At 43.2% G+C, this 71,196-nt stretch overlaps 1 protein-coding gene across 4 annotated transcripts; it reads left to right on the top strand.

Moving 5' to 3' along the window:
- The first annotated feature begins 14,161 nt into the window (after window positions 1-14,161).
- Window positions 14,162-66,337, top strand: LOC137379591 (MANSC domain-containing protein 1-like). 4 transcript variants are annotated; one of them, XM_068050640.1, is made up of 5 exons: window positions 14,162-14,220; window positions 14,368-14,450; window positions 23,412-23,759; window positions 46,031-46,171; window positions 63,265-66,337. In XM_068050640.1, exons 3-5 carry the CDS (start codon window positions 23,537-23,539, stop codon window positions 64,734-64,736), a joined length of 1,836 nt encoding a protein of 611 aa, XP_067906741.1. In that variant the 5' UTR covers window positions 14,162-14,220; window positions 14,368-14,450; window positions 23,412-23,536; the 3' UTR covers window positions 64,737-66,337. The 4 variants fall into 4 exon arrangements, with proteins under 4 accessions (XP_067906741.1, XP_067906744.1, XP_067906743.1 ...); XM_068050643.1 differs by lacking the exon at window positions 63,265-66,337 and adding an exon at window positions 51,780-51,847; XM_068050642.1 differs by lacking the exon at window positions 63,265-66,337 and adding an exon at window positions 46,896-47,213.
- Window positions 66,338-71,196: the final 4,859 nt, after the last annotated feature.

The following is a 71,196-nucleotide window of genomic DNA, read 5'->3' as shown; positions in this document are numbered from 1 at the left end:
CCCCCCCCCCCCCCTCTCTCCACTCCCCCCCCCCCCCCTCTCTCCACTCCCCCCCCCCCCCCTCTCTCCACTCCCCCCCCCCCCCCTCTCTCCACTCCCCCCCCCCCCCCCTCTCTCCACTCCCCCCCCCCCCCCCTCTCTCTCTCTCTCTCTCTCTCCCCCCCCCCCCCCTCTCTCTCTTCCCCCCCCCCTCTCCAAAATGAAAGCCCATGGGATACAGGGGAATGTGGTAGGTTGCATCCAAAATTGGCTCAGTGACGGGAAGCAAAGGCTAGTGGTCAACAGATGTTATTCTGAATGGAAAGCTGTTTCCAGTGGCGTTCCGCAGAGCCCAGTGTTGGATCCCTTGCTGTTTGTGGTATATATGATTTGGACTGAAATATGGGAGGCATGGTTGGTAAATTTGCTGATGACACAAGAATTGGTCATGTAGTTGATAGTGGAGAAGATGGCTGTAGACTCCAGAGTTATATCAATGGTTTGGTTGAGTGGGCAGAAAAGTGGCAAATGGAATTCAATATGGAGAAGTGTGCGGTCATGCACTTGGGGAGGGCAAATAAAGCGAAGGAATACACAATAAACTGGACGATATTGAGAGGGGTAGAAGAAGTGAGAGACCTTGGAGTGTATCTCCACAGGTCCCTAAAGGTGGCAGGACAGGTAGATAAAGTGGTGAAGAAGGCATATGAATGCTTTCCTTTATTGGCCGATGTATAGAATACAAAAACAGGGATGTAGTGCTGGAATTGTATAAAACACTGGTTTGGCCACAATTGGAGTATTGCCTACAGTTCTGGTCGTCACATTACAGGAAGGATATAGTTGCTCTGGAAAGAGTGCAGAGGAGATTTACAAGAATGTTGCCAGGGCTTGAAAGTTGCAGCTATGAGGAAAGATTGGATAGGCTAGGGTGGTTTTCCTTAGAACAGGGGAGGCTGAAGGGTGACTTAATTGAGGTGTACAAAAATATGAGGGGCCTAGATAGAGTAGACAGGAAAGACCTGTTTCCCCTAGCAGAGAGGTTAATTACCAGGGGGCACAGATTTAAGGTGATTGGAAGAAGGATTAGAGGGGACATAAGAAAATAATTTTCACCCAGAGGGTGGTGGGTGTCTGGAATTCACTGCCACGAATGGTGGTGGAAGCAGAAACCCTCCATTCTTTAAAAATGTACCTGGATATGCACCTGAGGGTGCTGTAACCGGCAAGGCTATGGACCAGGTGCTGAAAAGTGAAATTAGATTGGGTGGCTAGTTTCGGCTGGCACAGACACGACGGCTGAATGGCCTCCTTCTGTGCTGTAATTTTTCTATGGTTCTAAGAGCCCCAGCCTGTTCAGTTTTTCCTGATAAGTATAATCTCTGTGTTCTGCTATCATCCTTGTAAATCATTTTTGCACCTTCTCCAGTACCTCTATATCCTCTTTTTAATATAGGGACCAGAACTGTTCACAGCACTCCAAGTGTGGTCTAACCAACGTTCTATATACATTTAACGTAACTTCTCTGCTTCTCAATTCTATCACTCTAGAAACAGACTTTGCTTTTTTATGACGTTGTTAATTTTGTGTCCTCCCAGCAGCAGTGTGATGAGTTCACAGTTTTACTTTTGCATGGTGTTGATTTACCAGGGGAAATGACCTGCTCTTCTTGGAAGTGTGCTGTGGCATCTGCCTGAACTGGCATAAAAGGCCAACAGAACCTTGGTTTAATGTGTCTCCAAAAGAAGAGCATCAGTGCCCTTGCAACACTCCAGGTTCAACCTGGATTCATTGCTCAAGTTCTGGAATGGGGCTTGATTTACTGACTTGGAGTAGAGCAAGGAGCTACCAAAATGAGCCAGAGAGACAGGAGATATATCACCCTAGTGCTGCATAAGTTTAATTACGACACACTCAGAGCATTATGGATGAGGATACTTCTGCGATAGAAAGGCTAAGCTTTTGATTTGCTCTGGCTGTAGTTAGCACTTGATCATCTGAGGTTGACCATATTATCCTTCCCTGGAGCGGTCCATGACCGTTCAGAGATACATGGTTCCGCAGTCTTCCAGGAAGTGCAGACAATTCGCCCCCCTTCTCACACCTATGTTTACATCCACATCTCCCTCCTCACCCACCCCTCAACCACAAATGCAATTCCCAGGGACAAACACAATCCACTGGAATGTTGGGGCGTTGAATACCACACCTCTTCCAACCCACCCAACAAAGACATGAGAACAAATAACCAAAGGAAACCAGCTCTTCCAAATACAGCGTTGTTTAAAGAAGAAGGGGGTTGATTTTCGACTCTCTGATCTGCGGTGGTAACAGATTCAAAATGGGGTCATTGGCCTTACCACCCTGTTAACACCGGCAATGCAGGTGGCTCCATTTTGAAAGGGGCCATCAGAGTTAAAGCCTATTTGTGCCGGGTCGGGTGCGAAAAAAAATTAAAGGGCTCGGGTCGGGTTTTAATTTTATACCTGAGCTAAGCTTTAACTCTGATGGCCCCAGTATAAAATTAAAACCCGACCCGAGTCTGAGCCCTTTAATTTTTTTCGCACCCGACCCGGCACGAATATCCTTCATCTGTTCCGGCAGCAGGCTATTCCTGCAGATGTAGTTGTGGGGAATCATGGATAAGCTGATCCCGTGACATCCCAGAAGCAGTGTCCAGCCCGACCCGACCCGAGTCCGAATGCTGGACTCAGATTTTCGACCCGACCCGACACCTGTAGTCGGGTCTAGTCGGGTTCCGCCCGGATAGTCAGGCTTTAATCAGAGTGTCTAAGGCACTGCATGTTTCAGACAATAAGCCTCTTTTAACATGGAAATCATGGTCCCTTGACACCAACAGGCCAGAACCAGTGATAGGATCCATGACATTTCAGGGTTCCTCTCTTTAATCGAAATCGTCTTGATTCATGGCTTGGTGAAAAGCTCACACTTACTATTCCCCACACACGCTGGATCACTTCTTTTCCCATTTTCAGGACATTGATATGACTCTGATTGCTGTTTTATGTAGAAACTGTCTGGGCCTTGGGCCTCCAAATCACCCCATCCCTTTAAAATGGGGCCTATGTCTGCACTGCCCTGCTTGGCCAATTATTCCAGCTGGTTTTCACTTGAAGTTCCTTTTTGGTATTTAATGTAAATTTGTTTTTCACTGGTATAGATTCATGACCTCTGTCCAATGATCCTGCCTCATTTTAAAAAATTATATTCATATTTGACCTCATGTAAACAATTTAATACTTTATACAAAAGCAAAATACCATGGATGCTGGAAATCTGAAATAAGAACAGACCGCCCCACCTATATATAAAGTATACAAAAGCAAAATACTGCAGGTGCTCATGATCTGAAATAAAAACAGAAAATGCTGGAAATATTCTGCAGGTCTAGCAGCATCTGTAGAGAGAAACAGAGTTAACCGGGGTGGGTGGGGGGGGGGGGGTGGAATTTCCCCAGGCTGGTAGAAATGGGTTCAGTGGGGAGCGGGTGAGAAAGTGCAAGAAAGTGATGTTGGGTCAGGATCCCAATGTGATACTGCTGTTTGCCAGCCTTTCCCAGAGCAGGAATGAAGGAGTGCAGGGACCCCCATGGGTCAGGCAGGTAAGTAATTTAGGAGTGGCTGAGGTTGTTGAGAAGTCATTTAAGATGCCATTTAGCCCTGAATCCTGGATATCCCAGCCATGTAACCTGTTTCCCAAACTGTCAGCAACTTGCCAGGGTCACTAAGGCAAATGCACAGTGAGAAGGGCCTTGTCAGTGAAAATGACAAGCTCGGAAGGTTTTGACCAGTTACACTGAAGAGCTCCAGCCATGGCCATTGAGACGCTGCTGTTCAAAGCACTTCTTCTCCCAGAGAGTGCTTACACTGCTAGACAGGCCATTGCAACTTCTTGGAAGGCACTTCACCTGTCTAGCACTTTACTCACCTTCAGCTGCACTTCCTTGCTGCCAGACTTCAGTGTGGGAGCAGCTCCACCTTTCACCTCCGCTGAGGGGCTAGGGAAGAGGCCACACCACTGCCAACAGCTCCAGCAACAGCAGGAGCAACACTAGCAGCAGCCACAATTGCCTTCTTATCTGTTTGCCCCTCCACAGGGCAGATGGGATGGACACCGACATCTAGCTGGAAGGAGGCAAGACCCCCCAACCCAGGGTCTGCAGGCAGAGGTTCAGCTCTCTTGGCATGTCTGAGCACTACTGCCTCAGGAGGCTCAGGCTCTCATGACAGGTCATTGCTGACATCTGCTGTGCAGGAGAATGATGGGAAAGTCAGAGTGTGGGATGTGTTATGCTATTCACCATTCCTACCCTCCTAAACTCCTGGATCCTTTTGGTGTATGGTCTCCAGGTTGAAGGGACCAGACTCCAGCTGCTTACTTCCTTGGCCACTTTCATCCACTCCTGCTTGATTGGAGAGGTTGGCTTCCTCCCATCATTGGGAGAACTCACCTCACTGCAGACCCTCAGATCCTGCAGGACCTTCAGGTAAGAGACAAGGAGGGCAGCCTTCCCAGGTCGCCTCTTCATTCCTATGGGTGCTGTAGCCTGAAAAATCCAAGTGCTGATGAACTTTTCTGACACTTGCTGTTGTTCTTTTAAAAGAAATCCTTCCTTTGGTCGGAGAGCCCAGAGGCAGGATCATAATTGGTTTGCTCTAGTTAAGAGCAACCAGAAGGCCTGTTAATCAGGAGGTTGGGCTGGCAACCCAAAAATGGTCCCGTATTGCACCAGAGACTAAGGTGGTAAGGTTTCACCCAATGTTTCGGTTTGATGAACTTTTGTCAGAACTGGAAATAGTTAAAGATGTAACACATTTCAAGCAAGTACAGAGGCAGGGAAAGGAAGAGTGAGGATACAAAAGAAACAGTCTATAATAGAGTGGAAGGCAGGAGAGATTAAATGAAAAAGAGTTGATGGTGCATGTCAAAAGAGTAACGACACAAAAGATGTGACTGGAGGAGGTGTAAATGGGAATAATAGAATCATTACCTACAGTTGCTGTTTGAAAAAAATGGCAGTAGTGGTTATGTTCTGAAATTGCTGAACTCACCTGGAAGGAGTGTTTGGGATGGTGGGAAGGGAGAAGGTAAAAGGACATGTGTTGCATCTCCTGCGCCTGCATGGGAATGTACCGTGGGATAGCGAGAGGGTGATAGAGGAATAAATCAGAATATCGCAGAGGGAACACTCCTTTTGGAATGCTGAAAGGTGGAGGGGGAACACGTGTTTGGTGTTGGCATCACGCTGGAGGAGACCGAAACAGTGAAGGATTCTCCATTGAATGTGGAGGCTGGTGGGGTGGAAGGTGAGGACTAGCGGAATCGTACATGGTTCTGAGAGGGATGGGAATGGGTGACAGCAGACATGGGGGAAATGGAATTGACACAGTCGAGGGCTATTAAACCACAGTGGAGGGGAATCCTCGCTTGAGGTAAAAGGAAGATGTATTGAAAGCACTGCTATGGAATGTGGCATCATCAGCACAGATGCGATGGCAATGGAAAAACTGGGAGAATGGAATAGAGTCCTTACAGGAAGTAGGGTGGCAGGGAGTTTAGCCATGGCAGTTGTGGGAGTCAGTGGACATTTTTAAAAATTCATTCATGGGATGTGGGTGTCACTGGTTAAGCCAGCATTTGTTGCCCATCCCTAATTGTCCTTGAGAAGGTGGTGGTGAGCTGCCTTCTTCAACCGCTGCAGTCCTTGTGAGGTAGGGACATCCACAGTGCTGTTAGGAAGGGAGTTCCAGGATTTTGACCCAGCGACAGTGAAGGAACGGCGATATAGTTCCAAGTCAAGATGGTATGTGGCTTGGAAGGGAACTTGCAGGTGATGGTGTTCCCAACCATTTGCTGCCCTTGTCCTTCGAGTTGGTAGAGGTCGCGGGTTTGGAAGGTGCTGCCTAAGGAGCCTTGGTGCATTGCTGGAGTGCATCTTGTAGATGGTACACACTGCTGCCACCGTGCGTCGGTGGTGGAGGGAGTGCATGTTTGTGGATGGGGTGCCAATCAAGTGGGCTGCTTTGTCCTGGACGATGTCAAGCTTCTTGAGTGTTGTTGGAGCTGCACCCATCCAGGCAAGTGGAGAGTATTCCATCACACTCCTGACTTGTGCCTTGTAGATGGTGGACACGCTTTGGGAAGTCAGGAGGTGAGGTACTCACCTCAGGATTCCTAGCCTCTGACCTGCTCTTGTAGCCACGGTATTTATATGGCTGCTCCAGTTCTGTTTCTGGTCAATGGTAACCCTCTGGATGTTGATAGTGGGGGATTCAGTGGTGGCAGTGCCATTGAATGTCAAGGGGAGATGGTTAGATTCTCTCTTGTTGGAGATGGTCATTGCCTGGCACTTGTGTGATATGAATCTTACTTGCCACTTATCAGCACAAGCCTGGATGTTGTCCAGGTCTTGCTGCATTTCTACACAGACTGCTTCAGTATCTGAGGAGTCGCGAATGGTGCTGACCATTGTGCAATCATCAGCGAACATCCCCACTTCAGACCTTATGATTGAAGGAAGGTCATTGATGAAGCAGCTGAAGATGGTTGGGCCTAGGACACTACCCTGAGGAACTCCTGCAGTGATGTCCTGGAGCTGAGATGATTGATCTCCAACAACCACAACCATCTTCCTTTGTGCTGGGTATGACTCCAACCAGTGGAGGGTTCTCCCCCTAATTCCCATTGACTTCAGTTTTGCTAGGGCTCCTTGATGCCATACTCGGTCAAATGCTGCCTTAATGTCAAGGGCAGTCACTCTCACCTCACCTCTTGATTTCGGCTCATTTGTCCATGTTTGAACCAAGGCTGTAATGAGGTCAGAAGCTGAGTGGCCCTGGTGGAACCCTAACTGAGTGTCACTGAGCAGGTTATTGCTAAGCAAGTGCCGCTTAATAGCACTGTCAACAACACCTCCATCACTTAAACATAGAAACATAGAAAGTAGGAGCAGGAGTAGGCCATCCGGCCCTTCGAGCCTGCTCCGCCATTCATTACGATCATGGCTGATCATCCAACTCAGTAGCCTGTTCTGGCTTTTGCCCCATACCCTTTGATCCCTTTAGACCCAAGAGCTATATCTAACTCCTTTTTGAAAACATTCAATGTTTTGGCCTCAACTGTTTTCTGTGTAGTGAATTCCACAGGCTCACCACTCTCTGGGTGAAGTAACTTCTCCTCATCTCAGTCCTGAAAGGTTTACCCCATATCCTTAGACTATGATCCCTGGTTCTGGACTCCCCCACCATTGGGAACATCCTTCCTGCATCTACCCTGTCAAGTCTTGTTAGAATTTTATAGGTTTCTAGGGGATTCCCCCTCACTCTTCTGAGCTCCAGCGAATATAATCCTAACTGACTCAATCTCTCCTCATATGTCAGTCCCGCCATCCCAGGAATCAGTCTGGTAAACCTTCACTGCACTCCCTCTATAGCAAGAAAATCCTTCCTCAGATAAGGAGACCAAAACTGCACACAATATTCCAGGTGTGGCCTCACCAAGGCCCTGTATAATTGCAGCAAGACATCCCGGCTTCTGTACTCGAATCCTCTCACTGTGAAGGCCAACATACTATTTGCCTTTCTTACCGCCTGTTGCACCTACATGCTTATCTTCAGCGACCAGTGTACAAGAACACCCAGGTCTCGCTGCATATTCCCCTCTCTCAGTTTATAGCCATTCAGATAATAATCTGCCTTCCTGTTTTTGTTACCAAAGTGGATAACCTTTACTGATGATTGAGAGTAGACTGATGGGGCGGTAATTGTCTGGGTTGGACTTGTCCTGCCTTTTGTACACAGGACATACCTGGGCAATTTTCCACATAGCTGGGTCTAACTCCCTTTCCCCCTATCAGTCTGGAAATAAAGAGAAAACAATCAAAAGTGAGTGGACAACCTGTATACAACAGCATTAACTGAAGGTGTAGTTCCAAGTAAAAATAGCACACAAGAATATTTCTGTTGGGTGGAACTAAATATTTGCTTTACACAAACAGAAAATTCTTACCAATTAAGTGTGGCATGTTAAAATAAACAGGTATTCATGTATAAAAAGTCCCTTTCTGTTGGTTGATACATGAGTAAACTGTATAGAAAATAAAAATTTTATGTTGCTGTGAACAGATATCAGCAAGCAACTACGAATTGCATTTCTGTGGAACTCCTTACCTGCTGATAAATGTCCCAAATTGTTTTACAGAACAATGTACAAAATATATCTCCCAACTGGGAGGAGGAAAGGGAAAAAGAGGAGAGCAAAGGGGAAGTGTTGGGAGTTGAAGGTATGGTTGAAGAGAATGTCTGAGGGAGGAGTCTGAAGGCAGGGAAAGAGTTGACAAGGTAGGTGTACTTGGCGAGAGCTTCAGAGAATGAAGGCAGAATGGCTGAAGAAGTGGCTAGTGATGGTGGAGCAGAGGAAACAGTGAACAAGGAGTAGGCTGGTGTTGAAGGTGCATAATGAGCATTCAAGTCATATGGCTGGAGGAAATCACATCAGTTTGATTGGGGTGAGACTTCAAAGAGATTTGAAGGTGCCAACAAGAATCTTAAAGTCAATTTATCAGGCATAGTGAACCAATGAAGCTTGGTGAGGCTGGAGTAACTGGGTTGCACGCCTTGAAATGAGGTCAGGATGGTTATGGATGAACTGACTTTGTTGGTAGGTGAAGTTTCAACTCATCCAGATTATCCAGGTTATACTGTGGGATAAGCAGTTGGAGAGAGTGGTAACAACCTTGGAGTCAATTAAGGATGAAGAGAGGTAGGATTGAATGTTGTCAGCATACATGTACAAGTGGAAGTTGATCACATATTTCCAAATGATATAGCCAAAAGGTAGCATATAAATGATGAAGAGGAGGAGAACAAAGATGGATCTCAGAGATATACCAGAAGTGATCATATAGTCAAAGGAGGAGAAGCTGTTGGGGACAATATAATGTCTACAATATGACTAGGATTGGAACCAAGAGAGAACAGTGCCACTGTGGTGGACGGTGAAAGAAACACATTTGAACAGAATGGTATGGTTGATGGTGTTGATGGCACTGGAGAGGTTGAGGAGGATGAGTAGAGGTAGTGAGATATGGTCACAATAATGAGAAAGTGATTTCTAACTTTGACCAGCACAGTCTCAGTGATGTGGGAAAGATTGGAAGCCTGATTGGAAGTTGTTGAACATGAACTGGAAGAAGAGGTTAAAATGTGACTTACTAAAATTTGCAGTAATGGAATTTATTCTTTTCAACAGTGCCACAGCACACAATTTGCACAGGGTTATTTGAATTATGGAGTTGCTTAATACCAATGGAGAAGAGTATAACATCAGTAACACTGACTGACAATAACTATGATTCTTTATGGGTGTAACTTTCAGAATTCCATTTGAAACAATCTCAAGAGAAAGCCCTGACCTTCAACAACACACCCCAAACTCTTGCCATATCAGTCCTACCTCTATGCTGTCAGCTAAGGTAGGTGATCCATCACGTCAAAGAGAACAAAGAATTTGGTGATTAAGGATCGTTCATTTTTTGGTTTTAACATACAGTTTTGTTATATTACATGCTAAAAAAAAAGCTCCATAATTTAATAGAATCACAGAATCATAGAATAGTTAAAGCATAGAAGGAGGTCATTTGTGTCCGTGCTGGCTCTCTGCAAGAGCAACTCACCTGGTCCCACTTACCTGCCTTTCCCCCATAGACCTGCAAAGTTTTTCTGCAGATAATTATCCAATTCTCCTTTGAAAGCCTTGATTGAATTTGTCTCCACCACGCTCTTAGGAAGCACATTCCAGATCCTAACCACTCGCTGCTTAAAAAAGTTTTTCCTCATGTTACCATTGCTTCTTTTGCCAATCACCTTAAATTGGTGTTCTTTTGTTCTGGATCCAACAGGAATAGTTTTTCCCTCTCTTCTCTGTCCAGACCCCTCATGATTTTGAATACCTGTCATGCCCAGTAAAGGCATGTCCTATTCATAACGTTAAACATGGACTATATTCAACATAGCATCTTCTGGGACTGAATTTTCCTTTTTTTCAAAAAGATGGCCACCAAAGGTCAGCTGACCTTCTGCCTGTGTATTCAAAAATTGACTCACAGTCTTGAAAGGACAAAAGGATACCTTCCAGACTAAGAGGTGTCAACGCCCATCTGGAAACCATCAGGAGACATTCCTGAATTGAATGTGTTTCTCTTTAAACAAGGAAGGTCTTTACCCTTCTAAGGATGAATGTAAACCAGGATGGGGCTAATCAATCCGAACCCCCACTGTATTTGGAAAAGGAACTGTGAGAAGTCACATGGCGGGGCAGCCATGTTGGTATCCTTTTAAAAATCTTTAAAATGGAGTCTGCAGGGAAAAGCAGCAAGCAGACAAGGCAGATTCATCCATGCCTTAAATGAACTGTTGGCTGTAACATCTTAAGGTCTCCGAGCCTGTTTTTTTTCAAGTCCACCAGTACGGAAGACTGACCTCCTGGTAATGCGACTACAAGCAACTGAAATTCCACGTCTTCGAGAGAATCCTGCAACTACATCAATATATAACTCCAGCTATTGAATCCAACCAACTATATTTCAGGAGTGAAAATGCCTTCTTCACTGGACCCGCAACACATGCCTTTTCCCCAAGATGAGCCAAATCATGTGAGTTACGAACTATTCCTTTGCAAGTAATTTGTAAAAGTGCACTATCCTTTTAACGACTTTCTTTCCCGAGTGTGTGTGTGTATGAGTAGTGAGTGAGTGACAAAACGTTAGTCTTTCGAGTTGAACGCGCAAATAAAAACAATCCTCTTTATTTAAACCCATGGAAAGCTTGCTGCTGTTTATTCAAATTGGCCATACACTCAGGGGTTTGGGAACACACACACCTTCCTTGTCAAAAACACACTGATTACGGACAGTAAAGGGAAAAGAAGGGAAAAGGGTTTCAGTTGTCTGTCAATTCTGTCTGTAACACACCACTATCGAGTCTCCTCTTAATCTTCTTTTCTCCAACGAGAACAGCCGCAGCTTCTCCAATCTATCCACGTAACTGAAGTTCCTCATCCCTGGAACCATTCTTGTGAATCTTTTCTGTACTCTCTCTAATGCCTTCACATTCTTCCTAAAGTGTAGTGCCTAGAACTGGGCACAATACTCCAGTTGAGGCCAAACCAGTGTTTTTTTACAGGTTTATCATAACTTCTGTGCTTTTGTATTGTATGCTCCTCTTTATAAATCCCAGGATCCCATATGCTGTATTAACCACTTTCTCAACCTGCCCTGCACCTTCAACGATTTGTGCACATATACCCCTAGATCCCTCTGCTCCTTCACCCCCTCTAGAATTGTGCCATTTATTTTAGATTGCCTCTTCTCGCTCTTCCTACCAAAATGAATCACTTTGCACTTCTCTACATTAAATTTCATCTGGAACTTGTCCACCCATTCCACCTCTTCTTGAGGTCTTTCACTATCCTCCTCACAGTTCACAATACTTCCAAGTTTTATGTCTTCTGCAAATTTTGAAATTGTGCTCTGTACACCCAAGTCTACGTCATTAATATATATGAAGAAAAGCAGTGGTTCTAATAGTGACCCCTGGGGAACTTCACTACATACTTTCCTCCAGTCTGAAAACAACCGTTCGCAACTCCTATCTGTTTCCTGTCACTCAGCCAATTTCTTATCCATGCTGCAGCTATCCTGTTTATTCCATAAGCTCTAACTTTGCTGACAAGCCTGTTATATGACACTTTATCAAATGCCTTTTGGAAGTCCATGTACACCACATTAACTGCATGACCTTAATTAAGCCTCTCTGTTTTTTTCATTCAGGGATGTGGGCATTGCTGGCTAGGCCAGCATTTATTGCCTGTCCCTAATTGCCCTTGAGAAGGTGGTGGTGAGCTGCCTTCTTGAACCGCTGCAGTCCATTTGGAGTAGGTATACCCACAGTGCTGTTAGGAAGGGAGTTCCAGGATTTTGACCCAGCGACAGTGAAGGAACGGCGATATAGTTCCAAGTCAGGATGGTGTGTGACTTGGAGGGGAACTTGCAGGTGGTGGTGTTCCGATGCATTTGCTGCCATTGTCCTTTTAGTTAGTTGAGGTCGCGGGTTTGGAAGGTGCTGTCTAAGGAGCCTTGGTGCATTACTGCAGTGCATCTTGTAGATGGTACACACTGCTGCCACAGTGCGTCGGTGGTGGAGGGAGTGAATGTTTGTAGATGGGGTGCCAATCAAGCGGGTTGCTTTGTCCTGGATGATGTCGAGCTTCTTGAGTGTTGTTGGAGCTACACCCATCCAGGCAAGTGGAGAGTATTCCATCACACTCTTGACTTGTGCCTTGTAGATGGTGGACAGGTTTTGGGGAGTCACGAGGTGAGTTACTCACCTCAGGATTCCTAGCCTCTGACCTGCTCTTGTAGCCACGGTATTTATATGGCTACTCCAGTTCAGTTTCTGGTCAATGGTAGCCCCTAGGATGTTGATAGTGGGGGATTCAGCGATGGTAATGCCGTTGAATGTCAAGGGGAGATGGTTAGATTCTCTCTTGTTGGAGATGGTCATTGCCTGGCACTTGTGTGGTGCGAATGTTACTTGCCACTTATCAGCCCAAGCCTGGATATTGTCCAGGTCTTGCTGCATTTCTACACGGACTGCTTCAGTATCTGAGGAGTCACGAATGGTGCTGAACATTGTGCAATCATCAGCGAACATCCCCACTTCTGACCTTATGATTGAAGGAAGGTCATTGATGAAGCAGCTAAAGATGGTTGGGCCTAGGACACTACCCTGAGGAACTCCTGCAGTGATGTCCTGGAGCTCAAATGATTGACCTCCAACAACCACAACCATCTTCCTTTGCGCTAGGTATGACTCCAACCAGCGGAGGGTTTTCCCCCGATTCCCATTGACCTCAGTTTTCCTAGGGCTCCTTGAATCCATACTCGGTCAAATGCTGCCTTGATGTCTAGGGCAGTCACTCTTACCTCACCAAAAAACTCAATTAGGTTAGTTAAGCATGATTTGCTCTTCATAAATCTATGGTGGCTTTCCTTAATTAATCTACATTTGTCCAAGTGTCTATAATTTTGTACCAAATCATCGTTTCTAAAAGCTTTCCTATCACCGAGGTTAAACTGGCAGGTCTGTGGTTGCTGGGTTTATCCTTACACAATTTTTTGAACAAAAGTGTGACATTTGCAACTATGCAGTCCTCTGGTACCACCCCTGTATCTAAGGAGGCTTGGGAGATTATGGCCAGGACCTCCATAATTTTCATACTTCCTTCCCTCGGTATCCTTGGATACATCTCATCCAGTCCTGGTGATTTTCAACTTTAAGTACAGCCAGCCTATCTAATACCTCCTCTTAATTTTTTTTTAGCCAATCCAGTGTCTCAACTACCTCCTCTTTCACCATGACTTGGGCAGCATCTTCTTCCTTGGTAAAGGCAGATTCAAAATACTCATTTAGTACCTCAGCCATGCCCTCTGCCTCCATGCATAAATCCCCTTTTATGTCCCTAGTCAGTCCCACTCCTCCTTTTACCACCCTTTTACTGTTAGAAGACTTTTAGATTCCCTTTTATGTTCGCTGTAAGTCTTTTAAACTCAGAAATAATATATGGCAAATATTTCCTTTCGGGCATAAACTTCATTCCTAACATTTTTCAGTGTTGATAGCTTTGTATGCTAATCCATTATTCCGTATCCTAGCGTGGATCCGTTATTAAAATAGGAACTGCTTTCTCTATACCAATGGTGTCCATTGTGCAGCCCATGAGCCACATGCAGTCTCAATTCCTGGCAATTCTGCTCTTATGGGCACGGAGAATTGGAAAGGATGTAGGTATGTTCGTATCAGCAACATGACAGTACATTAATGGAACATTCGTTTAAACTTTATGTGTGGCCTCCCGAGGGTTCATGACATGCATTCATACAGTGCGCAAAGACAAAAAATCTTGATTGTGTTTGTAAATGCTTTCAGTCCATTGCAGTGATATTAATCTATTAGAGTGGGTTCGTGGTAATACTAACCAGGAGGGGGGGGGGGGGGAATCACAACAGCATTCTACTCAGAAGCAGATTGAATGCCAGACATAAAGTTCACAGCAACACACCCACATCCTTGAGCAGCTATTAAGTTCCACCCACATTCCCAGACACACAGGATTGTGAAGCAAGTCACTCAGTTTGTTCCTGCCCGGCCAGACCCTTTCTGGTATGTGTTGTGCACTTCAGCAGGGTTTGTTTTCTCAAGAAGGGGGACTTCTTTTCACAAAATGCTATAAAGAAATGCAAGAAGTTTTAAAGGTTCATTGCTTATATCCCAGGAAGTCACTTTAATAACCTAACATTTTATTGGTAGATTTCCAGGACGCCGACGTCACTAGTACGTTGGGTAACTTTGTTCCGAATTGGAAACTTTCATATCATGTGGTGGATTGAGAGGTATGTTGTTTTAAAGTTATTGACCTTACAATGTACTACTGTAAATGGAGTAGTTTGTGCTGTTTTGTTTGTATATTGAGGCGATGACCCCCCTCCAAAAAAAAAACGAAAGCAAAGGCGAAGAGGGATGGGTTGAATCAGAGTGTGGAACCGATCTCACTCTCTGCCCACACTCTACTGTCCAGCACTGCCTCTGGATTTTGGATTAGTCTTTACAGAATAAGAGCATTATATATTTTTTGAAAAGTCGTTGTATTTTGGCCCCTGACTTCTTGATCTTCTGATCGTTATTAATTCACTTTTTTGATTCGGACTCAGGCTGGCCAAGCAGGTTGTGGGGAAACTATTGTTCGAGCATAGATCTTCCCATTCCAAAATTGGCCAAATCCCATGTTGCTGTAAAATCATAGAATGACTACAGCACTGTATTTTTGAACACTAGAGTTAAAAAAAAATAGTTCCTTTGTAACCGTAGAGGTGTAAGAATTCCAATGGTGCTATGTGTAATAATGCACTGAAATGTGCTTTGGGACGTTTTTCTCTTGTATTTAAGCGAAATCGTAGTCATGTCTTTTTAGAATTACAAGAGCATGTTGGTACACATAGCGATCTGAGGAATTCTTATCCCAGACTTTCTATGTACTGTGCGGCAATTACAAAATAATACATAGAATTCATCAAACTGTTTTTCACTGAAGTGCCATAGTGACTTTTCTGTATTAGTTGCTTCAACTGAGTGGCTTGCGAGGCCATTTCAGAGGGCATTTAAGAGTCAAATCACATTGCTGTGGGTCTGGAGTCACATATAGGCCAGACTGGATAAGAACAGCAGACCAGACGGGTTTTTATGATAATCAGTAGTTTCATGATTATAAATCATTACTGAGACTAGCTTTTTAATGTATTAATTAATTAAATAAATACACGCCAGCTGTCATGGCAAGAGTTGAACTCAAGGCTGCAGATCATTAGACCAGGCCTACAGATTACTAGTGCAGAAACATTACCATTATGCTATTGTTACCTCATTGGTAAGGCTTGACCAAATTCACAGCTGTGAAAAATGCGTTAAAGACTGTGAAATCTCTGGTCCTCTGTGAAATCGGCCACTTTGCGAACTTCATGCGTTTTATTCATTGACGCAAGCTCACCTTGCTGATTGCTGGACATGTTGCGAACTTTGCACATTTTAGTGATTGACACAAGGCTCAACTCGCTAACTGGTAGATGAGGGAGGGCTTCCTCTGCAGTTTTGAGAGAAGCAGTCAGATAAGTGAGAATGGCAGAATGAGCAAATCAAAAATGGCCACTTCCATTACTTTTTTATTTTTATTTTTTTTTTATTTAGAGATACAGCACTGAAACAGGCCCTTCGGCCCACCAAGTCTGTGCCGACCAACAACCACCCATTTATACTAACCCTACAGTAATCCCATATTCCCTATCACCTCCCTACACTAGGGGCAATTTACAACGGCCAATTTACCTATCACCTGCAAGTCTTTTGGATGTGGGAGGAAACCGGAGCACCCGGCGAAAACCCACGCAGACACAGGGAGAACTTGCAAACTCCACACAGGCAGTACCCAGAATCGAACCCGGGTCCATGGAGCTGTGAGGCTGCGGTGCTAACCACTGCGCCACTGTGCCGCCCTGTAGCATATCGAGTGAAAGAATTTGGAAGCCAAATTCTGCATGGTGATGGTTTTGTACAAGCTGCAGTGTTTCATCGGATCACACACGGCAGGCAATGATTCAGTGCCACTTGGAGTCCAAAAGCCATTGCAACAGGAAGAGAACATCTGACACTGCACTGCTGGAAAACGAGTACGCAAAAAAAATGACTTCAGCTCTTTCTAAGACGTCGACAGAAAACTCAGAAAATTGGCAGTTGGTTACAATCGAGCTTTTGCAAGCGCCAACATACCATTGGAAAAAACCTGATCACTCAAAGCTGCAGGTATTCATTCAACGTAATGTGAAAATGTTGGTTGCTTGCCAAGTGCAAATAAACTACGACAGGACTACCTACTGAAGGTTTTTGCTACACATTGTAAGAAGATGAAATCTCAGGTTAATGCATGTGAGTCTTTTGCAATTATTTGTGATGAGTTCACCGATGAGCAAAACAACTATATGCTGCATGTTTTGTTTGTACAGTCAGGAAAGCTCACAACAGTGCCGCAGACTGTGTCGACGTAGAAGCTGTTAATTACACCAGTTTCCCAAGTGATAATCAAAACCATTCCAAAATACGGTGCAGATTTCAATAAAATGTCTGCTTTCATAAGTGACAATGCAACTTACATGACAAATTATTTCCAATTGGTGCTCCAAGATGTAATGCCGAATGCTGTCTATATTATATGTAATGCACATATAATTTCTCTTGGCAGTGAGCAGTGAAAAAGCGACTTTGGTAAAGTCGGCAAAGTGAGCTCTGGAAAAGTGAGTTTGGAAAGTTGACAAACTGGTCAGCTACATTAAAAAAGTCTTCAAACACTGCTTTAGCCACAAGCTTCGATAGAGGCAACACATCGCAAATGTGGCCTAAATGGCCGAAACTGGGGAACAAAACATCGCCCTTCCTCCAGAACCAATAATTACGTGTTTGAATTCTTGGCTTCAAGCAGTACAGTATCATGCAGCTCACCTGAAACAATACTCAGACTTTGTCTCAGAAGAGCTCACACTGACACCAAAAATATAGGTTTTAAGAGACATTGTAGCCCTTCTAAAAGATGCTCAATTTAATAAGGAGGTTCAGTTTGTTGCCAAGAATGCTACACGACTGATGGATTTAATCACTTGGTTTGAATATCGACACGTCACAATCCACAAAGCTTACAATATAGTGATGTACTGTTCTGGGCTGAAGCACAATCAAACAAACCAACACTCGGATGACACTGAATTAAATGCGTGTGCTCAACAGGTGTTTTCTTGTATGGCAAAGAAACTCAAACAATATTACTGCTAAGGGGCAGAGACAAGCAGTGAGGACAAAATGGCTGCGGTTTCAACAAGCTTCTCTGGCGTTCCTGAAAGCTGTGCATATCTTTGCCCCTGTACAAGTGCACCTGTTAATGTTGTATTTAAACTCAAGGCTTTGACCAAAAACTGTAGGCTGGAGATTCCTGCTTATAAAAGCATTGCAAAAGAAGCAATTTGTACTTTGCCTGACCTGCAGTTTTTAAACTGTGTGGAATACAGAATCCCACACCTTGCAAGGCTAACATGAAGCTGTCTTACAATTCCAACAAACTCTGTGGACACAGAGAGAGCTGTGTCTAAACACAGACAGATGTTCACAGCACAGATAGAGGAATGAAGAAAGAGACAGTTGCAGGTTGCTCCACATTCACCTTCAACCACTGGTTATATTCAGCTTTTTACAATAGTTTTTGAGTATACAATAAATGCCATGTTACGGACATGGGGTAGAGGTTTGGGTGGTTCCCACTGTTCACCTCCCAAGACCGCAGTCATGTTTTGTTTAAAATGATGAGTTAGCCCCTGAGAACTTTACTTGCCAAATAAACAGTGACAAGTTTTCCTGTAGGTTTAAAACAGAAGATTAACTATTTATTGAACAATATTCATTCACCAAAATATTTGCAACACCACTCACACATGCATTCATTCTCACATGCACTCTCAAGAGAAGGCAGATAGAAGGTAAAGGGTAAGAATTCAAGGTGTGGTAGGTGTTCGTAGTTTATGGTAAACCTGTTGAACCTTCTAAGTAGAACTGTTTTTTTTAAAGATGCAACTTGAGTTGTTTGTAGTCTTGATTTGTTGAAGTGTTGTAGATTTCTGGTGGTTAAGATTTCATATTGGAGGTGGCAGTCACTTTCCATTCTCTGCTGCATCAAGTTGAAGCGTAGAATTTGCAGCAGGACTTCTTTTTGTTCAGGCTTGGTCTTTCCACAACCCCTGGCTTGACTGCCTTCTGTGATGTCACTGTGATCTCTCTCTCTCTGTCTTCAGAGGGTTATCTTTTAAGGTCAAAATCCATCAAATTAGATATGTCTTTTTTAGTTGAAACATGGCCTTCTCCCCTGGTGTGACCACACAATGGACCAGGATGTGGAATCCATGGACATCCATTGATGTCTGGATGGGTATAATCCTGTTATAATGTGGCTACTTCACACCTTCTTTGTTTCAGAAGAACCTATTCATTTCAGGAATGTCTCTCGATGGTTTCAGGATGAGTGTAATTGACATCTGTTAGGGTGGAATGTATCCTTTTGTCCTTTCAAGACAGTAAGTTTGAATATACAGGCCGTCAGCTGACCTTCGGCAGCCATTTTGCAGCCCATGTCCAGTTTTTAAAGGAAAAGTCAATTTCAAAGATTCCACATTGAATAAAGTTTGTATCTTAAAAGTAGGAATATGACATGTCTTTACTGGGCATGACAGACATTTGAAACCAGAAACCTCTCTTGTCTTTTTCTTTGTTTTAAATAGATCATTTTCATGGTGTGTTGTGACACTGTGCAATTTACAATTTCAATACATGAAATCATCAAACTCACGATTCTTAAAATGCTGTGACTGTGAAATTTATAAAATTTGGCCATGAATGAAGATGGTTGGGCCTAGGACACTACTCTGAGGATTTCCTGCAGCAATATCCTGGGTATGGGATGATTGGCCTCCAACTTCCACAGCCATTTTCCTTTGTCCTAGGTATGACTCCAGCCAGTGAAGCATTTCCCCCTGATTCCCATTGTCTCCAGTTTTGTTAGTGCTCCTTGATGTCACACTTGCTCAAATGCTGTGTTGATGTCAAGGGCAGCCAATCTCACCTCACCTCTGGAATTCAGTTATTTTGCCCATGTTTGCACCAAGGCTGTAATGAGATCTGGAGCCAAGTGAATCTACAATAAAAACAGAAAATGCTGGAAATACTCAGCAGGTCTGGCAGCAGCTATGGAGAGAGAAACAGAGTGAATGTTTCAAGTCTTTGACCTTCCATCAGAACTGGGAAAAGTTTGAAATGTAATAGGTTTTGAGCAAGTGCAAGGGGGAGGGTGGGAAAAAGAACAAAAGGGAAGGTCTGTGATAAAGTGGAGGGCAGGAGAAATTAAATGACAAAAGGTGAATGGTGCAAGACCAAAGGGAGTGTAGGAACCAAGGACGTGTCTAGAGGAGGTGCGAATGGCAGCATCCTGAATAGCTGCCATCCAAAAACAAAAAGAAAAAAGAGAGAAACAAGAGAGGAAACAAAAACAAAACCAGCAGAAAAAAGGAATCAAAATGGAGGCAGAGGTCATGATCTGAAATTGTTGAAATGAGTGTTGAGTCCAGAAGGTTGTAAAGTGCCCAGTCGAAAGATGAGGTACTGTTCCTTGAGTTTGCGTTGAACTTCATTGGAACACTCTAGGAGGCCAAGGAGAGAAAGGTCAGATTGGGAGCAAGGTGTAGAATTAAAATGACAGGCAATTGGAAGCTTGGGGACATGGATGGAGATGTTCTGTAAAGTGGTCATCCAGTCTGCGTTTGGTCTCCCCAATTTTTTTTTATTATTCTTTCATGGCACGTGGGCATCGCTGGCATTTGTTGCCCATCCTTAATTGCCCTTGAAGCTGAGTGGCTTGCTAGGCCATTTCAGAGAGTAGTTAAGGGTGAACCATATTGCTGTGGGTGTGGAGTCAAATGTAGGCCAGATCAGGTAAGCGTGGCAGATTTCCTTCCCTAAAGGACGTTAGTGAACCAGATGGGTTTTTAGAACAATCAATGGTAGTATCATGGCACCATTGCTGAGAAGAGCTTTCAATTCAAGATTTTTTTAATTTATTGAATTTTTGAGAGGACACCACATCGTGCTTGTTGAATAGAGTATGCTAAATGGAAAGAAGTACAAGTAAATCCCTTTTTCACCTGGAAGGAGTGTTTGGAGCCCTGGATGGTGGGAAGAGAGGAGGTAAAAGGATAGGTGTTGCATTTCTTGCATTTGCATGGGAAGATGCTGTGGAATGGGAAGGGTTGTTGGGGGTAATTAAGGAGTGAATCAGAATATTGCCCTGGTGACAGTCTTTACAGAAGCTGAAAGGGGAGAGAGGTTAAGATGTGTTTGGTGTTGGCAGAAATGATGAAGGATGATCCAGTGAATATCGAGGCTGCTGGAAGGTGAGGACAAGCAGAACACTAATGTGGTTCTGGGAGGGAGGCGAAGGGGTGAGATCAGACATGCAGGAGATTGAGTGAATGCGATTGAGGGCTATTAAACCACAGTGGTTGAGGAAAAAGTAAGACATATTGTAAACACTGCTATGGAAGGTGGCATTGTCAGAACAGATGTGATGGAGACAGAAAAACTGGGAGAATGGAATAGAGTCCTTACAGGAAACGGGGCGGGAGTGAGTTTAGTCAAGGTAACTGTGGGCGTCAGTGCGATTTTAGAGGATATTGGTCAACAGCCTACCCTCAGAAATGGAGACAATGAAATCAAGGAAGGGAAGAGAAGAGTGAGAAATGGACCATGTGAAAGCAAGAGAAGGATGGAAATTAGAAGCAATGTTAAGACAACCCCTTCATCCCAGGAATCAGCTTAGTGAACCTTCTCTGAACTGCTTCTGACGCAAGTATATCCCTCCTTAAGTAAGGAGACCAAAACTGTATGCAATTCTGTAGGTCCGGTCTCACCAATGCCCCGTACAGTTGTAGCAAGACATCTCTACTTCTCTACTCCATCCCCCTTGCAATAACTGCCAACATTCCATTTGTCTTCCTAATTACTTGCTGTACACTAACGTTTTGTGATTCATGTACAAGCACACCCAGATCCCTCTGTACTGCAGCATTCTGCAGGGTCTCTCCATTTAAATAATATTCTGCTTTTCTATTCTTCCTGCCAAAGTGGACAACCTCACATTTTCCAACATTATACTCCATCTGCCAAATTTTTGCCCACTTCCTTAACCTAGCTATAGCCTTTGCTGACTCTTTTCTGTCCTCCTCACAACTTGCTTTCCTACTTTTCTTTGTATCATAAGGAAATTTGGCTATAATACATTTGGTACCTTCATCCAAGTCATTAATATAGATCGTAAATAGTTGAGGCCCCAGCACTGATCCCTCTGGCACTCCACTAGTTACAGTTTGCCAACCAGAAAGTTACCCATTTATCCCGACTCCCAGTTTCCTGTTAGTTAGCCAATCCTCTATCCATGCTAATATATTACCCCCAATACCATGAGCTTTTATCTTGCATAGTTACCTTTTATGTGGCACCTTATCGAATGCCATTTGGCAATCCAAATACACTACATCTACTGGTTCCCCTTTAACCACCCTGCTTGTTACATCTTCAAAGAACTCAAACAAATTTGTCAAACACGATTTCCCTTTCGTAAAACCATGTTGACTCTACTTGGTTGCATTATGATTTTCTAAATGTCCTGCTACTACTTCCTTAATAATGGATTCTAGTGTTTTCCCAATGACAGATGTTAGGCTAACTGGCCTATAGTTTCCTGCTTTTTGCTTCCCTCCTTTCTTGAATAGAGGTGTTAGATTTGCAGTTTCTAATCTGCTGGGATCTTTCCAGAAACAGGGGAATTTTGAAAGATTACAACCAATGCATCCACTAGCTCTCCGGCCATTTCCTTTAGGACCCTAGTATGCAGGCCATCAGGTCCAGCAGACTTGTCAGCCTTTAGTCCCATTAGTTTTCCTAGTACTTTTTCTCTAGTGATAGTGATCATTTTAAGTTCCTCCCTCCCTTTTGCATCTTGATTTTCTACTATTCTTGGGATGCTTTTTCTGTCTTCTAGTGTGAAGACAGATACAAAATACTTGCTCAAAGTCTCTGCCATTTCCTTGCTTCCCATTATTAAGTCCCCAGTCTCATCCTCAAAGGGATGAATGCTTACTTTAGTTATTCTCTTTTTATATATTTGTAGAAACTTTGACAGTCTGTTTTTACATTTCTTGCTAGTTTACTCTCATGCTCTAATTTTTCCCTCTTTATTATATTTTAGTCATCCTCTGCTGGTTTCTAAAATTTTCCCAATCTTCTGGCTTACCAGCATCGTTCATCTTTTCTTTTAATTTGATACCATCCTTAACTTCCTTAGTTAGCCATAGATGGTGTATCCTTTTCATAGAGTCTTTCTTTCTCAATGGAATATATCTTTGTTGAGAGTTATGAAATAGCTTCTTAAATGTGTTCCACTGCTTCTCTACAGGTCAGCGAAGTAATTTGCTCATTATCTGACCTTTTTGAGCAATCATGATGTTTAAACAATAAGCCTGTGCATGAGCAGTTGTTCATGTGCTACTGCTGGTGCTGTGTAGTCTGACCTGTAATATAAATGAAGTGGATTCTACCTTCCCTAGAACTCCAGTATAACACAAAAGCATTTCTACTTGAAGTGGTTTACTAACATTAAGGACATTAGAAGTGGTTCCGTTAATTCTATGCTTACTTTTTGTGTCTTGGTGTTTTAGCAGTGATATGTATACAAGAAATATGTGGCGAATAAAAAAGTACTGGGAACAGGAGGGAATAGTAAGACCTGTAGGAGAAATCTGATAGGGTGCAATTGCATGTGGTCATCTCGCAGCCTTCATTTCAAGTCCTCACTGATGTGTTTAACCATCCACATTTCTCCTTGCTGCTGCTTGGTCAATGCATCACAAGGAATTATTGTGGGAAGGACACCCATTTTCTACTTGGTGAGGGTCATCCTTAAATGCAGACATTAGTCAGCATAAGGATTTAATCATTCTTTTAGGGTTCTCCAGGAGGTGGCTCAGTGAAGGAGGCTACTTGGTTGCTTCCTTGTTTTTTATTTACATGTCAGCTATTTAGCTTTTGTTTAAAATATTTTCAGTATTTCAGTCATCAAAGTGTATTGAAGAATTTGATATAAAGTTATCTAAATTATTGGTAAAGGAGTGCTGTCAGTTAACCCATATATTCAATCTCTTTTATTTTCAAATTGACAGGACTTGGTTCCCACTTATATATTGAAGACACCACATTCTCAGAACTATCCAAGACTTTGCATTACTCTCCATCTAATGTGTCCAGAGTCATTGCCAATTAAATGCCTAAGCATTTGTAAATCAATATGGTTTGGCATCACAGTGAATCATTTCTGTTGTTGCTCTTAGCAATACTTCCAAACCACAAGAGTCTATTGCAAGAGTCCAAGTGCACTTTCTCAAACACCGTGGATACCATAATTGACATAAAGGTTGCCTTAGCAAAAGGGCTGAAGAGCTTGGCGCCTTTCCACACAGACAATGCAGAGGAGTGCCTTAATAGGTGCTGTACTGACCCACCTATACCAGGTAAGCAATGATTTGAAAAGGTAATTGATATCATTCTGCAGTATATCAATTACCACATTGAAGCAAACTTTCAAAATATGCAAGCATCTTGTGTTTGAAGAGCAGTAAGGTGACAAATAATTTATTGACCAAAATAACTTTTGGATTGGGTAAAAGTACTGCTAAAAATAATTTAAAACTACCAAAATATCCAGGGTAATAAAACAGAAAATGGTGGAAATACTCAGCAGGTCTGGCAACATCTGTGGAGAGAGAAACAGAGTTAATTGCTGGAATTTTTCTGAGGTGGCTGAAGTTCCGCCGCCAGGACTGAAAGCGGGAGGCAATACTGCTTTGGCGGGCGGCAGGACCCAGAGCTGCATTTTGCCGGTGGCAACAAATTAAGGACGGCAGCCTTCCCCCAAGAGCTGCTGACCCAGCTCAGCAGGCAGGCCCCAGTGATCGGAGAGTGTGGGGTTGCTAAGGGCTGGCGGCACCGTTGCTGCGGGGGTGGCCATTGCTGCCATGGGCCCCTTCCGTGGAACATGATTATCCCTAAACGAAAGCCCTGCCCCCTGGAGTCCACTGGGAAGCCATGGTTTCACTGGGCAGTCTGCCTTGCAGCAACGAGCCCTCCTAACGCGGGCAAAATGCCCATGGGGGCAGTAAGTGGCCCTGCAGGACAGCATGCCAGGAGCAGCACCAGGCATTCCTAAAAATGAGGTGTCAACCTGGTGAAGCTACAACACAGGACTACTTGCGTACCAAACAGTGGAAGCAGCATGCAATTGACAGTGCTAAGCAATCTCACAACCAAAGCTTTGCAGACCTGCACATCTGATCGTGAATGGTGGTGGACAGTTAAACAACTAACTGGAGGAGGAGGCTCCTCAAATATCGTCATCCTCAATGATGGAGGTAATGGAGTGAATGATGGTGGACAATTAAACAAATAACTGGAGGATGAGGCACCACAAATCTCCCCATCCTGAATGTAGGAGGAGCCCAGCACATCAACGCAAAAGACAAGGCTGAAGCATTTGCGACAGTCTTCAGCCAGAAGTGCCAAATGGATGATCCATCTTGGCTTCCTCCTGAGGTCCCCTGCATCACAGGTGCCAGTGTTCAGCCAATCCGATTTACTCCACGTGATATCAAGAAATGGCTGAAGGCACTGGATACAACAAGGGATAAGGGTCCTCACAGCATCTTGGCTGTAGTACTGAAGACTTGTGCTGCAGAACTAGCCGCCCCCCTAGCCAAGCTGTTCCAGTACAGCTACGACACTGGCAGCTACCCAACAATGTGGAAAATTGCCCGGTTATGTCCTGTCCGTAAGAAGCAGGACAAATTCAATCCAGCCAATTGTCGCCCCATCAGTTTACTCACGATCATCAGTAAAGTGATGGAAAATGTTGTCGACAGTGCTATCAAGTGTCACTTAAACAGCAACAACCTGCTCACTGATGCTCAGTTTGGGTTGTGCCAGGGCCACTTGGCTCCTGACCTCATTACAGCTTTAATTCAAACATGGACAAAAGAGCTGAACTGGGAGTGACTGCCCTTGATATCAATGCAGCATTTGACCGAGTGTGGCATCAAGGAGCTCTAGGAAAATTGAAGTCAATGGGAATCGGTGAAAACTCTCCGCTGGTTGGAGTCATACCTAGCGCAAAGGAAGATGGTTGTGGTTGTTGGAGGCCATTCATCTCAGCCCCAGGACATCGTTGCAGGAATTCCTCAGAATAGTGTCCTAGGCCCAACCATCTTCAGCTGCTTCATCAATGACCTTCCCTCCATCGTAAGGTCAGAAGTGGGGATGTTCTTTGATGATTGTATGATGTTCTGTACCACTCGTAACTCCTCAGATATTGAAGCAGTTTGTGTCAGTATGCAGCAAGACCTGGACAACATTCAGTGTTGGGCTGATAAGTGGCAAGTAACGTTGGCGCCACACAAGTGCCAGGCAATAACCATCTCCAACAAGAGAGAATCTAACTGTCTCCCCTTGACATTCAAAAGCATTACCATCACTGAATCCCCCAACATCAACATCTGGGTATTACCATTGACCAGAAACTGAAATGGACTAACCACATAAATACTGTGGCTACAAGAGCAGGTCAGAGGCTAGGAATTCTGCAATGAGTAACCCACCTCCTGACTCCCCAAAGCCTGTCCACCATCTACAAGGCACAAGTCAGGGGTATGATGGAATACTCTTCACTTGCCTGGATGGGTGCAGTTCCAACAACACTCAAGAATCTCGACACCATCCAGGACAAAGCAGCCCACTTGATTGGCACCCCATCCACCACCACTTTTGTTCCCTCCACCACTGACACGCAGTGGCAGCAGTGTTTACCTTACACAAGATGCACTGCAGCAACTCACCACGCTTCTTTTGACGGCACCTTCAATCCCGCATCCTCTTCCACCTAGAAAGATAAGGGCAGCAGACTTGTGGGAACACTGCCATCTGCAAGTTTCCCTCCAAGCCACACAACATCCTGACTTGGAAATATATCGAAGTTCCTTCGCTGTGGCTGGATCAAAATTCTGGAACACCCTCCCTAACAACAGTGTTGGTGCATCTGCACCAGATGGACTGCAGCAGTTCAAGAAGGCAGCTCACCATCACCTTCTTGAGCAATTAGGGATGGACAACAAATGCTGGCATCGTCAGCGATGCCCACATCCCATGAAAACGAATAAAAAAAACTGGCCACTTAAGTGGCTCAATTAACCGCCTGGCAGCTTTCCCGCAGCTGGCAAAATAGTATGGCGGTGGGAAGACATTAGTCATGCTCCCCGATTTCCTGTGCCATTTTGCCAGCCTTTCTGCCTCCACGCCTGTCTCCAAAGCGCTGGTAAAATTCAGAGTTGGTCCATGATTATTGTTTCATTGCACTTCTGGTGAACGTAACAACTACCACCACTGGTGCACTGTGACTGTAGTGTGTACTATATACAAGATGCACTGTAGCAACTTGCCAAGGGTCCTTTAAGAGCACCTCCCAAATGCACAACCTCTACCACCTAGGAGAACAAGGGCAGCAGGTGGAAGAGAACACCAGCACCTCCATGTTCCTCTCCAAGTCACACACCATCCTGACTTGAAAGTATATCACTATTCCTTCACTGTCGCTGGGTCAAAATCCTGGAACTTCCTCCCCAATAGCACTGTGGGAGTACCTTCACCGTGCAGATTGCAGCAGTCCAAGAACGCAGTTCACCACCATCTTCTCAAGGGCAGTCGGGGATGGGCAATAAATACTGGCCTTACACCCACATTCCCATCAATTAATAAATAAAGATAAAAACTCTGTGACGATACAACTTATAGATTGGATTTGACAACAATAGTTGCTAAATAGGTAATGATCATCTTTTTTGCATTGTATCCTTGCCATTGGTCTTTTCAGGTTAAATTGTTGGTCCTAACATTGGCAAGTCTTCATGTTCTTGTGTCTTTTTAAGATTATGTTCAAATGTCACGTCGTGCTTCCCTTTTCCTTATAACTGAAAAGGCATTAGCCAAATAGTTCAAATTAAGGACATAAGGGACATCAAATTCCAATGGTTTGGTAGGGTGAATCTAACTCAAGTGATTGGAATATGGGACAAAAGAATATGCTAGTTTGACGTCACTTTCAGGAAATGCCCTAAATTCTCTTGGAAGCGAGAGAGGGTGTATGATAACTCTGCCTTGTTGTGCTGCAGCCATGCAACAGGATGAGATAAGACCAAAATTACATTTATGCTCTCGGATTCAGCAATGTAATTTATGCTGCTAGAAACCAGAGTAACTTAAACCATGATGAGAGCTAAATACTGCGGATGCTGGAACTCTGAAATGAGAACGAAAAGTGTTGTAAATACTCAGCAGGTCTGGCAGCGTCTGTGGAGAGAGAAACAGAGTTAATGTTTCAGGTCTGTCACCTTGCACCAGAACTGACAAAGGTTAGAAATCTAACAGTCTTTGAGCAAGTGAAAGGGGGAAGAGGGAAGAAGAACAAAAGGGAAGGTTTGTGATAGGACACATTCCCGAGAGATTAAATGACAGAGATTTCATGGCACAAAATGCAAATGGAGTGCTGAATAGCTGTAATAAAATACAAAGCATTTGTTCAGAGAGAGTGCCAATGGCAGAATAATGAACAGCTCTGCCTGAAAGTAAAAGCATGATAAACAAGTTCAAGACCAGAATATGGTTAATAAATAAATAAATAGAAATAATGGGGCTCATGGTCTGAAATTATTGAACTCAATTTGGTGTCCAGAAGGCTATAGAGTACCTAATTGCAAGATGAGGTGTTGTTCCTCGAGCTTGCGTGAGCTTCACTGAAACACTGCAGCAGACTGAGGACAGAAATGTAGGCATCAGAGCAGGGTGGTAAATAAAAATGGCAAACAACCAGAAGCTCAGGGTCATGCTTGCGGACTGAACAGAGGTGTTCCACAAAGCGGTCGCTCAATTGGGGTTTGGTCTCCCCAGTGTAGAGGCGACCGCATTGCGAACAGTGAACACAGTATATTAAATTGAAAGAAGTACAGTAAATCATTGCTTCACCTGGAGGGAGCGTTTGGGGCCTTGGATGGTGAGGAGAGAGGAGTTGATAAACAAATTGCACTTATACAGTGCTTTTGATGTAGTAAACTACCCCAAGTCACCTTGTAGGAGTGTAATCAGACAAACAAATTGACACCTAGCCAAACAGAAGACATTATGACAGGGTGACTAAAAGCTTGGTCAAAGAGACAGGCTTTAAGAAGTGTCTTTAAGGAAGAGAGAGCGACGGAGAGCTTTAGGAAAGGAATTCCTAAGCTTTGGACTTGGATAACTGAAGGAAATCGGGGATGGACAAATACGTGAATTGCCGAGTTTCAAAGAAATCAGAACTTTGGGTTGGTCTTTTGACAGTTTGTTTTTGCTCTTTACTTTTGAGCTCCTAGTTTAATTTGGAAATGTCTCTGGAGACAATTTTTCATTTGGATATTCCTTTAGAATGAAATGAAGGCTGAAAATGTTTTCTCCCCATCAATGCAGGAGATCTAGATCCTCCTTAAGATGTAGTCTCTAGCCTGAATAGCCTCAGAAGATCATTTCTCAATATATCTGTGGTGTAATGTGTCAGAAAAAGACTTGCATTTATCCAGCGCCTTTCACGACAACCAGAGATCCCAAAGCACTTTACAGCCAACAAAGTACTTTTGAAGTGTGGTCGCTGTTGTAATGTAAGAAATGTGGTAGCCAATTTGTGCACAGCAAGCTCCCACAAATAGCAATGCGATAAAGACCAGATAATCTGTTTTTGTGATGTTGATTGAGGGATAAGTATTGGCCAGGACACCGGGGATAACTCTCCTGCTATTCTTTGAAATAGCGGCATGGGATTTTTATGTCCACCTGAGAGGACAGATGGGGCCTTGGTTTCACGTCTCATCTGAAAGATAGCACCTCTGGCAGTGCAGCACCTCCCCAATACTGCACTGGAGTGACAGCGTTGGGATTTTGGTGCTCAAGTCCAGGAGGAATCTTGTTTTGTAAGATATCTGCAGAATGACCTGGAGCTTCCACTTATTGCAGGATGCTCTGCATTGTAGAGAACCTTATCTGATCGTGCTACAAAAGTTAGCATTGGATACAGCTGCTACCCCTGCTATTTGCTGCACAGCTCTGGAGAGTCTTTGCAGGTCTACATATCATTGAAATGCTCTTGAAACATTTAGCTTTTCAGGGCAGAACCTGAAATAATTGTCTAAGCACTCAACAGCCAGTATCTGACATATCCTCAGCCTCAGCTCACATTCCACTTCCAAAACCTCATCCTTTGGCTTTGTTATGATTTGTATCAGTTTTTCATCCAGACTATCTTTATAATTCCAAGTTGACCTATCTGAACTGCTAAATGCAAGTGAAATGGTTCCTGATGGAGTGGGCTAATTTCTGCTGGCAGTTTCAGCTGTTGAAGGTTCCAGCTTTAGTTCTTCTTTTTCCTCGCTGAAGCATGCCTGTGGTCTGAACCCATCACTGTAATGTATACTTTGCCTGGTTCAATTTTATTACTTTCCTACATAATCTTAAAAACATCAATTAGAGCATTTTGAAGCACCTCTTTTACAAAGAAAATGATCCTAACCTATCCTCATGACCTTATGATACCCAGAATCTTCTTTGTTGCTTGCCTTTGTACCTTAAGGCCGATAATATTCTTCCTATGATTAGATGCCCAGAGCTAGTCCAGATGGGATCTGACCAGTTTCTTATAAAGCAACTGTAATGGTGAGGGCTTGCCCTGGTACCCAAAAATGCCTTGAGAGTCAGATGTCTTGTCCAAACGAGCGCTCTTTATTACGAGCATTCAAAGAGAAGTCCTACTCTCACGAATGATCGTAGGGTTTCTATTAGTGCAATGTTTGAGCAGTCATTTTATATAGTTTACAGGAGGTTTACTTGACAAGCTGTTCCTTAAATTACATCATCTCCCATGTACTGTCTTCCGTAATCTCATCCTGCCTTGATTATATTATTCATCTCGTCAACTTCCTGATTAGGTTATTCATATGATTCGGGTGTCTCCCTCCTGACCTCATTACCTTGTGATTAGGTTATTCATGTGTTTCAGGTGTCTAGCAGGCACACTTTTCTCAAGTTTCAGGGACCTAAGTTATGCCAGGTATCCCATGATCCCCATACGCTAGTGTTCACTTGCAGACCCCCCACATTTTGGCCCTTGGCTAGCGCCTGGCCCTAGGTAGCCATTACCCTAGAATCCTCTGCCTGTCGAAAAATCTGGGGATCCTACTGGTTTCGATGAGCTTCGGATCCTTCCCTAGCATCCTCTTATGACCTCACTTGTGTCCTTGTGACCAGCCTTAGTCTGGGATTGATACTTTCTATTATTCTACATAAATTAAGCAATTTTAGTTAAGCCTGCAGTACTCCTGGGGTATACCACTTCAGTTCCCTCTTTGGCCCTTGGCTACTAGCAAGATGGCCAACTAACGCTAAGTGCTCCTTGCATGCTCCATCACTGTTGGCCAGACAGGCGGTTACATTTTCTAAATTATGTCTAACACCTCAATTTAGGTGCCAGGGTACAACATTCAACCATAAGTCCAATAGCAATTAGCAACTGTACCACCACCAGTACATGGGAATCAATTCTAATCCAGGGGTGAATGTCCACCCTAATACCCCAGTCCCAAACTGTCTCCCACCACGATGCGTCCTCCAGTTTGGCTTCCACATCCTGTCCCAGTTGTTTGACCACCTGTTGGATTTGGTGATACTGCTTCATTGCTGTCCGGGCCACTTCCCTCACCTTCACGAGATGATGCAGCAGTTTAGGGATTCGCTTCCCCTCTGGAAGCAGGTATCTCAACAAGTCCTCCGTTAGATCGTCGTTTATATTCATCCACTCCCTGTGGGGAGGCCGGATGTGAGTTATCGCCGAATGTCCGATTGTCGTTGGAGCCCAGGGTTGGAAGCAGAAACTCGAGTTGATCACTGGGCAGTGGATGTTACCATACTGGTGTTGGGGCTCGTTGGTGGTCACGCAGTATCGCCCTTCTCCACGGTGTGCCACCTGCGTCGGTTCATGGCAGGCACTGGAAATTTCAAGGGTATAATTTAGGGTGCTATTAAAACCATGCACAGCCCTCATCCCTATCCCCATGGGATGTGGACAGACAACATTATTCCCTACACCCAGCCAATGAAATCCCATAAGGAGGGAATCTCTCTGGGTCACATATTTGGGTACGAGGTAGTACTTTGGCCAATTGCTATCTCCTATGATCTCTGTATTCTCTGCCCGAGAAGGGTTTGGATGCCCCTGGTTCTTTAGTATTTTGCTAGCATGTTGGTTAAATTCAAATCTAACTTAAAATTCCATTTAAACATTGCTTTGCTCAATATGATTTAGAAGTCAACAAGCTCATTATAGCTAACAGCCGTAATTCATTAATAAATACTGACTGGCTCTACACAATTATTCTAGCAATTCAATTTTTTTAAATTAAGAGTTCCAATTGAATTAGTGAATCTGGCTGTGCAGTTCAGCCACAAACCTAGCCAATGTGCTTATGTACACTTAATGGAGTCCAACAACCTCTCTTGTTCAGGATACAAATAATGAACAGATTACCCAAAATGGGAGCCTGCAGTCAACATTCACGTTGGTTAGATAATTTAATAAAAAGTAACTTGAATAGAACTTAATCCAACAAGTAACTGCATACAGATATAACGGGTTATAAAGTTAGAACTATAGTGGATACTGACGCTAGATTTATGTATGACTGCTTTAAATATAAAGGGAACCTTCATTGCCACGCTTTGCAACTTCAGGCACTTCTGTTCCCTATTCCCAACTGCCCTGAGATACTCCTTAAGCATACTAGTTTGTTAACCGTGACATTTAACGTTCCACGCGCCCGATCGCAATTGGCATTAATCGGGTTCTTATAGAACAGGCCTTGTTGGGTCCCCCAGTCAACTGACTAGGTTACTTCCGCGATCGTGGTTGCCAGACATATCAGCAGTACTGTGGTTTTCATGGTCCTGTAAAGAGAGAACATAGCGGACGCCAGTCATCACCAGTTAGTCCTTATTATTCTTTGCGTTTCCATACTCCTTGATCTGTGTCCAGTGTTTCCACCGACATTTCCCTTCCACATCCACACGTACAAGTGTGGTCATCGGGACCTGATACGATCCTCGCCAGTGAGGTGCTAAGCCTGGTTTTGCAAGTAGGACCCTAACCATCACTTGATCCCCTACTCCTAGCAACCTTTCCCTGTCCTTTAGAATAACTTCCAGGTTCTGATGTTCCTGACTTAACCACAGTTGAATTGAGTCTTCTTTAACTTGCTGCAAAAGTTTGAAAGGTTAAAACTGGGTTTCTGCCAGACTTTTACAAGGCTCTGGACTGATCTGCATATTTTGAAAACAAACTGGAACTTCATCCCCAGTTACCAGTAATTAGTTTTAAAATTGCACTGAAAATCACAAATTCAAGCACACAAACATCATGTGCCAAATAAAATAAATAAATTAACACACATCCATAGATAGAAAAGAGTAGCACATGCGTTTAAAGGAAGGAAAACAGAAATAAATCAATTATGTCAACGATCCCAATTCTCCTTACTTCAAATGTCTTGCACCCAACTATAATTACAACCTAAAGGAAAAAGATAAACTCTCACAAAGGCAGACAAACTCCAAGAGGTTATGCAGCAGCTTTTCACAGTCATTTGTGACTACTTTGGTACTTCTAATGTAATTTCTACCAATTGTTTTCTGAAACGTGTTTCTATCTCTGGACTTGCTGTTAATTTGTTTCTGATTTTGGGAATGTTTGTGGACTCGCCGGCAGAGTCCCATATAAGAACTGATTATGATCATAATTGCCTTATCCTTCTGACCTTTCTTTTGGCCCTTCCACTATGCTCTTTGTGCTTCTGGGGTGGGAGGGGGGTTATTAGATTTCCGCCCACCTTTTTTCATTTTACTGGTCAAATTTTCATCTGCTGTAAACCTGGTAAGGGACCCCCCACCCGGTCCCCAATCTAGGCCTTCTGCACTATTAGTCATTCTGTCAGCGTGTGGTCTGCCCGAGCGGTATTGACCTGCGGGATACCCTTTAAATCCCCATGGGCGGTATTGACCTGCGGGATACCCTTTAAATCCCCTATGCAGCTCGACCTCTTGTGAAGATCTGCGGTCTCTCTCAGCACGGTCTCCTGCATGGCAACAACCTTCGGGATACCTCTAAATCCTCTGCGCAGCTTCACCTACTTACTGGCTCTGCGTTGCGGCTTTCTCAGTGTGGCTCTCTACCCAGTTCTCTCAACTCGTGACCTACACCAGTCTCCCCTTACAGCAACAGTATACCCTGTTAGTTTTATCTTCTATCTCTTTGCTAGTTCATCTCAGTATCTTATTTGCCTTTTTATTGCAGTGAATCAAATTGCTGACAGCTTGTTTTACTTTGTACAACAAGATTATATAAGTCTCTTCGACTCGCCACATTTTAGCCCTGTCTTTATGGCTGCTCGCCAGCTCTGGCGAACACTGGCAACTGACTCCCACGACTTGTGATCAATGTCACAGGATTTCATGTCGCGTTTGCAGACGTCTTTAAAGCGGAGACCTGGACGGCCGGTGGGTCTGATACCAGTGACGAGCTCGCTGTACAATGTGTCTTTGGGGATCCTGCCATCTTCCATGCGGCTCACATGGCCAAGCCATCTCAAGCACCGCTGACTCAGTAGTGTGTACAAACTGGGGATGTTGGCCGCCTCGAGGACTTCTGTGTTGGAGATACGGTCCTGCCACCGGATGCCAAGTATTCTCCGGAGGCAGCGAAGATGGAATGAATTGAGACGTCGCTCTTGGCTGACATACGTTGTCCAGGCCGCGCTGCCATAGAGCAAGGTACTGAGGACACAGGCCTGATACACTCGGACTTTTGTGTTCCGTGTCAGTGCGCCATTTTCCCACTCTCTTGGCCAGTCTGGACATAGCAGTGGAAGCCTTTCCCATGCGCTTGTTGATTTCTGCATCTAGAGACAGGTTACTGGTGATAGTTGAGCCTAGGTAGGTGAACTCTTGAACCACTTCCAGAGCGTGGTCGCCAATATTGATGGATGGAGCATTTCTGACGTCCTGCCCCATGGTGTTCGTTTTCTTGAGGCTGATGGTTAGGCCAAATTCATTGCAGGCAGCCGCAAACCTGTCGATGAGACTCTGCAGGCTGGGGTATAATTCGAATGTATATATATATATATATATATATATATCCAGGCGCTGCTCCACATGCCACTGACCACCTCCAGGCGCTTACCCATTGTCTCTCGAGATAAGGAGGCCAAAGAACAATATATATATATATATATATATATATATATATATAAAGGAGTGTTCCCTTGTGCTCACAGTTCCACCAGAGTTCAGAGTTCAGTCCGGCTATTTTACAGCGGCGGCTATCGGGTCGTGCGACAGTCCCTTCTTGGAGAAGCAAGACGCTTCATTAGCATGTTTAAATCAGACTGATTTAAATTTAACAGCTGCCGTCTGGGTTTCCCCAAGGCTGCCAGCTTCAGAAAGTAAATGCTTTTTATAGCATTCCTGTGGGCAAGGAGGTGCCATGGCTCCTCAAGGTAACCTTGCTGTGGCTGCTGAAGGGAGCCTTCCTCCTCCCCGCTGTGGAGCCTGGCCTGCACTGCAATTACCGACCTGTCCCCCCCACAGCAACCCTGATCTACAGCCCGTGAACCCTCCCGGTTGCTAGTGACCGCCCCCTGGCGCGGCCTCCTGCCGCTGGTCATTCTCCCTCCACAGCTGGCCAAGTGTTGATTTGTTCACCTGCCGTGGGAAACGGAAGAAAAAAGTATTCATGTCCCCGCTAGGTTCCCTCACAACAACTGCATTCCCCTCTCTCTTCCCCATGTGAGAAACGTAGCCCACTTAATAATAATTTACACCAAGTCAAACTCTGAAGAAGTAAGTTTATTTAACGTTCTTGCAAGATCGGGTGTCCTACAAGCAGGCACACCCATTAACATATTCAGTTCATGTTTATACAATACAAATCCATTTGTCCACGCCTTTATTTTACATTATTGGTTATAACGTATTATGACACTAACCTATCCTATGGTTGCTACAGTCTCCTCCTCTGTTTACTTCTCCCCCTACTCTAACTTTCTAGCCCCTAACTCTTGTTTTTGTTTTACCTTATTTGGCTCCCCATTGTGTGTGTTTTAACTTGCAGCTGTCAGTTACTCATTCACTACATCCTTTGTTCTAACTCTTGCTGTTTTTCTTTTCTCTGCCTAAGCACAATTTTTAACTGCCGTAGTGTCTCAGGGTCTTTACTTACATACCCTTATCAGTTCCCTTGTTCAGTGATATCATTATGTTGTGTAGAAATGACTTCTTGGTAATTTTCCACAAGCTGTAGAAACAACATTTCAGTATTTCTTATTCTCACAATTCCCCCTTTTCTTTTACTTAATCCTTGTTGTTTTCTACATACTGAGGAGGAGTCTCATATGTCCTCTCAAATTCTCTGAGCATTATTTCAGCCGCCTTTTCAATGTCTGTATTTCCATTGATACTATCCACTCTGTCATAATTTATAAATCTTTGTTGGTTGTAATAAATATAATTTATCCAATCTACATTTTTGTTAATCGTGACCCACCAAAACAAAGACTCGAAACCGGCGGTTATTTGGTTTCGGGCCTTGAATTCTTCAGGTACCCCTCTTGGGACCCCTATGGAATCCATGTACACCTGGTCGTCAAAAGAGTTTGCTATCGCTTCCCTTTTACCCCTTTCCCTCGTTATTATCTTTTGTTTCTCAAATGCCAAGGTGAATGGTATTGCCAATTGAACAATTGCGCACGTCCCCTTCCACTGGGAGGGTAGGGTCTGTCTCAGGATTTTTCCTCCGCAATACCACCATAAATCAGCTCTGGGGACATTCAATGATGAGTAGTTCCCTCCCCTGACTCTTCCAGTTATGTCCTCAGTCTCTATGCATGACTTCAACTCTCCCATATTTCTGGTTAGCTCCGCACCGTGTCGACTTACGCATGATGTGTGATTCACACTGGTGGCTAAAAATGAAGGAGTCCTTGAATCTTTTTTCTCTAGGGGAGGGAACATTAATGACAAGGATATGCAAGTTTGAATACCCCAAGCCGTCTTATCCTGATATAGGGCTAACATGCATTCCATGCCCTTTCGGTCACGCTCCCACCCCAGCGGGAAAGGTACTACTTGAGCTATCGGTCTACCAGATGCACAAGCATAGCAATTGTTTTTGTTCAAACTTTTTACAGTATATTTTATCCATTCTACCCAGGCATTTGTGTCCCCGTAACCAGTTTCTATCTCAATTGTCTTTCTCAAGTCTTTTACCTCTATTATTTTTACTATGTTAGGATCGTTATGAAAGGTCCCTTTTAGTTTGTTAGATGGTTTACCAGTCTTATCTATTGTTACCTGAAAACAACATTTTAATTCACCTTTCTTTTTCCTTTCTCTAACTGTTACTCCAAACACCTTGTTGTCTAATTGGAAGTGGGTAGTTTTGATTTGTCGTTCTTCTGTTATTGAGCCATTCCGATGGCGTTGGATGGATATTCCACCAGTCGTTTCTGTCCATTCGCTTCTTTTTATTGTCAAATATATATAGGGTTGCATTCCTTATCTGGACAATCTGGGCCTGGTTTTATGGGGCTCTGGTGAATGGATATAATCGGTGGGAGTGGGTCTCCTGTTAGTAGTCCATCCCCATAATAATGGAGGGACTCCACATGATAATTTCTTTGGTTATGTATGCCCCCACATGGGATTAGGAAACATAAGTCTACTTCTACCACCTGAGGGTCCTGGCTCTTGGGGATTTCTGTGTACCGTTGTCCCCGTCAGTTCCGTCCCACATTGTTATTTTTCCCATTACTGGGATGACTAATACTGCATACAAAAACATCCAACCCATTTTAATCTGGTTCTGATTTCCTGGCTACTTTTGAAAAGAAAGAGAGAGAGAGAGAGAAGGCACACAATATTACAGACAGTATTTCCGTGCTCGCGCCGCTATATCCGCTATATAAAAAAGTTTGTTACTCAAAAGTCTTTTTAGCTTTAGTTTCAATGGTTCTTCTGTTAATTCGGTTGTCCAAGTTCCTTCCTCGGCCGGGGGGTTGTATCGGCCCCTTGATTCTTGTGTAGTGGGTCCAACCTCTTTCTGCCATTCTTATGGCTGTTTCAGTGGTTAGGAGAGTCTGGTATGGTCCTTCCCAGTTCGGTTGTAGTTTAGTCTCCACGATTTCACCAGAACCCAATCTCCTGGTTGGATCTTGTGTACTGCAAATTCGAAAGGTGAGGTCTGTGCTAACAGGCCTTGCTTCCTGAGGAATGACAATGAGGAAGACAACGCCAGTATATAGTTCTTTAGAAACGAATCTTTAGTTTCTAAGGTTGGCATCTCGCCCCTGGTTCCCATATAGGGTAATCCGAATAGCATTTCATAGGGGGACAGTACCACATCTTTTCTAGGGGCTGTCCGAATTCTGAGTATCGCTATAGGTAAACATTTTGTCCAGGGTAACCTTGTTTCAAGTACCAGTTTGGACAGGTGTTTCTTTAAGGTCTGATTCATTCTTTCCACCCGCCCCGAAGAGGGAGGGTGCCAAGGGGTATGGAAGTCCCATTGGATTCCCAATCCCCTAACTATTTCTTGTAATAGCTTCGAGGCAAAATGACTTCCTTGGTCTGAAGTGCTGTGGCTGCCACAGCTTGCACACACTCTGGCCATCCCTTTTAACTATTTCATTGTGGTTTCTGCCACTTAAAATCAAAGCTCGCTCAGCAAAGCTACTATTCCTAACTTGGCTATATTTCCCATTAAGCATAGTGCCATGCCTTTCTGCTCACTTCCACATTCCCCCCCTTTATCATTCTATGATAACCTTCTCTCTACTGATCAACTTATATATGATTATATATATTCACTAGGATTATGTGGATCTATTTACTCAAATAACATTTAAACAGTATAATATAAAAGCAAATATAAAAAAACTCAACAACTGCTGAATCAGAAGGGTAGGCTGAGCCACCCTCGAACAAGGGGGCGTGTATTAGCCTGGTCAGTATGTTTTTCATTCTAACTTTCCCCTAGGATTGTCATGTCTGGGTGATAAGAAGAGTGCTGTTGAAGTACAATGTCTCTCTCTCTCTCTCTCGCTGTACCAGCTGCAAGGCCAAGTTGCCTCTGCAGCCCTGAAGTTATGAAGTCATTTCTGATAAGCTGTCCCTCCCTGCAGCACTGAAGCTAGCTTGTTAGCAATACATGACTGATTAATTGTTTCATCTTAAATGTTCCCATGTAATTCTGTTCTTAAAAATTCTAAAATCTAAATTCTGTTCTCACAGTCCCCCCTTTGATTCTTCAAAACATTTTAAAAAATCAATCCCTTGATCCCACCTAGGTGCCTTTAATGGTCTCTATTTGTCTAGAAACAGCCTTCAACACCCAGAGGGGTCGCACTCAATACGTCGCCTGCTTGTGCCATAAGAGGGGCCTGCGGTAACTCTGTAAAGGCATAAGTTTTGCAGGGGCTTCAACTACTTGTTTACAACATAAAAGGGTGGAACACTTGTACAATTACCATCTCATTTAAGCTTCACTGTTTTTCTCTGGCTTCATCTCTATTAACAAAAACTTTCTGCGCTTCTCTGAGCAGTTCGTCCAATTGTTTTTCACTCCATCCATCTATCTTTTGAATTTTCTTTTGGATGTCTGGCCATGATTTTGTTACAAAATGGACTCGAAGGAGTCCTTGGGCAACCGGGTCTTCTGGATCTAAACCTGAATATTTCCTCATTGTGTCCCGTAAACTCTGTAAGAAATTTGAGGGAGTCTCATCCTTTTCCTGTCTTACTTCGAAGGCCTTATTCAAATTTTGTGATTTCGGGACAGATTCCCTAATGCCTTTTACTATCAGATTTCTAAGGTCTTTCATCTGGCCCCTATGGCCGACGTTATTGTTCTGCCACTGCGGGTCTTGATTAGGGTATTTTTGTTCGGCTGGTTCGTTTCCCCCTACCCCGGGAGGGTTTTCTCTTTCCCAAATTTTCATTGCAGACCGTCTAATCATTCCCCTTTCTTCACTCGTAAATAATATGTTCATAATGGACATTAATTCCGTCCAAGTATATATACTTGGACCGAGAAATTGATCTACTTGGTCTGCCAATCCTAAGGGGTCTTCTACGAGGACTTTCATTTCCTTTTTAAACACTCTTACCTCTCCTGACGTTAATGGTGCACTAACAAATCCAATTTCATTATTTCCTATTGGTACCTCTCTCAAGGGCATCATTGTCTTAGGAGACTCTCTGTCTCTATCGTCGTCATTATCGTCGGGTTTAGGGGTGGTCCTTCTTGCTGTCCTTAGATCATATTTGGGTCTTTTTCTCCTTGGTTTTTGACTCTAAATCCCAATACTCCAACATCCGTCCCAATGGACTTTCTGGAGGGATGTTGCCGGCAGACTTTCCTTGTCTCCCATCGTCTTCCTTTTTAGACGATTTATTTCCCATGGTCTACAGTATTCACCTCCTAACTGAAGGGTCTTGTACCCTACGGTATTCACCTCCTAGCTGAAGGGTCTTATACCTTACGGTATTCACCTCCTAACTGAAGGGTCTTATACCATACAGTACTCACCTCCTAGCTGAAGGGTCTTATACCCCACAGTATTCACCTCCTAACTGAAGGGTCTTGTACCCTACGGTATTCACCTCCTAACTGAAGGGTCTTATACCATACAGTACTCACCTCCTAGCTGAAGGGTCTTATACCCCACAGTATTCACCTCCTAACTGAAGGGTCTTGTACGATACGGTATTCACCTCCTAGCTGAAGGGTCTTATACCTTACGGTATTCACCTCCTAACTGAAGGGTCTTATACCATACAGTACTCACCTCCTAGCTGAAGGGTCTTATACTGCCCCACAGTATTCACCTCCTAGCTGAAGGGTCTTGTACCCTACGGTATTCACCTCCTAGCTGAAGGGTCTTATACCTTATGGTACTCACCTCCTAACTGAAGGGTCTTATACTGCAGGACTGTAAAATTCACTCCTCAAGGACTTTTAGTACTTAGAAGGTCTTATCCTACAGTTAACCATAAGTCACCAAGATAATACTTAAAAGTCGTTTTTCTTACCTTGGTCTGTGCACGGAGTTGCCTTACTTCACGTGTGTACCTGCCGCACTAAATACTCGTTCAGAGTGACTTCCCTAGGATCGTTTTCAGTCGATTACTCGGGTCCGCTACCGACGAGAGAAACGAGACCATTTTTAAATTAACGGGACGCGTCTTCTCGTCTGTCGTCGGCCGCGGTCCCGGCAATGATGAAGAGATCCCGGACGAGCCCCCAATTGTGAGAAACGTAGCCCACTTAATAATAATTTACACCAAGTCAAACTCTGAAGAAGTAAGTTTATTTAACGTTCTTGCAAGATCGGGTGTCCTACAAGCAGGCACACCCATCAACATATTCAGTTCATGTTTATACAATACAAATCCATTTGTCCACGCCTTTATTTTACATTATTGGTTATAACGTATTATGACACTAACCTATCCTATGGTTGCTACAATCTCCTCCTCTGTTTACTTCTCCCCCTACTCTAACTTTCTAGCCCCTAACTCTTGTTTTTGTTTTATCTTATTTGGCTCTCCATTGTGTGTGTTTTAACTTGCAGCTGTCAGTTACTCATTCACTACATCCTTTGTTCTAACTCTTGCTGTTTTTCTTTTCTCTGCCTAAGCACAATTTTTAACTGCCGTACTGTCTCAGGGTCTTTACTTACATACCCTTATCAATTCCCTTGTTCAGTGATTTCATTATGTTGTGTAGAAATGACTTCTTGGTAATTTTCCACAAGCTGTAGAAACAACATTTCAGTATTTCTTATTCTCACACCCGCACTCTCGCTGCCTTGCCGTAAATATCGGGGCCAGACAGTATTGCATAGAGGGCTCAGGCATTACTGTGGGATCGCTCTGTGGTGCGAACACAAATTGAACCTTAAGGATTCAATTTCCATAGGTGTTTACTGAGCACATTGGAGCCCTGGAAAGAGTCATTCCACCTGATTATGAAATTCATCAACCAGCTGCTGAAAGAGCATGATTTGCTCCTGCTGGAGCAAATTGCCCAATTTGTTGACAGCTTCTCATACTATACCCTGTTGGTTCCTTGTGCTTGCTGTATCTTTAACTTGGAACCACTAGGAGCAGAGAGGAACAACATTGGAACGGCTCAAGTGGACAGAGAGGAATAGCCTTGGCTGGGATGAGTTGAAAGAGAGGAAGTCCAGTTATAATTCTTCCAAAGATAATTGGAGAAGGTGGAAGCGCATTTAGTAATAGGACACCAAGTTCCCCGAAGGTGGCTGTGTTTGTAAGTGATTTCTGCTGCAGTGTGGCATTGGGTTTGTACTTTATTGCATTTTGGGTTGTTTTACTGAAAGATTAGTTGAAGTTCTGGTCACTGATCCTGCTAGCTAATTTCTCTTGGATTTTTAAATATTTTCTGCTTGGAGATTTGGAGCATGTGCTGGAGCAATGATCTTCTGTGTCTGGGCCTAAGTCCAGGCTTCAGTTTCCATCCTGAGTTGTAGAGCTGAGTTGAAGGAGGAGGATACTGCCTTTTGAATTTTGCAGGTGATGTTGATGGTCTGTTTGCAGTAGGCTTCCAAAATATGCAGCACAGAAAGCACCAGACAGGCTTTATATAGTCCTAGACCTTCGAATGTGCCAGCCTGCAACATTCGGTCATGGACATCTCTTTATACTGGAAGACCAGAAAGTTTTGGGTCGGCCAAGGTGTGTCTTTCACCAAATGATAGTCCTCCAGCAGCAGTTGATGTTTATCTCGGTGTGCGTCCCTGGGAGCAGCCTGTAGAGCACAGACTCCTGCACTGAGGAGCTACTCAGGATGAACGCTGTCAAAAACCATGGCACCTCTTTTCAGACCTGCTTTGTGAAGGTACATTCCAGGAGGAGGTGGGCGACAGTCTCTTCCCCACCGCAGTGGCCTCAAGGGCAACGTGTGGAGGAGATGAGACTCCGGGCATGCAGGGAGGATCTAACGGGGAGGGCACCTCACTACCAGCCAAGCTACGTCTTGGTGCTTGTTTTAAAGTTCTAGCGATGAGGCTTTCTGCCAAATGACTTTGACGGTCTGCTTGGGGAATCATCTGACAGGATCCACCATCTCCTTTTCCCCGCAGGGCCTCGAGGACTCATGTGGAACTCTGCCTGATGGACTTGTGGTCAAACATGTTTTTCTGTACAAACTTTTCCACGAGGTACAGGTGGAGTAGCCTGTTCCAACTAAATGGAGCATTCCGCGGCTACGTGGCCAAACCCATCCATTGCAACACTGAGCGCAACATGTAGTGTATGTATTTGTGTACCAAGGGTCTATGCACAGTTTGATGCAGCCGCACACAAAGGTGGCCATCAGGATGAGGGCGACATTGGGTATGTTTTTTTTCCCCCTTTATCTAGAGATTTGTGCATCATGACCCTGCAGACACAGTCCATTTTCAATCTCCAGATAAAGCAGAACATGGCTTGGGTGATTGCCATGGTGCAGAAGCTGGATATGGGCCAGACATGTGCCACCTACAACACTGAGAGTGTCTTGCAGCTGATGACCAAGTTTTTATCCGCAATGGAGAGTGTCTCTCCCACATGCCCAGTTTCTGTTTCACAATGACTATTCACGTCTCCCAATTTTTGACGCATGCCCCGGCCCCTCCGAACCATATCCCCGACACCTTTAGGTAGTCTAACCTGATGGTAAGGGGACAAAGGATTGATCGGCCCAGTTCCCAAAGACCATGACTGCACTCTTGCCATGATTTACTTGGCTCCCGAGGCTAGTTTGAACTCAGATATGCATTAACTTAGCACAGACCAGGGATTGAAACTGGGGCATGACCTCCATCTATTTGGTTCTGTTTCTGTCTATCTGCCTTTTAGCAGTACTGAGGGTGTGCTGCATTGTTTGATGAGATGTTAAAGAGAGGCAACCGATTGGGAAGAACAGTTTCTTGATCAAAATTACTCCTTTACCAAATACCATAAAGAATAGATTAAATCTCATATGAGTTGCTGTTTGCATAACCTTACTGGGTGCAAGTTTGCCTACTTAACAATACACTTCAAAGTAGTTAATTAGTTGTGAAGGATTTGGACTGTCCTGGAGATTGCTTCTTTCATACACTGAGCAGTGCCTTTACCCTTTGAGTTTGAAGGGGTCTGATACTTGAATTTTATTAGTCTTTAGCTGCATCATTATCACATTCAAGATTTCAGAAACAGGAGGCCAGTGAGTTGGTCCACTCAGCCATCTACTCAAACAACATACAAATATGTGACATTGCTATAAAGCACAGAACCCAATGGTGCTTGTTACTACGTGTACTGTGAATCATCACCTACCCTTGGCTGCCTAGCAACCTGGCCAGTTATAATATTCTGGATAGGCATTGGCCTGGAATTTCCTTGATGATGTTCCACCTTTTAAAAAGCGTGTTTTATCCACTGGTGGTCTTTATAAATATACACACACAAGAGGTTCCAGGCTCTGGTTATTTGCATATCGATTTGTGCAGGCATTGATGTAAAGCACCAAGCTACCAATAAACTTCCATACAGCTCTTAAAAAGACAGTTCAGCCTGTGCTTTTCAGCATCAGACTGGGGGACAGACAAGATAAACAGGAAGAGCGCTTGGCTCTCTCACTTCACTCTCCAGTGGCTGCATAGCTGAACAATATTCCTATTATTCCAGTACAAATTCGTACACACTCGAGCACCATCTGGACTCGGAGAGCAGCAAGGCATGGCACCAAGCCAGGGGAGAAGAACACACAATTTCACTCATTCAGACGTTCAAGCAATCCTGAGGGACATTGGAGACAGGACAACTAGATTCCTGGGTGTGGGTGCCACTAAGTTACTCAGAATTGTCCCTTTTTGTAAGCTGATATGTTTAGCTGTGTGCCTTGTGAAGAATAGTGTCGTTCTGAAAATGTAAATATACTGTCTTGGAATTTCTACTTGGTTGCGCTTGTTTTTCAGCGTACTTTAGCCGAAATCAGCATAACTGCCTGCTAAGGATCGTGGAATTTTAAACACAAATGACATTCAGCGCAACTCGAGTTTCCACAATCTTTTGTGTTAGTTTAGAAAACATTGTGGGCCATGTCACCAGAATGAATGAATCACCATTGGGAGTTCCTACTAATAGTGCTCATTTGTGGGCCTTGGAGAAAGTTCTAAAAATTAAGCTGATTCTTTTGGCTAGGGCACTAATAGGAACGTTTTAAAAACTTTTTAATATAATTTTTTTAATTTATTAAGAAACTGACGACTGTACCCCTATGATGCTGGATTTTTTCGAAAAGTAATTTTCAGTAATTTAAAGTCGAGTTACTCACAGATGGTGGATTGACACTTGTGTTTAAAATGTTTATTTTTGTGATTAAACCCGTTTTCAGCTGTACAAATCAAAGTGCACCTGGTTACCACTCTTTAGTATATCAAGGAATATTTTCTAAAGTAAAATTTTAAAAGAATAGTTTTAAAAACGCTGCCTGATTGTGCAGGTTCTTGGCAGATTTTATGTTCAGTGATATGCAAATAAGTTTGAGCAGAAACTCAGGAAAAATGCTTATCAAACAGGCGCAATTTTCACCCAAAGCAACAGCTCAACCCCACTGTATACGTTCTGTAAATATTAAAACTATCTCTAAGAAAGCCACCATCTGACGTAATTCATAAACTGATACAGTAAGTTGCTTTAAAGTTTCTGTTAATTTTCTAACATTAAGTTCATACAGAAAATAAGTTTCTATCGCTAAATTCATGAAAATGTGTAAAACATGGAAAGATTTTCACCAATTATATCCATGCTGATCTGTCAGTGGAAACTGCTTTATGTAAGTGAATAAAACAGTAAATCCAACAATAATTTCCATTCAAAATACACTCCGGGCATACCATTGTATGTCATTATGATGGAGGAGGAGAAGCACCACAGAATGGAGTAAAGAATACGATAATTGAACTCCAGTTGGGATCTTAGAGTGGAATGTGCATCCTGCCTGCTCTGCTCAGTATCAGCTGGTGATCCAACCAAAGAAAATCCCACAAGTCTGTGTTTCTTTTTAGAAGGCTGTGAGTAGCAGTAGTGCTCCTCCTGCCCCCACAAAATTTCTATAGGTTGCTGCTGGCCTGGACATGCCATCTCTCACCCCATCTCACCCCAGGACCTACCTGCAGCCACTACCAGTGTTCCAGCTGGTTGCCATCCTGCAGCCCAACAGCGGCAAACTCGCCAGTCCCAAGCTCACCAGTCAGATTCAAATGGTGCCCGGGACTCAAAATCTAGCCAGACTCTTGGTCAAACAACCAGCAGTGTGAAGTGACAAACAGTCAAAATCTGCCCCAATAATTCCTCCTTGCCAATTTTCATCTCGACTGCTTAAGATGACAGATAAATTTAACCTCAGAAAATGTAGGTTCTTTACATCCTCGGTTGGATTAATGTTTATCTACCACGGGCTTTACTCATTAGCTTGCCTTAATAAAACAGAGTACAATACTGTAGATTTGCTTAAATAATGTAGATGTCTGATAAATTCAACATAACTTTTTCTGTTTTTGTTTGTAAGGAGGAAACCTGTGCAATTTCATGACATTTAATCCTAGAAAGAAGCCTGCATATCCGAATTGCTACCTTTTCTACTGTCCAAACAAAGATGCTTGTCCGCTGATGTTTTCAGATGGATACGTAAGCCGCTTTATACAAAGAGGTAACTTTGTCATTTATTTTTATAGGCTACTATCTGATTTGAAGTGTTAAACTAAAGCTCGAGATATATCTATTTAAACATTATTGTATGTGAATATCATTTCTGCAGCAGAAAATACCAGTGGTGCAAATAGGCTTTCCTTGTAATACCAAAATTGGTATTAATTTACAGGTACAAAAATGTCATCACAATGAATATGAAAGTTTGTTACACATGTTCCTCTCAGCCCCATCCGATAATCAATTCTCCCTCATTAGTTTGTTTGATGTGGATGCCATTGGATCTTGCTTTACTTCTGCATTGCAGTCTAGTGGAGGTAGCTCACACCATTTTGAAAGTTAATGTTATAAAATAACAAATACCCTATCCGCTATTCATGGATGTGAATAATGTCACTTCAGTTAAATTTTTCAAATAGCGAGTGAGAATTTCTTTGGCCTTCTGTTTAGCAACATTGTCAACATATTTGTTCATTTTTGTTTATATTTCTAACAAAATAGTCAGGCTGTCTCCCAGTACTCTTTACTCCTGCAGCAGACAGCTTCCATATGAAGGTCCATGACTTATATGAACTGAAATGTATGCAGTGAATGGGATATTGTATGTTTCAACAACAATAACTTACATTTATATAGCACCTTTAACATAGCAAAATGTCCCAAGGCACTTACCAAGAGCATTATCAATTCAAAAAAGCACTAACGATCTTCCCTTTTATCGCTAGGATATACTATAAGTAACATTGGACGCCCACTGTATGCTCCGGAAAATAAATTTCATGCTGGCTCTGCAGATGTAGAATAGGTGTTGAAGATCAGAAGATTGAGTGAGCAGGCCCTACACATGTTTTGAATCAAATTTCTTCTGACAACAGTTTTCTGGCTGGCTGCATTTCATGGCCTAGAGTGCTTGCACACGTTTTGTGCTGTGGCCTCATTAAGATCCAGTATTTAAATTAAAAGCTGACACAGTTTCCTAAGATTTGTGCCAGGTTTGATTTTTGCCTTCAAAACCCATTTTGAATGGGTGAAAAAGAAGATGCAGGTGCAATGAAATCCTTAAAATAAAAAGAGGTTTTGGCTGTTTGCATGTTTTTAGTACTTTTTTTCAATATTCATGAAATCTTTATTGCAGAGGTACTGGCCATAATCTTTCAATGCTCCTTAGATGTAGGGGTGGTGCCAGAGACTGGAGAATTGCAAATGTTACAAACTTGTTCAAAAGGGGTGTAAGGATTAGCCCAGCAAGTTCAGGCCGGTCAGTTTAATCTCAGTGTTGGGAAAGATTTTAGAAATGATAACCCGGGACAAAATTAACAGTCACTTGGATAAATTTGGATTAATTAAGGACAGCCAGCACACCTGTTAAGGGCAAATAGTGTTTAACAAACTTGATTGAGTTTTTTGATGAGGTAACAGAGAGGGTTAATTTGGGTAATGCAGTTGATGTGATGTATTTGGATTTCCAAAAGACGTTTGATAAAGGGTCATACAATGGGCTTGTCTGCAAAGTCAAAGTCCATGGAATGAAAGAAACAGTAGCAGCATGGAAACAAAATTACCTGAATGATAGGAAACAGAGTAGTGGTGAACGGTTGTTATACAGACTGGAAGAAGGTATATGGTGGGGTTCCCCAGGGGTTGGCATTAGAACCACTGCTTTTCTTGATCTATATTAATGACCTAGACATAGGTGTGCAGAGCACAATTTCAAAGCTTGCAGATGACACAAAATTTAGAAGTATTGTGAACAATGAGGAGGATTGTGATAGTCTGCAAGAGGACATAGACAGGCTGATGGAATGGGCGGACGTGGTAGATGAATTTTAATGCAGTGATGTGTGAAGTGATGCATTTTGTTGGGAAGAACAAGGAGAGACAATGTAAAATAAAGGGTAGAATTCTAAAAGGGCTGCAGAGGGACCTGAGGGTACATGTGCATAAATTGTTGAAGATGGCAAGTTGTGAAAGTGGTTAATAAGGCATATGGGATCCTGGGCTTTAAAATAGAGGCATAGAGTACAAAAGCAAGGAAGTTATGGTGACTGTTGATTTGGCTTCAACTCGAATATTGTGTCCAATTCCGGGCACCGCACTTTAGGAAGGATGTGAAAGCATTGGAGAGGGTGCAGAAAAGATTCACAAGAATAGTTTCAGGGATGAGGGACTGAGACTGTTCTCCTTAGAGAAGAGAAGATTGAGAGGAGATTTGTTAGAGGTGTTCAAAATCATGAGGGGTCTGGACAGCGTACATCGGAAGAAACTGTTCCCATTGGCGGAAGGGTCAAGAACCAGAGGACACCGATTTAAGGTGATTGATGAAAGAACCAAAGGCGACACGAGGAAAACCTTTTTTCACAGCGAGTGGTTGGGATCTGGAATGCACTGCCCGAGACTGTGATGGAGACAGATTTTCTCTAAGCCTCAACTGAATTGGATAATTATCTGAAAAGCAAAAGTTTGCAGGGGTTTGGGGGAAAGGATGGTGAGTGGGACTAGCTGAATTACTCTTGCAGAAAGTTGGCACAGACATGACGAGCCGAATGGCCTCCTTCTGTGCTGTAACCATTCTATGATTCTATAATATACTTTTGACATTTTTGTGGTGGAACAATTTTTATTTTCATTTTACTGTGAGTTTTGTTTTAAATGCTCTGAAAAATGGCCACTATTGCCTATGAGATCATCAGAAAGTTGACTAAATGAAGTATTTATAGGACTTCAGTGAAGTTCAAAAGTTTATTAAAAGAAATTCTTCTAGTACCAATATTTACAAAACCATTTACAGTCCCATCGGATGGCATGCGAACAGTAAAGTTAATATCTGGGTTGGTTTGGATGCACCCAAAGTGCAGTGTTTCAGGTTGTTAAAGGTACAATATGGAATAAGATAATCCAAGGAGCTTAGTAGTTAACAGAGACAGATTGCCTGCAACCACCATTATCCCATTGACCGTGTCCGCATGCTGGAAGTTTTCAGGGTAAGTGGTACGGCACCTCATTTCCATGGGGCAAGCAATTGTAAGTGACATTTTGGGTACGTCTCTGGCACTTGCCTAACCATGCATGTCAGAACCTTTGGAGCCAATCTGCCTACCAAGGCCAGCTCAAGCAGATGCCTTTGTGGAGACCAGTACATCTCCACTCACTAACTTAGCAGCTTCTACTCCAGCATTTGATTTCGAGTGAGCCTACTGGAGGCATTTCTACCCAGAGTGGCAACTACTAGCTTAGAATGAGGCCACTAACTACTTGCCAGCATCAAAATAAGAGCACACATGAGTTTTTGCAAGAGTTTGGCATTCTGGTGCATCTGTACACAAAGACTTTAATAATACTAGCCCTAATATGGACTGTTTGTAAAATATTACCATGTACCAGTCAAAACCTGTGATTTACCCCATTGCATGCAACCTATCACCCTTTACGTCTTCATTAGCTTTCTGCTCCAAGTAATTGGAAAGAATTGGTCTAGCTTTGAAATCTTCAAAGAAATTTTCCACTTCTGGTACCTAGACCAGGCCTATTAATTATGCATAATGAGCTCGTGCCAAGATTGGGCCTGGCATTGGGAGTTTGCTGACAGAGGTGAGCAGGAAATACCGTATATGAATCTGCCAGGAAGTGAACAGAATTACGTGGCTACTGAAACAGTGGAAGCAGTTTCCAAATCACCTCAATCCCGGAAGTCCCCCACTGAGAAGCCAACGTCCTCACTTATTCCTGCCATTGAGGGAGCACTAAAAGGCATCAGGTTCTAGAGCACACAAATTAGACCATCACCAAGGATGAAGCACCAAGGTTTAAAAAAAACTACTCTATCTAAGGGAATTAAATTTGGTTATAATTTATTTAACCAGATCCAGGGAGTTTTCTTGGGATGTTGTAGTGTAAGGTTTTAGCAGACAACATGAATGGAATCTCATGGTAGTTCAGATAGTGGAGAGGCCAGTGTTGAGTAGGTGTATTTGGCCACTGCTTGGTGCAGATGTGGAGAAAAATAATGCTTTGGGTGAGTGGAGCACTTTAATGATGGTTTCAGCTCTGAGTGCCTTCTATAAGACTGTCGCTACCAGCAAACGTTATTCAACAGAAATATCTAGAAGCTTCACGTCTTCATCTTACTCAACAGTTTGCTGTTTACTGATGCACCTGCTGCATAGTTATACTTCTTTGGAAGCATTGTGCAATTTGCAGCAAACAGTGGTGATTTTGAATACCTTGGTGAGGCTGGATGACCCCCATAATTGTCTATGCATTTGAACCATTGCTTCAAGATACCAATTCTATGTTCAATAATAATCCTGGTACCTGCGGTCTTGTTGTATCTGCACGCATATGTCTATTTGTGGCTGTCAGAGGTTAAACTAAGACTCAACAAGAATCAGCCTTGTAACCTTTTTTTGTGGCTCAAATAACCCTGGCACTTTGGACAACCTTAAAGTGAAAGCACGATAGTCTGCTGCCTGGGAAGCAAGTATTCTAACATATATGACCGTAATACTGCAGATGCTGGAAATCTGAAATAAAAACAAAAAGTGCTGGAAATACACAGCAGGTCTGGCAGCATCTGTGAAGAGAGAAGCACAGTTAACATTTCAGGTCAGTGACCTTTCATCAGAACATTCATTAACATGATTCTGCTTTGGTCACAGATAACATGTGTGCTAAAATAGTAAACCCATTGTGTTCAGGAAGGTGAGAGAGCCACATGGAAGAAGTTAATGGTACCTTTTGCATTAATCAAAAATAGAGCGCCATTTCATTCTTCTGTCCTTGTGGAAAATATTGAAAGTGTTTGCTCTGGTGAATGACATATCAATAAATGGACACCGATTCAGCATTGTCACAGCAAAATGAAATGGGAAGGATTGTTGGGTCCCTTTTGTCTCATTTGAATTGTATGGCCCTACTTGAACCTGTTTGAGTCACAAAGACTCAATAAAGCCTGGCTTGGGTATAAAATTAAAACCCGACCCAGGCCCGACCCGACAACAGCCAACCCGAACCCGAGTCCTTTAATTTTTTTAAATGCCCGACCCAACCCGAACCCGACACGTGAATTCGGGTTTGGTCAGGTAGCCAAGCTTTAGACCAGTGATAGAGTACAGGTGCCAATTGTTGATGTATCCGTGTTCAATTAACATCATAAAGTTTAAAAAAAACAACAAACACTGATTTCAAACAGGTGAAGGTGCCATGACTCTGAGCACTCACAGGAGAAAAAGTAGCCACTTCAGGAAATCATGCAATGTAACAAACAAGCTTCTGAACTGTATCAAGTTCCGATGTCATTAACAAAAAAAATGTCCGCTGAGAACTCAGGTTGGGAAATTTGATCTCCCTATTTCCAGATAATTAAAAATCTTTGGGCCAAGTATAGATTAAAGCAAGAGCTCAGCTGATCTTTCTGTACTTACTGCAGTTACTGGTATCTTCCCCGGGCTTGTCAGTTTCTCCCGGACTTGATAGATTTCAGAGTGTAAGGGGTTGGGTTAATTTCACTCGGGTGCTTTATGTCGGAACTTGTAGCTGTTTCTTTCCCCTCCTTTTCCCCCCACTCATCTCACCTCTGATTTCTGTTTGTCCTGATCTCTGTCCATGTCCAGCCTGAACCGACCCAAGCCTGAATTTTGGACCCGGAAGAGAGACCCGACCTGACCCGACCCGAACCCGACACATGTCGTCGTGTCCCGTCAGGTTCGGTTTGGGTAGCCATGCTGTAGGACTCAGTACCCCCTCAGGGGAAACCCTGGTGATCGCCGGGCAATGCAAAAGGGACAAAACCCTGATGTCCTTTTATCTCTGCTTCGCCCAGGAAATAAGCAATCCCTGGCAGCTCTTGTGTACTTTTGGTGCAGTGAGTGATGTGATGTGTCTGCTTAGTTTCAGCTTTGTAGATTCAGTCATTGCCAGAAGCCTGGATAGAATATCTCTGGTCTATCTTCCCAAAACACCCAGTTATTAAATTGAGATTATTCCTCTTGGATTAGTTTTCCAAATCAGTTTATTTATGGCACATGAATCTCCTACAAGAACAGACTGTAATTGTTCTGCCTCCTTATCCAATCCTGGTTCTATGTGTGGTCAGTTTGTGAGAAAGCAAGGCCACATGAGCCTTATCTGCCCTTAAATTTATACTTTTTAAATATCTGTTGGTTCCCTAGTCTGAAGGAGAGACAGATTCCACTGCTGCTAGGCCTGGATTTTTCATCATTGCTTTGCTCAGGGTTCCCTTGAAGGGTCAGGAGATGTAGGAGGCTTTAGTTGGGAGTATTTCCGTTGTTCACCCTATATAATTGATCGGCTTTAGGAGAACTTTGAGACTGTTCTGGTTGCAGTAACAGATGGTCCAGACAAACATGTGTCACTGAACTTGAATGTGAATCATGTTAAAACTGCTGGTACAGGAAATAATATCCTAATGAGTGATATTGCAATGTACATGTGATAAATGGACAATAGAGGTTTGCAAAAATCTTATTTGTTCCTAAATTGTGGAACTATCACAAAAGGTCGCTTATTTACCAAGTTGCTGCCTCATTTGTTCCCAGTTAGCTTTCTGAACAACACATTATATTGGGAACTCTAGGGTTTGAACCTAGAAACATGGAGATGTGAATTGAATGGCCCCTTTTGTCTCATTTGAATAGGATGGCCCTAATTGCGAGAGTGCCCTGATTTTTATTTCCATTGAAGTTGAGAGATGTAAAATGGGCTGCTGACTGGTTATCACTTGTTTTATCAAGTAACATGTAAACATAAATTTTCCAATTGAAGGCTTCTGACATGAAGCACATATGTGCTCCCAGGAGCACATATTGGGAAACTATGCAAAAAGAGCAATTATCCTGTACACTGTGAATGCAATTTAAGTAAATATGTAACCAAAGAACAGTTACAATTAAAATAATTTTCTTATAATAAATGGAAAATAACTTGTCAAAATCAAATCATATATTTTCTGTGAATTGGTGGGTGGTGGGTGCGGGGGCAGGGGAGATTCTCCACTTCTAGGCCATGCTCTGAAAAGGACCACATCAAGCCCTCAAGATTTTATATGATGTAATTGTTTTTGTGTGAATTTGCCATGTCAAATTGAGGGTAGGATATGTCATGTTTATTGCTTAAATTTGCAAAAACCTCATTTTTCTCAATTTTTATAGTTTCTTTTTTCCCTCCATTGCAATGTGATAGCAGACTTAAATGGAAATAGTTTTGCAGGGCAAAAAATTAAGTATTCTGTTTGGTGTTTTCTTCAACATCTTGGTGACACTGGGATATATAAAAGATAATTTGTAAACTGTGCTTTTTGTGTATGCTTTGTGGTTTTATATTGTCAGGGCTCAAAATGCTCGCAGATTTTCTTGTGTTTTTTGCTAACTTTTGACACAGACCTCATGCGTAACTAATTAATTAATCAACTTACTGCTCAGTATTCAGTTTGTTGGTTACGGTGCAGTAGAATGGACATTTGAAGTGCAAATTTGCAAGGCTTTGTTTTTGCTGCCGAGCCTTATTGGCTCTGAGCGCAGGTTGGGAAATTATGATTTGCAGAATACCACATTTTACAGTGCAGAAAATGATCTGGAAAATAGAGGTTGTGCTGGTGGGAAGCACAAAACTCATTTCAAAAGTAAATTTATGTAACTTGGGCACCACTGGCTGAAATTTATTGTGCCGACGGGCCGCACTTTGCAGAGCCGCCGCGATATTAAACACAGCGACTCACTTAAATGGTCGGGCCGGACCACCCACCCCGATGACGTGGAGGGGGCGGGTGGTCCGTCCCCGGCAATGGCATCAGCTGCCTTTGCGCAGGCGTTGACGCCACTTTTCAAGGGCTTGGAGCCCTAACTTGCAATTTAAATATTTAAAGGAGAAATGATTGTAAAAAATTCATTACATTGATCCTGACCCTGTCCCACCACCCCCGCCAATAACCATAGAATTAAGTACCTGCCCTTCTCCATCCCCCCCCCAAAGTTCATAAACTTTACCCCTTCCCACCATCCCCTAGACCAATGAAATTACTCTGCCGCTGCTCCCCCCACTCACAAACTGAAAAACGTACCTGCTCCCCCCCTCCCCACCAGCGTTCCACCTCGGATCCCCAGATGGGGGTCTGAAGGCACGGGAGTGCTGGCCACTGGCACCAATATAGCCCTGGAACGGACAGCTGGAGCAGGTCAGTCATTTATTCATGCATTTAAATTATTTAACATTTGTAAATTTGGCTTCCATCGCCAAGTGGCGGGGCGCCACAAGGCCTCGCCGATGCCAGCAATATCGAGCTGGGCCTTGCTGGCATTGAGGCCTGTGGTGGGCCTCTGCCGGAGGCATTTTCCGTCCCCCTACCCCGCCACGACCCCTGATGTCGGGGGTTCTGTAAAATTCAGCCCCACATCAAATTTCACATTCTTCAGGCTGGATCCCAACACTTGCTCATATAAAATGCTGCTTGCCCAATGTGCTGGCCAGGCCTGCAGAATTTCATGAATCATGAATAGTCCAACACAGAAGCAGGCCATTCAGCCCATCAAGTCTGCACCAGCTCTTTTGGAGAGCAACATGGTTAGTTCCACTCCACAGCTCTTTCCCACATCTCTGCATTCTTTTCTCCTTCAAGTATTTATCCAATTCCCTTTTTTTTGAAAGCAACTATTCAATCTATCTGCAACATATTACCAAAAGACAGGAGCGGCGGCGGCTGGCGGACCTGGGCGGAAGCTGATCCGGAGCGGGAGCTGTAAAAGAGAGCGCGGGGCTCGAGGCTGTCACTTAACTGAAGACAGGAACGGTGGCAGCTGGCGGACCTCCTCTCTCTCGGCGCGCGCTGAGACTCGAAAAAGAAACTTACAATGACATCACAGGAAATCTTCAAGGTGATTGGTTGGGTGAGTAGCAACTGTTAGTGCATTTAAATAGCTTAAAAAAAGGGGAAAGTTTTTTTTGTTGAAAAAAACCTCTAGTGATAAGGTGAGTATGACTAAAGTGTTTTTTTTATATTCAGTGTAACTTACTAAGGACTTTAAATTGTAGTGGGTAGAACAAGGCCCCTACTGTAATTAGTAATTTTTAATTCTGGGAGTAACTAATTAATCTAAAGGTAAGTCATGGCAGGAGATCTCACACTCGTGATATGCTTCTCCTGTGCTATGTGGGAAATCATGGACGCTTCCAGTGTCCTTGACGACCATGTGTGCAGGAAGTGTATCCATCTGCAGCTACTGGCTACCCACATTACTGAGCTGGAGCTGCGGTTGGATTCACTGTGGAGTATCCGTGATGCTGAGAACATTGTGGATAGCACGATTAGCGAGGTGGTCACACCGCAGGTAATGGATGCACAGGCAGAAAAGGATGGGTGACCACCAGGCGGAGTAGTAGGCGCAGGCAGGTAGTGCAGGAGTCCCCTATGGCCATCCCCCTCTCAAACAGATATACAGCTTTGGATACTGTTGGGGGGGTTGACCTCCCAGGGGAAAGGAGCAACAGCCAAGTTTGTGGCACCACGGAGGGCTCTGCTGCACAGCAGGGGAGGAAAAGGGGTGGAAGAGCTATAGTGATAGGGGATTCTATCGTAAGGGGTGCAGCTAGGCGTTCCTGTGGCCGCAATCGAGACTCCAGGATGCTATGTTGCCTCCCTAGTGCTAGGGTCAAGGATGTCACGGAGAGGCTGCAGGACATTCTGAAGGGGGAGGGTGAGCAGTCAGAGGTCGTGATATACATTGGTACCAACGACATAGGTAGAAAGAGGGATGAGGTCCTGCAACAAGAATTTAGGGAGCTAGGTAGCAGATTAAAAAGCAGGACCTCAAAGGTTGTAATCTCTGGATTACTCACTGTGCCATGTGCTAGTGAGTATAGGAGGATAGAGCAGATGAATGCGTGGCTGAGGAGATGGTGCAGGAGGGAGGGCTTTAGGTTCCTGGATTACAGGGTCTGTTTCTGGCAAAGGTGGGACCTGTATAAGTTGGACAGGTTGCATCTGAACCGGAACGGGACCAACATCCTTGCTGGGAGGTTTGCTAGTGCTGTTGAGGGGGGTTTAAATTAATTTGGCAGGGGGATGGGATACAGAGTGGAGGTACAGTAGGGGGTGAGGCACAGCCAAATATAGAAGAGAAACTGAGTCAGTCTGGAAGGCAGAACAAATATAAACCTGTTAAGGCACAAGTGAAAAATGCAAGGCTGGATTGCATTTACTTTAATGCAAGGAGTCTTACTAATAAGGCAGATGAATTGAGGGCATTGATTAGCACATGGCGTTATGATATTATTGCTATTACAGAGACATGGCTGAGGGAGGGGCAGGACTGGCAACTCAATATTCCAGGGTATAGAATCTTCAGGCGTGGTAGGGGAGGGGGTAAAAGAGGAGATGGTATTGCACTGTTGATCAGGGAGTCAATTACTGCAGTAAGGAGGGATGATATCTTAGAAGGTTCCTCAAATGAGGCCATAGGGGTAGAACTTAAGAACAAAAGGGGGGCAATCACTTGGCTGGGAGTGTACTACAGGCCTCCAAACAGTCAGGGAGAGATAGAGAAACAGATAGGTAGGCAAATCTCAGAGATGTGTAAAAATAATAGGGTAATAATAATAGGGGATTTCAACTTCCCCAATATCAACTGGGATAGTCTCTAGTGCAAAAGGCTTAAAGGGGGAGGAATTCTTAAAATGCATACAGGAGAGCTTTTTGAGCCAGTACGTAGAAAGTCCGACAAGAGAAGGGGCAGTACAGGACCTAGTTCTAGGGAATGAAGCTGGACAAGTGGTAGAAGTATCAGTGAGGGAACATTTCGGGGATAGTGACCATAACTCTGTAGGATTTAAGGTAGTTATGGAAAAAGACAAAGATGGGCCAGAAATAAAGGTACAGTACTGGGGAAAGGCTGATTTCAATTTGATAAAACAGGATCTGGCCAAAGTGGTCTGGGAGCAGCTACTTGTAGGAAAGTCTACATTAGGCCAGTGGGAGTCATTCAAAAAGGAAATAGTGAGGGTTCAGAGCCAACATGTACCCGTTAAGGTGAAGGGTAGGACCATCAAGTCCAGGGAACCCTGGATGTCAAGGGATATAGAGTATTGGATCAGGGGAAAAAAGGAGGCTTATGGCAGATTCGGAGCACTGAAAACAGTGGAGGCATTAGAGGAGTATAGAAAGTGTAGCGGGTACTTAAAAAGTAATTAGGAGAGCGAAAAGGGGACATGAAAAAAACATTGGCGGTCAATATAAATGAAAATCCTAAGGCAATTTATAAGTATATTAAGGCCAAGAGGATAACTAGGGAAAGAGTAGGGCCCATTAGGGACCAAAGTGGCAATCTGTGTGTGGATCCGGAGGACATAGGTGAGGTTTTAAAGATTACTTTTCATCTGTTTTCACTGTGGAGAACGACGATGTAGGTGTAGAGATCAGGGAGGGGTATTGCAATATACTTGAACATATTAACATTGAAAGGGAGGAAGTATTAGATGTTTTAATGGGCTTAAGAGTGGATAAATTCCCAGGCCCAGATGAGATATATCCCAGGCTGTTGTGTGACTCAAGGTAGGTGATAGCAGGGGCTTTGACACAAATTTTCAGATCCTGTCTGGCCGTGGGAGAGGTGCCAGAGGACTTGAGGACAGTGAATGTGGTACCATTATTCAAGAAGAGTAGCAGGGATAGACCAGGTAATTACAGGCTGGTGAGTCTAACATCAGTGGTTGGGAAACCATTGGAAAAAATTCTGAGGGACAGGATTAATCTCCACTTGGAGCGGCAGGGAATAATCAGGGAAAGTCAGCATAGCTTTGTCAGGGGGAGATCGTGTCTAAATAACTTGACTGAATTTTTCGAGGAGGTGACTAGAAGTGTAGATGAGGGTAAAGCAGTTGATGTAGTCTACATGGCTTTTGATAAGGTCCCGCATGGGAGATTGGTTAAGAAGGTAAGAGCCCATGGGATGCAGGGCAATTTGGCAAATTGGATCCAAAATTGGCTTGGTGGCAGGAAACAGAGGGTAATGGTCGAGGGTGGTTTTGCGAGTGGAAGCCTGTGACCAGTGGTGTACCACAGGGATTGACCCTTGCTGTTTGTAGTGTACATTAATGATTTAGACGTGAATATAGGAGGTATGATAAGTAAGTTCGCAGATGACACGAAAATTGGTGGTGTCGTAAATAGTGAGGAGAAAAGCCTTAGATTACAGGACGATATAGATGGGCTAGTAAGATGGGCGGAGCTGTGACAAATGGAATTTAATCCTGAGAAGTATGAGGTGATGCATTTTTGGAGGACTGACAAGGCAAGGGAATATACAATGGATGGTCGGACCCTAGGACGTACAGAAGGTTAGAGGGACCTTGGTGTACTTGTCCATAGATCACCGAAGGTAGCAGCACAGGTAGATAAGGTGGTTAGGAAAGCATATGGGATACTTGCCTTTATTAGCCGAGGCATAGAATATAACAGCAGGGAGGTTATGATGGAGCTGTGTAAAACGCTAGTTCGGCCACAGCTGGAGTACTGTGTACAGTTCTGGTCACCACACTATAGGAAGGATGTGATTGCACTGGAGAGGGTGCAGAGGAGATCCACCAGGGATGTCGCCTGGGCTGGAGCATTTCAGCCATGAAGAGAGACTGAAAAGGCTAGGGTTGTTTTCCTTAGAACAGAGAAGGATGAGGGGGGACATGATTGAGGTATACAAAATTATGAGGGGCATTGATAGGTTAGATAGGAAGAGACTTTTTCCCTTAGCGGAGGGGTCAATAACCAGGGGGCATAGACTTAAGGTAAGAGGCAGGAGGTTTAGAGGGGATTTGAGGAAAATGTTTTTCACCCAGAGGGTGGTTGGAATCTGGAATACACTGCCTGAAGTGGTGGTAGAGGCAGGAACCCTCACAACATTTAAGAAGTATTTAGATGAGCACTTGAAACGCCATAGCATACAAGTGCTGGAAAATGGGACCAGAATAGTTAGGTGCTTGATGGCCAGCACAGACACGATGGGCCGAAGGGCCTGTTTCTGTGCTCTGTAACTCTATGACTCTATGACATTATCAGGCAGTGCATTCCTGATCCTAAGCACTCATTGCATAAAAATGTTTTCCTTCATGTCACCTCTGGTTCTGACCCTTCAGCCATTAGAAGCAGTTTTTCTTTATTTATCTATCTAAGCCTGTCATGATTTTAAACACCTCTATCAACTCTTCTTTTAGCCTTCTTTGCTTTAAGGAGAACAACCAGTGCTCCAATCTATCCAAGTAATTGGAATCACTCAACCTGGAACCATTCTGGTAAATCTCTTCTGTCGGACCTCCAAAGCCTAAACATTGGATTCTTAAAATTGATACTGAGTTTAAAAAGTTGCTATAAATTTTTTTGATTTTTTTTTTGAAGAAGCATTGGTATTTTGTTGCATAGTACTTACTATATTACTTTTTGTTGCTTTGGAAGGCACCATTTTGGCAACGAAGGACTTCCCACTTCCCCCCCCCCCCCATAATTTTCCAGAATTTGCTGCTGCAGTTGAAGTTACATCAATCAAATGCTGAGGAAGAGAATTCCTTTGGGGCTTTAATGTATGAAACTTGATGAAATGGATGACCAAATGCTTTTGCATGTAATAATAGATAAAGTATAATTTAACATGGAAAGTACAAACAATAACCAAATTTATATAAACCCATTTGCAGGATAGTTTAATATAACCAGACTGATTAGCTTTGAAAAGTTCGAATGACTCATAGCTGTCGAGACTAGGACTTTCCAAATTTCCTGTAAGATCTGTGCTGTTTGCTAATCTCAGCAAAGGCAGCTGTATGGCTGCTATGATTGGCCTTGATTTCCTTGCATTCAGGCAGTGGCGGAGTGGGAGATCGGTACAATTGGCTAGGGTTTCTTCTCCTGTATTGCGAGACAATCTTGCTGGAAGTGAGTATGTGGAGATGCCTGATGGGGACAGAATCAGGCTCAACTGTCAGGTCCTCCACAATCAAATAGCCAGCAAATGCTCATTGTCAAGGCTCACACATGAACAGTAGCCACTTGGAAGAGATACAGAAGAATGACTGGCATATATGGTATCACACTGCGGTGAGTGAGCCAACAATTTCAAAAGACAAAACTGTAAACGATGAAGGCGGTTAAGTTTTAACGACAGGGACATTGATTGCATTATATATTTCTTTGAAAAAAATATTTTGACCATGGTTTTAAATGGTGTTCAGCTGAGCGATACAAACCAGAAAGGCCCCAGGTTTGATTGCCACTCAGTGCATGAGTTTGGTGCTCTGAATGAAGATGATGCAGCACCAGGGAAGAGAAAATCAGGCAGGGTTTCTCCTTCTGATTGCTATCTAACAACCCATGCCAGAAAGAGTGTGTGTCCATGCCAGTTGCGGGCAGGATTGCTCTTGGCTAATTGGCTTTTCATGGGCAAATGTCTGGCCAAAACTCTCAGTTGTAGAATAGCTGCACAGGTGAGGTACCCTAGGGCTGGCAGTGCCCACAGAATTGTACTTCACATGAGTTGCCACCTCCAGGAGATGGAGAAAACTGGAGAGGAAGAAGGTTTTAAAATCTACATCGCATTCATGTATCGCTTCCAGTAATGGATGAGAAAATACTTTTTTGAATGACACCTGAACTGTCTAAATGTTGAGAAAATTCTTAGATAGTTATTACCTTAACAAAACATTCCTACTGTGATAAGCAACTGTTAATTTTTTTTCTTTATTTGGCAGAAAGATGATGAAAGTATTTTGCTGCCAGCAGTAACCTGAGAAAAGGAACAGGATAGCAGGATCTTTGATTTTCCAGTGTCTAAATATCAGTACAGACTAATTGGTTAATTTGAAACCATTATAAACACTTCCCTCTCCTCAGATGCTGTTTATCACCCATTTCAAATCTGTCATCATCACACCTTCATCAAAACACCAAGCCCTGACTCCCTTACGTTCTTGCAAACTACAGCTCCATCTTCAAAATCCATTGCCTCTCTGAAGTCCTTAAATATGTTGTCTCCAAAATCTGTACCCATCTTTCCTGCAACTTCATCTTTGAAGCGGCACAGTGGCGCAGTGGTTAGCACCGCAGCCTCACAGCTCCAGGGACCCGGGTTCGATTCCGGGTACTGCCTGTGTGGAGTTTGCAAGTTCTCCCTGTGTCTGCGTGGGTTTTCCCCGGGTGCTCCGGTTTCCTCCCACAAGCCAAAAGACTTGCAGGTTGATAGGTAAATTGGCCATTATAAATTGTCACTAGTATAGGTAGGTGGTAGGGAAATATAGGGACAGGTGGGGATGTTTGGTAGGAATATGGGATTAGTGTCGGATTAGTATAAATGGGTGGTTGATGTTCGGCACAGACTCGGTGGGCCGAAGGGCCTGTTTCAGTGCTGTATCTCTAATCATAATCATAATCAACCTCTCCAATCAGGTTTCTGCCCTGCCACAGCACAGAAACAGTTGGAATCAAAGTCACAAATGACATCCTCTGCTACTGTGACTGTGGTGCATTGTCACTCCTTGTCCTTCTGAACTAAAGACAACATGAGGGAAAACCTTTTTACACAGTGAGTGGTTATGATCTGGAATGCACTGCCTGAAAGGGCAGTGAAGGCAGATTCAGTTGTGACTTTCAGATGGGAATTAGGTAAGTACTTGAAGAGAAATATATTGCAGGGCTGTGGGGAAAGGGCAGGGGAGTGGGTCTAGCTGGATTGTTATTATAGAGAACCAGCATGAACTTGATGGGCTGAATGGCCTCCTTCTGTGCTGTAACCATTCTATGATTATCGACCTGTCTGCATCCTTTGAAATGGTTGACTGTGCAATCCTCCTCGCTTCCATTGTACAACTAAGCCGAACTGCTTTTACTTAGTTACACTTGCACCTATCCCATCGTAGCCTGAGAATCTCCAGCAATGGCTTCTTTTCCCTCCTGTCTCCCAAGGATCTATCCTTTTCCCTCTCCTATTTTACATTTACATGCTGTCCCTTGGTGATAGCATCCAAGGACATGATGCCAGATTCCACATGTACCCTGATGGCACACAGCTCCATCTCATCACTACTTCTCTCGAACCCTGCACTTCCTTGATTTTGCCAACCTGCTTGTCTGACATCCTGTTTGAGCTGCTATTAGACATCGGGAAGGCCATTGTCTTCAGACCCTACCACAAACTCCATTCCATCGCCACCAATTGCACATCCACTCCCCAGCCACTGTCACAGGCTTCCCTCCTCTCCTGAAGATGCTGACTCTGGCTGGGATACAGTTCTCTGTGCACTGGCAGGCCTCCAGTTCCTTACACAGATGGTCATACTTAATGTGTGGTCTAATCTTTGAGCGTTGCTAGGTTATTCAACCAAGGAGGGCATCACCACAAACCCAAACCTGGATAATGTCCAAGAGCAGGAACATTAGTTGACTTCACTGCCACCCCAAGTCCAGCAAATCGAGAGCAGCTAACATGCCATAGTCTAAGAATTAAACCTGGTCCTTCTTGACTTCATAGATCTGTACTGATTGGCATCCTTCTGAGTTTGGATCAGATACCATTCTTGGATCATTCACATTCTCTGAACCCTTATGAGGCACAGTGTAGAAACCTGGACACAGAGGGGTTGTTTTCCAGTCTTGATGGAGGAGTATTGGGATCTTAGATCTATAACACAGCTTAACTCCTTATCAAATCTGTAGTGGCCATTTCTCAGGTATTTCTGAGGTTAAATAACTAGGCTATCTCGGCCAGTCTCAGGTTTTGCACAGGATGCTCGCCAAAGTTGGGGGGGGTGGGGATGAGAAATGATTCAGCAGTTGAGTGGTCAAATAATGGGGCAAAATATTGCCTGAGCTTTTCTTAAAGCTTCAAGACTTCTCTGTAACCATTATTTCACTTGGGACTCTTGCAGTCTGCAGAAATGTCCTGCATGGATGTGAACCCAGACCAGGATGCAAACCCACTCCCTCAAAACTGTGTGTGCAAAATGCAATGTGGGGTCCTCTCTAACTGAAACTCTTCAATTTGCAGAATTACCATGCGTCAGCCTCGTGTATCAGAAATGCACAAATGTTTCTATTCTTTTTGCACACAGATCTAGCAAGTATGAAGGAGTTGGGTGAGTCCATGAAAGAAACACATTCTCAGAGAGGGGAAGAATCATCCAATAATGGAGTTTCTACTGATCTCAAAAATATTACGCCTCATCTTGTTCCGACCCCAATAATCATCAGTCAGTCAACACCACTCACCACTCTCCAAAAGACCACAGTTCAGCCAATGGCTTCTTCCACCCATTCAACAACATTTTCCACTCTCCCAGTGACTGCCAAACAGTTAACCATGACCAGAACTCTCCCAGTGACCACCAGGAAGTCAATGGCAGCCACCACCCTCCTAACCACTCTCTCAAAGACAGCTACCATTCTCCCAACCACCCAGTCAACAAGAACCACTGTCTTCTTAACCACTCTGCCAATGACTCCTACCCAGCTACCAAGAACCACTCTCCAGACTACTCTCTCAACGGCCACTACCCGAGCAATGACCACCATCATCCTTCCAACTACTCAGACAACGACAACCACCACATTCCCAGCCATTCTGTCAATCCCCACCACTCAAACAAGGACAACCACCCCTCTCCCAGTCATTACCACTGAACCAGCGACAACCACCCCTCTCCCAGTCATTACCACTGAACCAGCGACAACCACCACTCTCCCAGTCATTACCACTGAACCAGCGACAACCACCCCTCTCCCAGTCATTACCACTGAACCAGCGACAACCACCCCTCTCCCAGTCATTACCACTGAACCAGCGACAACCACCCCTCTCCCAGTCATTACCACTGAACCAGCGACAACCACCCCTCTCCCAGTCATTACCACTGAACCAGCGACAACCACCACTCTCCCAGTCATTACCACTGAACCAGCGACAACCACCCCTCTCTCAGTCATTACCACTGAACCAGCGACAACCACCCCTCTCCCAGTCATTACCACTGAACCAGCGACAACCACCCCTCTCCCAGTCATTACCACTGAACCAGCGACAACCACCCCTCTCCCAGTCATTACCACTGAACCAGCGACAACCACCACTCTCCCACTCACCACCACTCAGACGACAATCACCACTCAGTCAATGACCACTACCATCCTTCCAACTACCCATTTAACAACCACCCCTAACACTAATGTCTCAACAACAAAATTGATACCAAAGATGACACAGCAATCCACTGTATCCAGGATTCCAGCTGCTAAAATGCCATTCATTGAGATTATAACTACAGTATCAAATAATGGAAGTGTTAATAAAATGGACAACGGATTACTAGACCAAAAACAAAATTTGGGAGGTCAGGATAAATCAGCAGGAAAAATGGAAGATTCACAAGTGGAAGTTCAGAGTGGACTGATTGCTGCTTTATTATTTGGTTTGTTATTTCTAATAATAGTGGTGATTGTGATAAGTAAACGAATATCAGAGTCCTATTATAGAAGGCACTACACCAGAATTGATTACCTAATTGATGGAATGTATATAGATGCATGAACTAAAGTTTTCTAGAAGAATCAATCTATTCCATTATGAACAAATTTGGACTTTAAGGAAGAGCCCAGGATAACAAAAGCATCTGTTACATTTTTTAGAACTGATATGTAAATGTGGTTGATTTTCTCTTGTGGCTCTCCTCATTGGATGTGGTGGGGGGAAAATGGAAACTACATATGCAAACGATTTAAAAGGTCAAATATATATAGTGCACATTTTTTGTTTTTGTGATTCCAACTAGAAGTCCAACAATTTTATTATCTGTGATCTGATGGAGTGATCTGCTATATAGAAATTTAGTGAAGTCTGGATAAATGCAAAACCATATAAATGATAAAATCCTAATACATCATTTAATGAAAAATCCCAGTACGTTTGGTCCAAAGAAATTAGATCCTGAACAAGTAGGTAGAGCTTTTTATTAACATGTCATTCATGTGGTGTTTGTTTCAATTCCAGTGCATGTAGCATGAACCTGTATAGGTATTTAGCCCTTACATCCTATTGGAAGATTGATGACACTCAGTGCTAAGAATAATTAGTCATGGTAGAAATTAGGTTATAACCCATCTCATCCTCTTTGTCTCCCTTCTTTCACCTCTCAACCACTCCACCTCACATTTACATTCATTTCCCTTCCAGTAAACGGGGCAGGGGTTGGGAGGTTAATGGATAGTGATAACGAGGGACAAGCATAGCTTATCTTTCCTCAGTAGCACCAGAGCAATGAGGCTAACTATAGCAACATACTGACATTCACTGAGATTCAATTATTCTTTGAATATAAAACCAATGGTTCATAGAGTACCACTAAGGTTGCAGAGTAACAGAGATGAATATGAAGTAGTGACTGGGTGATGCCAAGTTTGAGTTTTAATATTTTAAAGATTGGAAGAGGAAGGAAGGACTGAGGTGCATAGATGGCATGAGATTGTAGAAAGGAATGTCAAACGGAGGAAATGTGATTAATCTTGACTCCTAACTCAGTAAAGATGTATTAAGAGGATGTTACAATTAAATCAGGCGAGGTATATAACAGGTGGCTGATCTGCTTCCGTCCATTTTGGATGGAATGCAAAGTTTAAATTCACTTCTTTTGTGTTCTGTACCATAAAATAAATATTTGTAAACCTGAAAAATATTTCAGGTCCTATTGCTTAAATTAATTTATAATGGTGGTGCCATAGAGCAGTGGAATGCAAGTTAAATGTTTCATCATTGCTTTGAGATAACAATCTGAGCTATTTAATTGTGGATGGGGAGGCATTGAGTGTATGCTGGACACCTCCCCACTGTGATTGTGTAAAGGAGATTTCTGTTTGAGCTACTTGACCAAGAAAAAGCTTTTGTCTCATTATGAGCTTAATGTATATGGGAAAAATGATGACAAGGTATATTATGTCTTTGTGATGATTTTTTTGCTGTTGCCTGTAATCAATAATCAAACTAAATATTGTAGAAATAAATGAAGGTGAATGTATAAACTGATTAAGAACTTGTACAACTTTTTACTGTAATGTTTATTATTGTGTGCTTGCATTTTGTTCTTAACCTTGCCATAATTGAAAGGTTATGTTTTATTATTGGAGCAAAGAAGGAAATATTGAAATAAAAACAATCATAGATAAGATAACTTAGAAGTTGCAACTACTGTTAAGACCTAGAGTAATATGAAATTGACCATTTGGTCCATCAAGCCTATCATTCTAACAGGCCATGAATATCTGTGCTTTGTTGAGTTTTCCCCAATTTATTTATCTTCTGATGGAATTTAGTAACTAAAATGAAAATTCTGAAATGTGTATATGACCCCAAATGCATACACCTGGGGTATGCATTTACTATCCACTTGACGTGACTGATTACATTTCACAAATGACATTTCCATGGTGCCAGTAGGATCACAAATTTTTTTAAGGTAATCCATTTTACTCTCCAAACTACCTCCCAGTTGCCCTTCCATCTATTTATTTTAAGATTGTGGAGGTTGCTGTTAACTCTTAAGTTACCCATCATTTTGAAACTTCTGTCTGATCCATGATCAACAGAATGCAATTTGCTTTACTGTTTCATGGCGTTATCCACATTACTTAGATCTGTAACTATAGTCTTGAGTACTTTCATCTGTCACTGTCTTGGACATCTCCAAAGGTTTTAATAGAGTCTGGTAGGATGTGTACTTCTAAACAAATTACCAGCATATGACCTCCAACAGAGCCATTTTCATAATTATCTAGTTTGTTTCCTTTCAAATTACTTGGTAAAGCAGCAAGTTAGGCTGGTTCCAAGCCTTCTCTGGCAGTTTCCACAGGGCCTTAGGGTGGAGTCTGTACCTGTCCTAAACAAGATCGTAGGAGGAGGTGTGGCCAAAGAAATGGATGCCCAGGCCAAGAGTTTTCTGTTAGCCAGCCTGGCAAAACATTGGCAAACCAATGCATAAAATGAGACCAGGTGTACAGGCTCACTGAACAACAAATGTAGGGCCCACTTGGAGGTATGGGGCTGAGCCATTGAAGATTGAAAAAAATATATCTGTCCCCTTATAAAGATGAATGATGGATACATTTCTGTGGGTGGAGTGGATGGCTGGCGCATACAGCCTCCTACTCCAAAACCAGCACAGGTCCCCAAAATGCCCAGACACTTTGGGCAGACAGATGCCTGAGTTGAGCTCTTAATGGTGCAGGTGGTCACTACTGTAATTTAAATCAAAAGGACCTCAACCTTGACCCTACTAGGAATCATCTTTTTCCCTAAAAGACCCAAGTTGTCCCTTTCACTCATCAAAAAAAAAGAATTACAAGTGAAGAGCAGTGACAGCCAGAAAGAGGTAAGGCATTTTTTTTGCTGGCTGTCATTTTGTGAGGGGCAGTGGGGAGAAAGTCTTTGAAAATCTCGCACACGCTCAGAGAACTGAGGTCTTTTTTTGGAGTGGAGCTTCTACTAACCAAGGGGTTTGCACTGTTTGGAACATGAATTCCATTTTCAGGTAAAGACAGGTGTGTATTACAAGACTGGTAAGGATATAATTGTGTGACTGTTTTAACATTAAGTAGCTTTTCAACCCATTGCATGCGCATGTTAGAATTCCATGACACTTCATGCGACCTGGACAACCAAGGTATTGGAAGCAGATTCAGTAGCAAGTTTCAGAAGGAAATTGGATATTTTCCTGAAAAGGGAAAATTTGCAGGACTATGGAGAAAGAGTGGGAGAGTTGGACTAAAGAGCTGCAAGATTCAGTGATTGACATCAAGATCAAAGGCATATGGGTTTTTAGCCCCTTCATGTTTAAGTTTTAAAGCTCAAAATGGTGTTACCTGCCTGCTATTTCCTGATTTACCTTGCCTTTTTCTACACTTTTAACCCTTGGTGTCAGCCTTGACCCTGCACCTTGGTTTATCAATAAAAGAATAATTATTGTAAGATATCTTTCCAGATATCCACCCCCATTGCTGCTTCTTCACTGATAATGACAACATACTGTCAGGTATTTTTTACTTTCCTATATAATCCTCTTCAAAGTAAAGATGCCTGAACTTTCGAACAAAAGTAGCAATATCTCCACTGGCCAGAGGATTTCCACGTTTTACGGATGATTTGACTTCAAAAACTAAAGATGTGGAGCAGACCTACTGCAACTTCAACACTAGTGAAAAGGGCAGCGCAGTGGTTAGCACCGCAGCCTCACAGCTCCAGCGACCTGGGTTCAATGCTGGGTACTGCCTGTGTGGAGTTTGCAAGTTCTCTCTTTGTCTGCGTGGGTTTCCTCCGGGTGCTCTGGTTTCCTCCCACAAGCCAAAGACTTGCAGGTTGATAGGTAAATTGGCCATTAGCAATTGCCCCTAGTATAGGTAGATGGTAGGGAAATATAGGGACAGGTGGGGATGTGGTAGGAATATGGGATTAGTGTAGGATTTGTATAAATGGGTGGTTGATGGTCGGCACATACTCGGTGGGCCGAAGGGCCTGTTTCAGTGCTGTATCTCTAAACTAAACTAAAATAGGATTGCTAACTCTGATGTATTCCTGAGGTTTCATCACATGACCTCCCACCTCAAACTGGCCCATCACCACGCTCCCACCATTGATCATCAAACCTGTCCATGCTGTGCACTGCCTACCCACACCAATTGGAAAGCAAATAGACACTTTACCAAGAGTCAAACATTTTTTTCCCTCATCTCCAATAAATTTATAATTAATAAACAAAACCAAAGAAAATGAAGGAAAAGAAACATAATTTTGTTTAACGCCCCAATAATCTTCTCCTGGGTTGCCTGCTGTAGTGTCCTGGAGATTAATCTTCAATGCCTGCAGACTCCAGGGCAATCCTAGTATTGGATGTTAACCAGACTTCATTCAGTAGGGGGCAAAACATTTGAGATACTTTTCTCACTATGAAAGCAAAATGCATTTCAAGAGATTGTAGGATCCACCAAACATAAAAATTTTATTTAGAAAGGGCTTGTTTTAAAATAATGCTGCATCTTTATCAAAAAAAATTGGAAAAAATGAAACCTTTTTCCTCACTTGCAGTTGTGCCAAGTAACAAATGCCGAAGTATTTCATCCCACCACAAGGTGGCATGCAGACCCAACACAAACATTCGCCCTGCGGGAACATTTAGATGTATTGCAAAACTGGAGATAAGTTTTATCAAAACTTTCAGAATTAAGCTAGGTACATTGAGATAATGGGGTGTATTTTCCAGTAATAAATATATGATAGCAGGGTAGTATTATAATGTACCATAATGAATCTCATATGTATTTTGCCAGAGAATAGTTGAGCATACCTTAGTACAATTTCCAAAACAGTAAGTTTTTGATCACAGCGGCCTTGTCATGCATAATAGCCAAACAGGGATCAGTCACTTTTCTGTAGAGGCCAAAACTGAAGGAAAATCACACACTTCTGCCAAACGGATATAGATTGGCATTGGTGATGACCTGGTACATTTCCCTAATCCAATTTCACGGCTAGAGAATGTGGGTGACACGGGGAAACAAAGACAGAGAAAATTAAATTCTCCAAACAAACAATATTGTCTTCATGATGGTGCATTATCTACTTTCACAAAAGGCAGGAGGATGCAGCACTTCTGGTTACCAATTATAGGTGATTTTCACTTCTGAAAACATTAAATTCACAGTGCTGCCGAGCAAAAGCCTCCTTACAAACCAGGAAGTTGTGAGTTTGCTTTCCAATACAAACCATTATTTCATCCCACCGTCTTGATTAAAAAAAACTTCTTCTAGGAAATTAAATAGTTTAATTAGATCGCAGCGGGGCTACTAAAAGGAGTTGCTGTGCAATTTGAAGACTGGGAAAAACTGACACTGCTAATTTTGCTGTAAACACATTTCCCAACAGCAATCATGAAGTAGAATTGAAGGTATGCAAGTCGCCTGTGGAATGATCCATCGTCCTGGCTGCATGCTGGCAACATCCTTTTCTCGGGGATAGAGAAAACCTTGGGAATTAAAATATCTGTCCATAGAACAAAGCTTGCTTAATTTATACAGCGAAATCCACTTACTATGATCCTGCTTCATATCTTTATCCACTTTTGATGCTTGGTATAGGCAGAAAGATTATAAAGAGAGGCCTGAATGGCTAAATTTAAGGCAATATGTAACGTGACAGAACTTAGTACCATCTGATTCATTTAATTATGCTTTTTCCCTGTAATTACTTATATAATAGAATTCCAAAACCAAAAATATTTTCCAGGTTGAAGCACCAAAGTATGCTCCAACACAGCTGTATTTAACAGGCTCCATTATATTGCATAAACAGCGCCACTCAGATATCACAGAGAATTTTACTGATTTCCACATCTGATTCTAATATTCATATTGTCACATTAACCGTTTTATTTTTAAATCTTCAGATGTCGTCTGTACTTAATTTTGTGTTCTACTTTTCCGGGTTTGTATAATTTGGTGTGGTTCTTTGAATGAATGGAGATACTGTAGTAGAAAGTTTAACCATATATCTGCTGGATATATGTGTACTGAATTTAAAATCTTTGTCCTTGTTCACAAATTCCTGTACGGTCTTACCCACCCAACCTCTGCAACCTCAACCATCCTCATGCCCCTCCTGTGCATCCCCCATTGGTCCTCCATCAGTGGCAGGGTTTCTATCTGCCACAGGCTTACTCTCTGCAACTCTCTCCCCAATCCCTTTGTTTTGCTACCTCTCCCTTTTCAAATGTGCTTTTTGTCACATCTCCTAACTCCTCTATCATTCGTTGTCTGTCCTCTCCTGTATGAAGAGCTCTGGGGAATTAATTACATTTTAAAAGACACTAATATCAGGAGACTAAACCCCATCACCTTACCCTGCTCCCTCCCCCACCCCAACCCCCTGAGAATAACTCCACTTCCATTGCACCAACTCCATCCCTCCTGACTGCACTTTCAGGCTGAACCAGATTATTCACAAATGTGGT

The sequence above is a fragment of the Heterodontus francisci genome, chromosome 18, assembly GCF_036365525.1.
Source record: "Heterodontus francisci isolate sHetFra1 chromosome 18, sHetFra1.hap1, whole genome shotgun sequence".
NCBI lineage: Eukaryota > Metazoa > Chordata > Chondrichthyes > Heterodontiformes > Heterodontidae > Heterodontus > Heterodontus francisci.
Note: the sequence above shows the minus strand (reverse complement) of the source record. Positions and strands in the feature narration are given on the sequence as shown.

What these genes read in the sequence shown, in the direction of transcription:
- LOC137379591 (XM_068050640.1), top strand. Translation starts at nt 23,537, where the DNA reads ATGGTTTGGCATCACAGTGAATCATTTCTGTTGTTGCTCTTAGCAATA. An exon ending in TACTGACCCACCTATACCAG is followed by an intron (nt 23,760 to 46,030) that starts GTAAGCAATGAT and finishes TTTGTTTGTAAG; the next exon opens with GAGGAAACCTGTGCAATTTC. An exon ending in AAGCCGCTTTATACAAAGAG is followed by an intron (nt 46,172 to 63,264) that starts GTAACTTTGTCA and finishes TTTTGCACACAG; the next exon opens with ATCTAGCAAGTATGAAGGAG.